The 70,743-nt window shown below is 42.7% G+C and overlaps 2 protein-coding genes across 2 annotated transcripts; both read left to right on the top strand.

The window, feature by feature from the left end:
* Nucleotides 1-27,838: 27,838 nt before the first annotated feature.
* On the top strand, nt 27,839-43,093 carry LOC136369348 (myosin-1B-like). The gene is made up of 38 exons (XM_066332130.1): nt 27,839-28,077; nt 28,163-28,306; nt 28,404-28,560; nt 28,877-28,904; nt 29,003-29,117; nt 29,197-29,289; nt 30,270-30,333; nt 30,524-30,622; nt 30,725-30,828; nt 30,905-31,043; nt 31,677-31,795; nt 31,895-32,044; nt 32,743-32,913; nt 33,068-33,377; nt 33,472-33,557; nt 34,054-34,141; nt 34,230-34,347; nt 34,505-34,628; nt 34,708-34,844; nt 34,946-35,201; nt 35,995-36,237; nt 36,428-36,604; nt 36,693-36,838; nt 36,926-37,016; nt 37,105-37,494; nt 37,731-37,857; nt 37,957-38,075; nt 38,341-38,537; nt 38,924-39,107; nt 39,194-39,359; nt 39,531-39,655; nt 39,800-40,108; nt 40,849-41,052; nt 41,394-41,519; nt 41,614-41,784; nt 41,872-41,976; nt 42,115-42,210; nt 42,804-43,093. Exons 1-38 carry the CDS (start codon nt 27,874-27,876, stop codon nt 42,954-42,956), a joined length of 5,835 nt encoding a protein of 1,944 aa, XP_066188227.1. The 5' UTR covers nt 27,839-27,873; the 3' UTR covers nt 42,957-43,093.
* A 10,711-nt stretch (nt 43,094-53,804) lies between these two features.
* Nucleotides 53,805-69,450, top strand: LOC136369350 (myosin-1B-like). Its single transcript, XM_066332133.1, has 39 exons — nt 53,805-53,852; nt 55,844-56,086; nt 56,170-56,313; nt 56,408-56,564; nt 57,169-57,196; nt 57,295-57,409; nt 57,492-57,584; nt 57,682-57,745; nt 57,829-57,927; nt 58,021-58,124; nt 58,205-58,343; nt 58,591-58,709; nt 58,796-58,945; nt 59,880-60,050; nt 60,366-60,672; nt 60,746-60,831; nt 61,298-61,385; nt 61,474-61,591; nt 61,788-61,911; nt 61,991-62,127; nt 62,229-62,484; nt 62,953-63,195; nt 63,302-63,478; nt 63,567-63,712; nt 63,800-63,890; nt 63,979-64,368; nt 64,484-64,610; nt 64,849-64,967; nt 65,245-65,441; nt 65,860-66,043; nt 66,130-66,295; nt 66,467-66,591; nt 66,864-67,172; nt 67,323-67,526; nt 67,776-67,901; nt 67,996-68,166; nt 68,254-68,358; nt 68,500-68,595; nt 68,989-69,450. The coding sequence occupies exons 2-39, from the start codon at nt 55,883-55,885 to the stop codon at nt 69,142-69,144; spliced, it is 5,835 nt and encodes a 1,944-aa protein (XP_066188230.1). The 5' UTR covers nt 53,805-53,852; nt 55,844-55,882; the 3' UTR covers nt 69,145-69,450.
* The last annotated feature ends 1,293 nt before the right edge of the window (nt 69,451-70,743 follow it).

Here is a 70,743-nt window from a genome sequence, read left to right as displayed (position 1 = left end):
ATACAGCTTTTAATCATCTAATTTCTAACTGATTATTCCTTCAGGAACACTTTAGTCAATGATTAAAGAAAGCTTTTTAATCTCTTAAATAATCCTGTAAAACAGAGAGTGAAAGAGAAAAGTTGATTTTGCTGTTGTCTGTCTTGTTCAAGCTGCTGTTAGAGTAAGTCAGTGGTATTGAACAGGAAGAACACATTTTCAATTAAATTATGGTATTTCAGGAACTAAGGACAAGGAATGATTCATTAGAAACGTACATTAGAAGACTTCCATGACACTCAGCAAATAGTACCATTAAATAATAAGCCAAGTTTGATACTACTGTTAAGTCACAAAACTGTACAGATAGGGAGACAATTTGCAGTGTCATTTGTGAAGAGATGGACTCTGGGCTGATAATCCCCTGTCAGGGGGAGTTCTCCCCTGTGTTCTGCGATACTGTGTGAAAATAGCAACTCATTTCGCAGTAGTGGTAGCAGAGGAGAAAATAAGAAGAAACGAGGTCAAGGAGACCAATTACACCCAGGAACTTAAGAATATAAGTTTTTGAAGAGAACCTTGTATAGAAAGAAAAGGGCAAACTGCACTTCTGTAAGAAGATGCACCATTTATTGGAAATGTGGGTAAAATGCCTTCTCCATCTCAGGAGACGGTCATACATGTTTGAATCCTGCAGGTGGACCTAAAATCTTGGGATGTACACATGGAGGCATATGAAATGTTACAAACAAGTCCCATCAGAGAGATCAGCTTCAGGTTGAAGGCCCATGGCAATGTTGGGGAGTTGGCAGGATGGTGAGCACCTCACCAGCTTTGTGGAAGTCGAGATGAGGAGTAAGGGATTGCAAGGAAACTGCCTGTCTGCTCCCCTGCAGGTGAAGAGACCCTGAACAGACCATGGGTGCAATGAGGCAGTGCCCCACTGTCCCACACTTACATCTGTCCCAGGCATTGGTGACTCATGAAGAAAGCACAGACAGCTGTGATGACTCCCCAGGGTGGGTGCTGGTGTAGGGGACAAAGACATCAGTTGGGCTGTGGCTGTGCCTTTTGTCTCAGCATTTAACCTGTTGATATCAGGGCAAGGCTCAATTAGCTTTATTCTCAGGTTCAGGCGCCATCAGGCTCCTGTCAGTCACAGGAGCTCCCGGGGCAGCAGCTGAGCAGCCCCTCTGCTGCAGACACCCAGTGCCAGGGGATGGCAGCCTGGAGCCATCGAGGGGACCCTGCTCCGGGCCCTGCTCCACCGCAGAGCAGCAATGACATCTCACTGAAACCTGGGTGCTTTAAACCTGCCTAAACATCCTGGCCTATCTCATTGAAATCTGAGTGCTTTAAATCTGCCTAAACTGCCTGGCCTAACTGTTAGGAGCAAATGACAGTAGAGGAGTTAAAATCCAGCAAGATGGGTCAGCCAGTTTCATGTGTACCCCACTGAAACACAACCAAGACAGGTGGGATGGGCCAAAGACCATCTGGAAATGTTTGGGTCATCAATGGTGGAAGAAAAGACCCTGAGCTGGCAGAAGCAGGCAATGCTCAGTGCACAGGGCTTCATCTGCACTGGGCACTCTGCTTAGAAATGGAACCACGGCAGTGCTTGGGAGTGTGTAACTAACAAAAGGACAAGAGACAGGGTCAGTGGCCCTGCCACCACCACTGCACACCCTGTGGAGCAATGTAAGGAGAGTGACTGCTGGAGAAAAGAAGGCTTCAGGGCAACCTCCTTGTGGCCTGCAGTACATGAAGGAGTGTTATAAAAAAAGAGGGAGAGTGACTTCACAGAGGCAGTCATATGAAAAGAAGGGAAACGAAAAGTTTTTAAACTAAAAGAGGAGCGGTTTAGAATAGATATTAGGAAGAAATTCTTCTCTGTGAGGGTGAGGAGGCCCTGGCACAGGGTGTCCAGAGAAGCTGGGGCTGCCCCTGGATCCCTGGAAGGCCAGGCTGGACAGGGCTTGGAGCACCCTGGGCTGGTGGAAGAAGTCCCTGCACATGGCAGGCGGTGAGTAATGGGGTGCTAGAATCCAGCAGGACTTTGGGGTCCTTTTCAACCCAAGCCAATTATGATTCTGTGATTTTATGAAACCAGAGATTTGCCTCAATTGGATTTTCCTGTTTCACACTAAATATTAATGAAGACATTCTCAAAGACTCCCCATGCAATCACTGCTGATTCTACCACAGCAGAATGTGCAGAAACCAGGTGACGAAGGGCATAAGAGCCACCCACGCCCGAAGATGCTGTTTCTGTCCCAAAGGGGATGGTTCCATTTGGGAATCTCTGTGCAACTGAGGCTGCAACACACAGAAGTTCCCTCCAGCGCCTGTGCCCTCCAGTTACCTCCTTTCTCTTGCTGACAGGGATGAGATCTTTCCTCTCCTTCTGCCTTGGCACGTGGCAGTGAGTTGCTCAGCATTTTTTAAGATATATATTTAAAAAGTTGTATATAGTGAGAAAGCAATGATGAGTGAAACGGCCTTCATAGCTGAAGATGGATAGGAAATATGTTAACAAAATTTAGGCAAAACACAGTTTAGTTTTCTTTCCATGCATCATGTCTGAGAGTCCCACATCAGAGCTATGCTAATCTGCCTGCACCATGAAACCTCTCCAATTCTGTGACAGACAAGGGTCAGCTAAGGGACTCTGTCCCCGACTCCTTTTTCTGAGTCATTTGCATCCTAATAGTAATGTCAAGCTAGCAGCTGTAATTTCCCTTCCATACACCTCTCTGTCCTTCTCTGACTCTTTTTACCACCTGTTGCCCCTCTGCTTTCTGCACTTTACTCAGACACTTCTAAACCTTTTTAGTTCACTGAGCTGTTCTGTAACTAGAGTCACTCAGCTGCTTAAATGTGTAAAGGAAATGACATTCTGCATGTTACCTGAGTGTTACCTACTGTTTGGTGTGGAAATGTGTGTATTGCTCACCTTGCCTGCACCTTCAGTACCATCCTTTTCCAATCACAGGATGCACATTTACCCACCTTTCTACCCTCAGTTGGCTGTTTCAGCACCCCTCCAAGTTGCTTTAAACTTATGTGTGAAACAGTCTTTTGTACTGCTGGAAAGAGAAGACTTCATGTGTATGGAAGTTCATTTTCCACAATCTCTTTTTGGACACATGGAACGTTTGCTTCCCTTTTAATGTAGTAAGGCTAAATTATAAATAGACAAGACATTACAGATATTAGTTCTTGAAAGCAAGTGCAAGATTAGGAAAGAGGATGGGTAACTCTGCTACTGTCTTTTGTGAACTGTAGCACAAGCTAATCTTCATCAATAATAATCTTGGGAGATTTACATTTAGTCCCGGTCATTGCCTTCTACATAAGCAAATAAATTATTGGTTCCAAGTGTCTTTCTTCCTAGAGAATGACTCAGCAACTCCCATTAGTAATGGTAATTACTGGTTTATCTCAACAAATCCATTCAAAATTCCATCTCTGTCCTCCCCAGTACACCAAGTCTTTATCAGGAACATTCAAATGGATTCTTAGAGGAAAATTAATAAAGTAGGACTGCATGTTAAGGTCTCTATTTAACAAACATGTTCTGTGGAGGATACAGAAGGTCCTCACTATAATTATTTTAATCTGAACCAGTATTTATCAAATTTAATAAAAAAATGTATCCTTACCATCTCCACGTCCTGTTCACAGCAATGAGTTAGTCAAAGTATAGCAATGAGAAGATTTGCTCTGAAGGATTAGTGTTCTAACATTTCTGCTAATCATCTGCCAACATTCCTAAAAGATCTCCTGTTACCCAGGGAACAGCAGAATGAGGCTACGTTTCCTGCATCATATCATACACACCAATGGTTTCCAGGCCATATTAATCTTTCCAAGCATGCTGTTCCAATTCTGATAGCAGAGCTGATGGGAGTATTTGCAAGATGCAGATTACATAAAGATAAAGATCAATTTTTGTGTGTTTGTTATTGTTTTGGGGTTTTTAAAAATGTAATTTGTCAATAGACCTAAACACTACATGGAAAAGTATTCTGTCCCACGTGAAATGATAAATTACCTGGTTTTTATATGGGATGTTGATTGGGCAGAGCCATCTTGTGAAGTTTTCTGCAGTTTGCTCAAAACCTTAGTATCCCATTTTTCTAAGATACTAAAATGAATAGGGAAGCATGGAATAAGTAGACATAATCTCAAGTTCCAACATTCTTTACAGAGCTCCTCTCAAAAGCATCTCAAATGTCTATTTGTTGTCTCCCATGAGAATACCATTTAAATTCTGACCAGTTGATCTATCGGGAAACAACTGTGTTCCCACTCTTTGAAGATCTGTAATTGGCTTCCCCATGTCTTCAGTCACTTCTGGTTCCATATGTAATTATGTGACTGGCTTTATTTTGTCTTTTTCAACTATAGATATTGCTATTCTGGATTTATTCTAAAAATTCTGTTTTCAGTGTAAGCTGAAAGCTTTCAGCTGCATGGACTGCCAGTGATTGATTGGTTTATATGATCTGAACTAGAGCTACTTATCAGTTGACAGAATCACAAAATCATGCAATTTAGCTAATGTGTTTCAAACAGATGGAATATATGTGAACATTTCAAATCTTTCCATGTTCTCTGCCATGTTAATATTCATTTATGTCAGTATTGACTCTTTCAGAATATTTCCATCATAATGCTTTTTTTTCCTCTGTGTAGTACAGCTGCAAATTTGCTGGGCACCCGAAGGGTTCAGGTCTCCTTCACAGTATTTTGCTACATTGCATCGTATCAGGAAAGTGACCCAGTTCTGCTGAATGCAAACCCATGTCTGCTGACCATATTCTCTTGTCTGTTGCTCCTCTGATCCACGAATCCTGAAAATGGAATACTGTTTTACATTAAATGGGCTATACACTAATGATTAGAGCATTGTCTTTGCGTTATTTGATGTCACTTTGACTAATGAGCACCCACAGTTCATTGTTCAGATAGTTCACTGTTTCAGCATGTGTTACAGGCATTCCTGCACCATACATTTAATCCCACATCGTAGAAACTGAAGAGATTTTTAGCTAACATCCTGTCTAAACCTAGATCCCAAAAGATTTATGGAACAGAGCGGCACGTCTTCCCAGATTGAGACTGCTTCTGAATGAACAAATCACCCAGCACAGGACATCTAAGAAAAGTTACAGCTGGCCCTTACTTAAGCAATAAGTTTAGCTAGAGCTGCAGAGAAGACAATCAGGGTTGTATTTAATAGAAAGTAAGCAGTTGATGCTTCCCTCTTTTTGCCATGTTGAGGCTTATAAAAGAGGGCAAGACTTCTTGCTGGTTCAGTGTTCCTATGCTACTCTTCTAGGTTTGTTTTCTTATTATAAATCTAACCTTTTATCTGGTCTTAGCTGGACTGGGAGACATGCAATAACAACTACTGAAGATATTTTGGCAGTGTCTCAGGTACTTAGTGAATGACAAGCATGTTTGGAAAGCTCCACAGTCTGCCCGGCTTAAAAGTCGCAAATGCTACCATTTCTCATCTATGTTAAACCCACTAATTAACAAGTCAGTGTTGACAAGTAGGAAGCGTGTTGGATAGTACATCAGTCAAAGAAGAAAGAAGAAGAATCTTTCAAAGTAAATAGGATTCTGGAAGGTGAAGTGTCCTACTTTTAAGTCTTGTTGAATAAAGTCTGAATTACTAAGCCAAATTCAGTCATGTTTAGAAACCATTCCCACAGGTATTCTCTATGCAGATGGAGAAGACATCTAAAGAGCCTTTGGCTTATAAAAGATACAAATGTAGTGCAGAAGAGCTCCTTTATATTCAACAGTAATTCTGAGTTACAGAAAAAAATCAAGAAAAAACCCTTCATTAAATTCTCAAGCAGTTTGTCTTGTTCTAGATATTCTCAAACATTTTGTCACACCTTCTCAAAGAGTCAGAAATGGGAAGCTTGATAATGTATTGGCTAGAGCAGTATTTAATGTGTGGGTCTGAAGTTGCCTCCTATGGAAAGAATGAAGTATTCTCTGTAATGAAATATCATTAGGATTTTTTGGTTAACTCCCAAGAAGAAATTAAAATACTGCTCAGAGAACAGGAAACTGAGTTGAAAGACTTTAATTTTCAGATGTCAAATGAGAGGGTCAAAGAAGAGGAGCATAATAAAATAGCAATTCATCTGTCACTTCTTATATTCATTATTCTATTAGGTAATTCTTATTAACCTGGAGGTAAAACTACATATGAGATGTCAAACACAGGTGATGATATGCTGTAAAAGTAATTTTGAACCAATGTATTAAAACCTGAGCTTTCTCTCTACTTTTTTTTCTGTGTGAGTTTGAATGCTCTATGAAGAAAATTATTCTGTAAAGAATATTTTCCATTAATACCTAATTTATTTGTGCTATAATGACTCTCTGATTGGCTGTTTTCAATTTATTAAAAGATAAGAGGGCTTAAAAAATGTGGCAGATCATTTGGTCTTAGATACTTCTCTCAGGCTGTGTCTCCTTTGACTGTGCAAAGAGGTTCTGATAATGACAGAAATTTGAATTTTATATATTGGAAGCTCCAAGACAATCCATTCCCTGACTTCTTCCAGGTATCTCCAGAGAGAGATTATGGAACCCAATAATTTGCCAGGTCCTGAGTTCATTAGCTTTGAAGAGTAGTTTGTCCAAAGAGCTAATGGCTTTAAAAATATTTGGTCTGTCGAACAACACTTGATTCTGCTTCAGTACACAAAGTATGGACAAAGAGGGAGCAATATTTCAATAAGTTCCAAGAATTATATTAAAACCAAAAAACTGAAGAAACTCTAGCCAAGAATATAATTACTGGATGCATAGTAAAATTCCCATCAGAGTGTTTCAGAGGCACCAGGAAGGACAGTGTATACTTATTCTCACTATAGTATTAATGTTCACTCTCAGATGACTTGTCTGATTAACATAAGCCAAATGGGTCACTGGCTGCTTGTCTGAGGGAATGCCTAGCATGGGAGATTCTGTACATAGAGCTAAATCAACAGGGAAATGCACGGCAAATTACCTTCCCTACAATGCACAGAGCTTAAGGTAGATGCAAAGACTCCTGTTTGGACTCCTGTGGAATCCAGCTGCTTCCTGGTATCCTCAGCAATCTGGCATACCCTGAAAAGGGAACATTTCTGAATGGCTCAGCCACTTACTTCTCCAAAGCAAGGCTAAACTGAAAGGATTTACATCCAGCCCAGGAGAAGCGACAGCTAAAATTAGGATTAAATCCCACATAAGAAAACTGTTCCTTCAAGCTGTCCTCTATTGATGCTCATTCTCTGAGAGCTCTCACCTCACTGTCACCCTGCAGACAGCCCTTTGGCTTTTCTCCTCACACACCTGCTCTTTTACAGGAGATTTTTACAGGTCTGCATGGTTTGTTCCTGCTGAAGTCTTCGTGATTGTCCTCAGCCCTTTTGGTTTTGTCTTCCCCCAGGTTTTGTTTGTATGCCCTTTGTAAATCAGTACATGTGCTTAGAATCTTGTGATGACAGAGAATAATCTTAGTAAGCGTGTCATCTTGTGCCCAAAATCTTTGTGTTCTCATTGTCTTCTTGACTGGACGTGTCCCTTTGTGGCATTAGAACACATTAGATAGGCTAATGTCTCACTTTTGTGTTCAGGACTGAAATGAAGAAGTGTCAGATGATAATGGCTTTGGTACTTTGCCAGGCTCTTTGTTCCATTCGTTATGTTCAGAATCTAACTCTGAAACTATTAGCAACCTAACTGTGTGACTATAGAGGTAAATCTGTTAAAAGAAACTTATTAAAGAAGAACTAAGCTACTGGACAATCTGAAAATGCTCAGTTTTGTTTTGCTTCTTGGAGAATGAAATTACACACTCCTGAAGATTTGCCAAAGTCCAGAGACATTCGTGTGATGCACCTGCTCCTGTCAAAAATGGTGTTGAATTTCTTATGTGATTTACTAGCATGTCATGACTAATGGACTGCTGGTGATCCAGCATGAACTTCTGCTACAGAGCATGAACTGTGCTGTTAATAACCAGTGGTTGCAGGAAGTCCTTCTCTGATGCACTCTGATGCATACACTTTAGATGTATCAGGTTGTATTATGCCTTCTCTCCAGGGTCTTTTTCTGTTCTTTCATTTCCTAACCATTTGATATAGATGCATCATTTTAATTCTTATCTCTTATGACTATGCAAAAAATAGGAAGAAATATCTAGGGGCACACTGATACACATTAATTTAGTACTGTGTGTGCAAGGGAACAGGCTGGGACCCTCAGCAGTGGCAGAGAATTTAATTGCCAAAAAAAGAGCAGTGTACAGGAAAACATGGCAGGGACTTGATGTTTTCCTATGGATTGTTGCTAAGATTTACAATTTCCATTGCCACAGAATGGACAAAGGTTTGTCCCCCATCAATGTGGGACCTTGCACAGGGTCTGCTGGACTGGTGCCAGGTGCCAGGAAATCAGCCTGTCCATGGTTACTCTTTTGGTGTATGGATCATTACAGAATTATTTCCACCATGCTGGGCTCAACAACAACAACAACAACAACAACAAAGCCTAAAAAAGATACTTTTGTTACAATGTTAAAATTATCTGACTTCCTGGAATTTCAAAGAACAGTTTAAATACTTACTCATGCAGACAGAGAGTGAAGGGCTGTGATTTGTATGCTGGTCTGCTTCCAGGGCAGGGGTCCCCTACCCTGAAATGCAGTGCTATTCTTGAATATCATGTCAGTCATGATAGCCAGCAATTTATAACTGTAGTTAAAAGACAAGGGATACAGCTTGTGTGAGCCTGGGAGTTAGTTATTAAGCACCCTCTCTTGAGGACTGCGTTCTGTAAGGATATCAGTGGTTGTCAAATACGGAATGAGGAGGCTGTCCTTCCTGCAACCTAGAATGCCTTCCCAAGGTGTCAGACTGAGCCTTAAACCCTTCAGAAAAAAAATCCAGTTTTATTTGTTTATATTAGTCTTTCTGCAGGAAAACCATGAGTTGTGCAAGGGTATGCAGTCCCTGACATAAGAGCAAAAGCTAAAGTGCTATTGTGTCTTCCTGAACACAGCATCTGACAGCTTAAAATTTCTGAAACAACAGTGTGCTGCACTTTTGTGGTCCCTCACAGGTGATTTGCATTAATGGTCTTCATATTTTGACTTTCTTGTTGGGAAAAAAGTTTAACAGAAAAATGGTGTTGTGTTCCCGTGATCAAAACAAATGCCCACATTCTTTTAATATCTTCATTAGCATTCTAGATGCTGGAACAGAGTTCACATTCAGAAAATATGCAGAAGATACAAAGCTGGGAGGTGTGGTTGATACACCACATAGCTGTGCTGTTATTCAGAAGGATCTTGGCAAGTTGGAGAAACAGGTTGACGTAACTTCAGTAAATAAAAATGGACAGTTCCATACCTGGGGAGCAACAACTCCACGTACCAGCACAGGTTTGGGGATGACTGGCTGGAAAGCAGAAAAAGAGCTGGTAGGCATGAGGCCAACAGCATTCTGAGTTTCACGATGAAAAATGTTCTGAGGTTTTGCATATGATTATAGAAACAAAAGGTTCAACCCAGTAAATGGTTATTAGGCACTAGTGATAATATTTGGTACCTGGATATCAGTCTGGTGTCCACCAGAGGGACTGAAAGTAATCCAAGCCATCCCACAGTGTTTCATAACACTGGGAAAGAAAAGACAGAATGTGAATCTTTTAATTGACATGCTGCTCTTGTAAATTCCCTAAAAAATTGCATTTAAAGTGTAGAAAAGTTTGGAGTCTATATTGATTTGCTGAAGGGCAAATAAACTTTATAACTAGCCATAATCCATTCTCTTTCCTTTGGATGATATCACAAAAGATACAAAAGGAATGATATTTATTTTAAAGCAATCACAACATGTTTTTAAAAAATATTTATATTTCTTTCTTTCATAATAAATTATTATCTTACAGTGCTTGGCACAAACTACTGATATTGTGGATGTTTCTAATAAAGAAATTTGCATTTTTTTAAAAATTAAAAATATCAGTTGTCTTTTCTGTTATAAATGGTACCTTTGGGCAAAACAAAATTCCCACGCATTGCACTGTGCAGAACTTCACTACACACTGTGTAACTTACAGAGGATTATCAGGATCAAAATGGAATATTAATAGAGGTGAAATGGAAAATTAATTTCTCCTCACTTTGTGATTTGTTGCCATACATGGAGGACAGGCATCATTTTGCAGTGACACACTATTCCTGGAGTCAGGCTGCCTGTCAGCTGGTAAGTGCTGATGTAAAGGTAACTGATCTTGGGAAAAACATGGATCCATAATAGGCATAAATATACACCTCTGAGAGAAAGCTTAAAATAGATGCATCTGATACCTTGTTTTTATTGCAGAGACTTCCAAGTCCATAATAATCTTGATGTGAAAGAGTGACAGGTATTTCTTAGAGCTCCATTCCCTTTCCTGTCATAAGAGAGGGATGAACACATCCCTCTTCCACAGAGACTGTTTTTCTTGGGCAATTTTATTTCCTTAGGACTAACTAATGAAAGTGCTTTACCTTTACCTTGAATATTCTAATGCCCAAAAAAACACAGTATCTGATTTGTGGCACGTAATTTAAGGCTTGATAGTGGCAATATTTTTTCACTGTGGAGAATGTTGACTGTTTGCACAAATGCTGGGCTCTTTCAAAACAAGGAGGAATTATGAATAAATACTATTTAAGCAGTGACAAGTAGAGATTTGAAATCTTTAAAGGCAAATGTATAATTTCAAAAGAAAAAGCAAAGATGAAACTTTGGGAAATGTCTGAAGAAAACATTTTCCAGCTTTGGGTATATTCTGTGTTTTTCCACCCAATTTCATGCCCATTGTCCAGGACCTCGATGACTATCTCTTTGGGCCATGGGTGCCATGGGAAACAGACCAATTTGCCAAAGCTCTTCTTTTCCCTGGCATTTCAGGAGATGCAGACAGGTTGTGTCTGGTGCCTTCTCACACCACAAGTGCTTGTGATCAGGACAACCAAAGAAACAGCTGAAAACATCAAAGGAAGGGGAAGAAGAGGTACTGGTGGTGACTGGGAGGACAGAGAGTATTTAGAATACTCCTGAGAGAGTATGTGCTCACTGGGCACTGCAGGGTGAGCTATTTTATGAGCAGGTGACTCTTGTAAATACAGATTGAGTGTGACCTTCATGCAAGCAACTGTGAAGCATAGAGCAGTGAGATCATGGTCCTTCTCATGAAGCCAGCCTGACCTCTGAAGTGGTATATTCTATGCAGAGAAACACTGTGAGTCTTGGGTGGTTTGGAAAACACCTTCAGTCAGTTACTGTCAAGTTACTGAAAGGATTCATTTGAGAAGAAAGAAATATTTCTTTCTGAACAAGGTGGTCATTAGAGTTAGTACTGAGCTGTAAATGCTTTCTCCTATTGCTTGAAAACAGCTTTCCCTTTACTCACTTCTCTAATGCTTTCTCCTGCCTCCTGATCCATGTCTCTCTCTCTCTGTCTCTCTTGTTCCACCCCACCAGAATTACGAAAATGTTCATGAGAATGGATGAACTCCTTTATGATGAGAGACTTGAAAAGATTGGCTTGAATTATGATGTGTCACACTTGCTGAGTGATTGGAAAGATAGCCTAGGGAGATGAAACTGATACAAGTTGGATTTATTTATATAACTCTATTGAGGAGAAAAAAAAAACAAGGAGAAAAAAAGGCTGAAGGAAAATATTAGGAGCAAAATGAATGAATGCAGAGCCCATATGCTAATTAATTTTGAGAATTAGAGGTACATTTCTGTTCCTCAAACACTTATATATCCACATTTTGAGAATTTTTGAGGTAAACAGATAAATTTTATAGAAATTAAGATCTAGAAGATGCCATAAAATTCTGGTCACTGCAGTGGTGAGCACCATATCAGAAATTTTTCTCCATCCCACTTTTGGTTTTCACTATAACTTGGCAATAATTTGTGGCCTGATGAGATTACAGAACTGACTGTAAATTAGGTTGATTGCTACAGTGAGACTGGGGAGGTGTCTGTTTCTGTGTTCATATCCTTCTTGTTTCCAAATGACAACAGTCTTGCTTTTAATGTAAGGCTCAATCTTCTTTTTTTGTTCCAGTTGGACTTCCAGGAGTTCCAGTGTTCTTCTGCTCAAGAAGTTTTGGCTTTGTCATGGACAGCAAATGAATGACAGGGATATTTATCAAGCTTCTATATGCTGACAGATGTGTAGAGCCTAAACTATAGTCTTAGATAAACAAATGATATAACAAAATGCCCACTCATGAATAGCAATCTGCAAATCAGAAAAATCCTTTAACAAAAAGCCTTCATGACATGCCAAATATTTCTCACCATTAGAGAGAGAATTGTCTGGGGGAGAACCATGTGCCTTGTAAATACTGAATTTATAGCAAGGGGTGGGAATTTTGCACTGACTGTTGTGCCTTTATATCTGTTCTTCTAAAATGACTGATGGGACGGCCTCTTTCCAGAGTTACTGTTCATCATTATATTACTTCACATAATTTTTTTTAAACTTTGCTTCTCTTTGTCTATGTTATTAGCAGGAGATTAGTTCTCCCTGTGCTCTCTGCCTTCTCTTCTGGACCCACATTGTACTCCTGACACTAGGAGGGGAATCACATTCTTCCTGCACATACCACTTTGTTGGCCTGCATCAGGAGAGCCTTGAATGCTCTGCATAAAACAAAATCCAAACTTCCTTGTTATGCAGATAATCCATAATGTCTACTAGATGCCATGCCATGGGCTCTTCCCAGACAATCCAAGAAGCCATTGCATGTGTGGATTGTTTCCTGGGCATGTTAACAAGTCTTTTGCCAGGACTGCTCTGTCAGGACTGCTGTGTGGACATCTCAGCTGAGGACATGAGGGAACCGCTGCTCTGGAAAGAACTGCATGAAGCCCAGCACCTTGCTCTGAGCTAAATGCAAGTCACAACCAACAGCCTTGTTTCTCTACAGCTTTGAAGAGACCCACACCAGGTGGCTGTTCTGTCATGCCAGGGGACCAGAAATTTTCTCTGAGGGGGAAACCTGTCAGGTTGACACAGGTGATTCTTTCAGAGTTTGGAGAGGGTGAGCTACTTCAGCTGCACTGCGCCAGACAACTTCTAAGACTTCTCTCTGGCCCAGTTTTCCCATCCTTCTATCCCTGTCCCTCAGGAGATGACGATGTTCTGACCAGGGCTGATGGAGCCATGCTGACTGTGGTAGGCAGGTTCCGGGCTCTCCCACTCCTCCCTGTTCAGTGGGTCTCAGATGACAGCAGAAGAGGATGACAGCACCCCCACTCACTAACTCCTGCTCCCAGAACTTCTGGGAAATGCTTGGTTGAGCAGCAGTCAAGGGAGGGGAGGACACATCTAAGCACAGAGCATATTGTTGTGTGAAATCTTCCACAGGGAATTCCCTGACAACTTTGCTGCATTGGTGCCTACTACAATTTTCGATACTGAAGATGGGGGTGGGGGCAGTGGGGGGATAGCACAGAGAGACATTTCTTAGGGTACCTGTGATGTGCCCAGTACATTCCCTAAGGAACCCTGATGCCACACAGATGTCTGTCCAGGTGAATTCTAAGGAAATCAGACAAGGGGGGCATTTCTATCACCTCCTTCCTCCTGCCAAAAAAGAACAGGTGTCCTCCCCACCTAATGGAAAATCTGCATTGAAAAAATCTCTTTTCCAGAATTTTTTTTTTCAGTACAACAGCCTAGGAAGATTTTCACCCCTTTTGTGCATTCATGAAGAGGTTTCTTCCCAAGAAGAGTTCAAGCTCTGCACAGCCACTGCAAGATCAACACTAAAAGAAATTATGAGAGTAATATAAACAGTGTGCAGGCAAATTTACATTTCAGTTTCCTGAATTCGGAAGACCCTCACATTTTAGCATTATTTATGATGTCTTGAATTGTATAAATCCTGGTGTTCTTATTATAGAAACAGATTATATACTCTGTGCAGCTGACAGAGACAAATGCCACACTTACTCCCTGGAGAATTCTAATCTCCCCCTCAAATTTTAAGATGTCAGTGAAAAACAATCTCCCTGTTTCTGAAATCCAACCCCAAGGAGCAATGATAGTACCATCCATAAAAATAACTGGTCTGGGATCCTTAGGGATGTATTGCTGACAGAATTGTTCAGGCCAAGACAGTGCAGATGTCCACATCATAAATCTGAAAAGGTTATGGTTCATGTGTGGCAGAAAATAGAGGAGAGAACGTTCTTGGCCCAAAGAGTGCCTCCCCTATGAGAAGAACCATCCTTTGGAGACCATTTAGTGTCACATATTCCTCAAAACACTTGTAATTAATTTTCACAGCTCATCACCACCGATACAGTGGCTACTGAAGATTTCTGTTCATTCAGAAATCTGCCAGACAAATCCATGAGAGAAAACCAGGTGCAGACTCCTGATCTCACACAGAACAAAGACAGCAGGATTGGGATGTGCCTGAGCCGGGGGCACTTGAGGAATGGGGTAGTGTTAAGGAAAAGTCTCAGCACATCTGCCTGTCCCATCATTCGTGTGCTTTTCAGCCTCAGACATTACTGAGGCTGAGCCACTGCCTGGACAATGCTCTGGGCTGGCCTTTGGCTCCTGACATTGATGCTTAAAGAGGCTGCCTGGAACAGAGGCTGGACAGTGTTAAAGGAATAAAATAGGGATTTATTAAAAGGCCTTCAAAGGACACACCTTGGGCAGTACAAGAGCTTGGCTAAGGCTACACCCAAGATGGACAGTGGGTCACGAGTTTTCACACTTTTATAAGTTTTGGTTCATTTACATATTGGGATTAATTGTCCAATAGCAGCTTCAGGTAATGCAGTCCCACCCTCCCAGTTTACTCTCCTCAATTAGCTGTTTGCACTTTTTGGGCTTGAAGCTGCAGCAGTGTCCTTGGTTCTGGGGCTGGAAAAGGATTGTTTTGTCTGATTGAGCTGTGAGAAGAACTGGCTAACACTTTATATGAGGTTAAGAGTTATATACTAATGCAGTACAGAATCTGGAAATTATGAAAGCTAAAACTTAAGGCATCAACATGTGTGTCACAAGAAGCCAACAGGCTGCAGCAGGGCAGGGATGTCCCCCTTGCCAAGAGGCCACAGAGAGCCTGTAGCCCAGGCTCTGCTGCTCTGGAGCCAGGACAGCCCTCTGTTTGCACAGGCAGTGCCAGACACAGCCACTGCTCGTGGCTCTGGGCAGAGCACACACCTGGCAGGCAGAGCTGTCTGTGTGTTCATGGAGAGCTGCTGGAGCCTCTCCTTGCCTGGGCAGAGCAGCTCGTGCCATGCCTGGTGATCCTGGCTCCAGGCTGATGTGGGCTCCAAACCTGGCCAGTCAAGCGTGCAAAGTGCATGAGACAGAGCCTGGGGAGGTGCTGTAGGATGGATTTGTAAGGATCTGAAGCACCTACAAGCAAGTGGGTGGCTCACTCCTTGGGTGCTGGCCAAGGCCCAAGAGCTTTAAGTTGAACTCTTCCAAGCTCCTCCCTCAAGGGAGTTTCATTGCTCCCCTGTGGAGCAAACTCCCCTTTTCCCTTTGAGTCAGTAATTTCTGAATGTGTAATGCTGGGATAGCACAGAATATTTCAGCAGAGGTGCCACCAGAACTTTATACAGAGCCATCCATGTGCTTCCTAAGTTTCCCAAATACCACACTGGTACACTCCACATCACTGTGCCTGTTTGGGAAACCCACAGAACACGTGATTTTTGCTAATGCTCTCAGCTCTTATTTTCAGTCACTCTTTGCTGCTGTGCTCTCATCTTACCTCTGAACTAATGGGGGATTGTTTTATTTACTGCAGTGACACAGCCCATGTGGGTCAAATATTAAGTTACCATCTCAGTTGTCAAAGACAGCAACAAGCACTCCAGATTTTCATGTTATAATGCAGATTTTCCATCAGTCACAGCTAACTTGGTACACCAGTTTTACACTGGCTTTAGATGCAAGGGTTTTAATGAGTACTACAAGCTTTTCCCACAAGGCTTGCGGTGTTCTCTGTGGTGTTCTCTATTTCTCAGAAGAGTTATTGCAAGAACTCTGCTAATTAAAAAAGTGACGTCATACCTCCTGTTGCTCTTTCACCCTGGGACTTCCTATTAGTTTCTTTAATTAGAGCTTTTTGCTAGCTTTGAGCTGATTGAATACTGATGCCCAAGATATATTTTAAGGCTGAAGGACTGGCAAGTTGCTAGTCCAGTAAAAAACACAGGTATTATCTTCTATTCCCCCTCCCCATTGCCTTTTTCATCCTCCTACATTGCAGGAAAAATATCTTGACCTGAAATTTTCTCAGCAGGACAGGACTACATCCACAGCAAACTTTCACCACTTACAGTCCAGACAACAGCAATGGGCAGCAGTGCCACTCACACCCACATGCTGGGGGATCCCTCAGGGGCCCCTTTATCCACCTGCAGAGAGTTTGCAAACTCTGTCTGCTCTTCAGTGTGACTTGTCTCCCTTGGGGAGGTTAAAGCCAGGACCCTGATATCTCTGGCAGTTATGGAAGGTCTGTGCTTATGGTTGTGAAGGGAGGGCCAGCCCATGGCATGGGGAAAAACATACTTCTTCTTGGATCCTGACATCCCTGCTGACTTTTTCCTGCCATCCCAGGAGTGAGGCTGTGGTTTGTAGCTCTGGCCTGCACTCCACATGCCCTACTGCTGCCTTCATCAAAAAACTTCATTTTTGTGTGTGTGATTTTCATTTGCTTAAGGTAATAAGCAGCCAGCAGCTGACAGGAAAGGCTCCAGCAGGCAACCCACTGTCCCCATTTTCAGGCCAAAATGCATCTATTACTTAGCTTTTTTAATGTCCTTTGGATTACGGAGATGCATGGTTCCCTTATGCTGAGACAATCTTCCCTAAATATTCACAGCATCTCCTACCCCACTTTCTTGGCTACAGGATACAGAAGCCCAGCTGAGAGATATTTGTCTGTGACACATCTGCTTTCATACTGTGACTCTCTTTAAAGGTTTCATTTTATTAATACTTGTAGGAAATAGTGACATATGTAAAGACAGATTTTTGCTCTCTACTTGTTAGAGCTTGAATTTCCACCTGAGAAAGGCTTTGGGCTTGCTTGAATAATCCCTGCCTTGTCTAGCTGGGACTACAGTAGCTCAAGAACACTATTGGGCATGGCTATCCATGGAGTCTGTTTTCCTATCCCCTGGCTCCAACTTCCATTAGATAGGTAAGAGTGTCACTGGCACGTTAAACACTGGGACTCCCCACGTTCACTGAGGCACAGGATTGCTACCATAGCTATCAGCAGAATAAATCTGAATGCAAGGGCAACAAAAAGGAAATCCGAATGAGCTGGGAATTAATTATACATCTCTGGATGTGCAAAAAAGATTGCATTTGCAATGGCTGAGCACAGTCTGAATGCATCTGAATCACCAAAACTCGCCTTAGGAAGGAGAAAAACTCAGTTAACAGCAATAAGCTTTATCTGACGATTCATTCAAACTTGCAGACAGATTAAATCTCTGTCATTCCAATCCTTTAACGTTATTGGCAAATTTGCCAAAGGTGCAATCTGTGATTTGTTTATAGGGCTTTGTTTATAGGGCTTTGTTTATAGGGCTTTGACTGAGATTTTGAAAGATAAGAGACTCCTTATGAGCCACAGGGGAATTGTTCTCAGTAACAACTGCCAGCCAGCTACTAATGAGTTGCTGACTGAACAGTTGAGACAGTTCAGACAATTTTCAAAGGTTACAACCACCCATTTGTCCAGCCTATCCTCAGCTTCCAAATGAGACATCTGCAAGATATACTGTGAAAACACTTTACATAGCCTCAGGATGTTCAGGAAGGTATTTCATATATGTGTTATTTTCACTATCTCTATCTCCATCTCTTCATTCATACCCTTAAGTCAAGTTTCTAGTTTCTGAGCTGAATGGTACCAAGATAAAAACACAGATGGGGGCTGAGAATGGTGTCCTAATGGAATACAGACTAGTATTGTTGAGATCCCTCCACTTTCCCACTTGACCTTGTTGCCTTGCTGTAATTCCTGCTCCTGAATTCACAGCCAGTCACAGAACACGGGGGGAGGGGACACCATGGTTAAGAGTTGGCAAAGGATGAGGCAGCTGCCCCGTCTCCCATCTCAAGAAGGATCTATTTTCAGCACAATAAAATCCTCCCTCTTCCATGGGAATGTCAGCACTGCAGATCATTGCCCCCTCCTCGCTACTGTGCAGGACAGCCTGGAGCTGGAGTCCACCCTCAGTCTTTCTCTTCTCTTTTGACTCTGCTGTGGTTTGCATCCAGCTGCAGTGGAGTCCAGCCCTGAAGAGATGGAAGCATTGGCAGACAGTTAACAGAGGCACAAACGACTTTAATTCCCTTTTTTCATTAAGGTGTTGTTACTTCTTCCAGCAGGTCCTTCCTTTCCCAAGGACAGATACCATTGTCTCTCCTCCAAACCTTCCCAGAGTAACACTGCAGCTACACTAGTAAATGAAACATGTCCAGGAACTTAGGCCAATTGGCATGGAACTGTTTATGCTTATAGAAGTAAACTATTTCTGTTTCAAGCATGGTGAGGCTGGATGCAGAATGTATTGGGAAAGGTCCCAGAAAATGCCAGCTGTCCAGTTATGCATTTAAATCTGTTTAGGAGACGCATTGCTGGCACAGGTCAAAAGCTTGACAAGAAATGTGCTAATGATTTATCAGTGTTAGTGATTGGCTTCCCCTGTCTGCAAACATTCCCTGGCACGAGGCAGTGTTCTAGGAAAGGCAGCATGGAATGGACTTTTCTCCTGGGTAATTCACTGTCTCTGAACTTAGAGCAGATAACCAATAGGATTGAAGACTTCGGATTCTTTACAAGAAGCTTATAGGCCAACATGCCAATAAATTTAATTAATCATCAGTGGGAGGAGGATCAGCTCTGTTAAAGAAGATAAAGCTGCCAGAAAGGATGAATACCTCAGATTCATCAGGGTAAGCTCTTGTGAGAGGGCAAGAGTCTGAACAAGAATCTGGGCATGAGTCTTTCAATTTTGGCTTCTTACAGAAGAACAACACTCTGGAATATGCTGCTTATAAACTTTCTTTGATTTCACCATGCCAAGTTATTGGACAAGGGGTAACAGATTTAAACTGAAAGAGAATAGTTAGATACTGGAGACAAATTCTTCCCTGTGAGGCTGGTGAGGTCCTGGCACAGGTTGCCCAGAGAAGCTGTGGCTGCCTCTGGATCCCTGGAAGTGTCCAAGGCCAGGTTGGAGGGGGTTTGGAGCAACTTAGGATAGTGGAAGGTGTCTCTGCCCATGGCTCTTTCAGGCTCTTTCCAACCGAATCCATTCTATAGTTGATTCTCTGATTTCACTGCAGGAAATTAAAGAAGTGCTATCAGTATTGGTAGTTTCAATGGCACAAAAACCTTGGATATCCGCTGATTTTCCATGATGTTCTTCTCATATTTACCTCCATCTTTGACCTCTATAAACATAGTCCAAATTACTTTTTCTTTCCCACTCTGCCTTAAAACTTGAATGCAATGTTTAATTTATTCACCTTGTTATTATTCATTGAGATTACTTCCTGAAATTCCTAGGCTGTGAACCAGCAATGAGATGGACAAAACCCCAAAACCAACACACCAGTATTTTGTCAAAGTTTACTAAAGGTTGTTTCCATATGTTTTAGTTTAACTTTTTCAAGTAAATTACTCTCCAATATTTCTTATTTGTGCTTCTATTGTCTTTGTGTGTTATCCTAGTTCAAAGCACTACTGACAATATTAAGTCCCTGCAAAGCATTTGCTGATATATTAATCTTCTTTTGGAAGACTTATGCAACACTTTGCAAACATCATTAGTCGTATCATCTGCCAAACCTCTGACATGCATCCAAGTCATGGCACCATGCTATTTTGGAATAATTTTATCAATACATTTTCAAGCAAGTTGTGTAAATCCCCTACATTTTTCATCTAGGTTCTCTTCCTTTATACTTGTTGCTTTTTTTAGTCAAAATCCCAAAAACTGACAACATTTTTCAGTTGGTCTGTAGCCCTTTCTTCCAATGAACAAGGTGTTTTACAGAAGTGTACTAAAATATCAGCTAAAGAATTGTCCCTTTTGTATATTCTTATTTAAGTGAAGGTAGAAGACAACAGTCAGGTTAAAAAATAAACATTTTATTCATTTATTCATTTTTATTTTTACAGCATACCTAATTAAATGCCAGCAAGAGACTCCATCTGGAACAGAAAATATACAGTGAGGTGTCATCAGGAGCTGTCAGCTTGGATTTGTTAGATCAGGATAACTAGATTTGTAAGGTCTAATGGCAGTCCACCAAAACAACTAAGACATTGGAATGTCTTTTATACTGAAAGTTTTTTCTAGTAGTTTGCAGTACAATTATGTGGTGGTTAGAAACACTCAGAGTAATGCCTTTTCCCTCTACCATGCTTAGAATGAATAGATATTTATGCTGCCTGCCCATACCTTTTGTCTTCCTTGTCTGTTGATGCTTATAGAGAACTGATGATGACTTTAGCATCTCTCAATCACACAGTGTCAAATAAGATAGATCTGGCCACATGAATTCAGCTTTTCATTCCAACAATTTAATTATTCTATTACTTTGTTCTGATATTGAAACCACCATTATTTAAATCTCATTCAATAATGAAATATTTCTAGTTATATATTGTTGGAGTTTAATCAGTCCTTGAGGTCATCAGATAGTTGAGTTTTCTGCAAGACACGAGGCCAAAGTCCTCCCAAGCTATTAGTTAAGCTGTCTCTAAATTATCACCTGCTTTTGAAAGAAATAGAACTTCCCATTCCTGGCAGGATGCTGGCATTGCAGGAGCATGTTTACGGCACAGCCTACTGAGATGGCACAGCTTCTGTCATATGATACATCTCTGGCAACCAAGACTCTTCTTGCTGCTCAGGTGGACAGGACAGACCATGCTGCCACCAGAACACCATTAAGATACTTCTAATTCTCCACTGAACTCTGATTTTTCTGAATTAACTCAAATGTAAGACCACGTTCTTCAATACACATCATACTGCCCCAAATATACTTGTCCAAATTACCTGCTGTTGAGTAGGACCAGAGCTAGACCAGGAATAAATATACTGAAGAATTTCAGTTTTATTAATGTATCCTGTTGAGATCATCTCCACTGCCTTGGATCCTGGATCTTATGAAGCAAATACAGCAGCACTTCATACCTTTGCTGTGCTAGTTCAGCATGATGTTATTTCCTTCTGTGCTTGTACATGGAAAGAGACTTGAGAGGGACAAGGAAAAGGATTCAGGTATATATCACCCTTCAAATGGTGGGTAAAGAACAGCAGACATTAATATCAGAGAGAACACATAAGAAGAAATTAATTTCTCCAGCCATCCCCTGCTGAGTTTCCATTAAGTCCTGGCAGCAGTGGGAATCAGCAACTTCTTTTCTCAGCTGTTGCTGTAACCTAAAAAGAGCCCTGAAAGGCTCCCTTGAAGGTCACATTGAGAAGACAGGTCAGTGCCGCACTAGATGTGGCTTATGGAAAAGGCAGCAGGACAGTTTATTTTATGACATATATTTTATCGTATTTTAGAGCAGCTCAGTACATAGGCATTTTTCTCAGCTTCCCTGGAAGAGCATAGATAATTATATTCTTCTCTCTGTACACTGAAAATTACGTGAAATTGTCATTATGCCTGAGGGCATATAAACACCATCAGGTTTAAATTGTTATTACTCTCTCTAAATCAATTTCACTCAATGTCTAGAAATTGGGTGAGGCTCCATAAACTAAACAAAATTTCTTCATCATTATGTATTTTGATTTTTTTTTTCTTTGTCTTTGGACAATACAAAACAATCACATCAGGAAAAACTGCCTGTTTGAATTTGAGAAAAAAATTCAGTAAAAAGCTAATAAAAATATTCAGAATATTTGAAAAGACAGGAAACCACTGTAACTCTATTTGTAATGATAAAGGGCGTCACCTGAGTTTAGGACTGTGAAATATACTGGCAAAGAGTATGTTGCTCATGTGCAGGAAAGTTGTAAAGCAGTAAGAATTAGAGGTGAATATCCATATATACTTACATTTAGATATTGTAGGACTGTTGCATTCCATAGTTATGGATATTATATTGAAATGTACACAATACTGTATTTTTTCCTGAACTAAAATTGGAAATTGAACATATCTTTCATTCACCTTTAATGCAATAACTTCACAAGGTCCTTCACAAACTTTTTCACAAAGAATAAATATGGATCTATTCTTCTAGATACCTGTGTAAAGCTATATAGCAGGATAATATATAATATAGCTACATAACACAGGCAACAGTTATGTCCTCCTGGGAGCACTGACCAAACACACTTGGCCTTTGACTAAATAAAACTTGAATGATTTGCAGCTAGAGAAAATGTCATCTGACTACTGAGAGGACATTAGGGAGCAAGGAAGGAATTCTTTCTCACAGCCTGACTCACATGTGAGAAGTTACCTTAGGTCCCAGCCTGACAGCACTGCATAAGACAGGCTTGCTAGATGCCACTGAGAGCAGGACATAACAGAAGAGCAGCAGCAGCTACTCAGAGAAAACCTCAGGGATACTGCTCAAAGCCTCATCCAACCCAACCTCCAGTAGTGGCACATCTATTACTTCTCTGGGAAACCCATCCCTGTGTCTTACCACGTTCACCATAAAGTATTTCTACCTTATATCTATTTGAAATTTACTTTTTTTTTTTTTTTTTTTTTTTTTTTTTCAGCTTAAAACCAGTGCTTCTTACCCTTTAAAGTCCTTGCTCCATCTTTCTTACTAGCCCCTTCTAAGTATTGACAGGTCTAAGAACATGTTCTTGAATCTTTCTCATCTCCAGGCTGAACAACTCCAATGACTGGACATGGCACTTAGTGCTGTGGTTTAGTGAGGGTGGTGGTGCTTGTTCAAAGGTTGGATTCTGTGATTTTGGAAGCCTTTTCCAATCATAATGATTCTATGATTCTGTGAAGTATCTCAGCTTTTTTTCACAAGGAGAGTGTTCCAATTCCTAGCCCTTCTTTGGAACCACTCTAACTGGTTCAGGACTTCCTTGTGACAGTAACTTCCTCCTTGAAATGATAGATGAGCCAATATGGAGAAGAGTTGTGTTGGACCTTGTTCTCACCAACAAGGAGGGGCTGATGGGGAATGTCAGGTTTGACTGCAGTGACCATGAAATGGTGGAGTTAGAGATCTTGGGGCAGTGAGGAGGGAACACAATAAACTCACTGGCCTGAACTTCCAGCTTTTCAGGGATAACGCAGGAGTGATGCATCCCAGCAAAGAGGAAGTCAGCCAAAAATGCCAGGAGGTGTGCATGGATGAACAAGGAGGTCCTGGATGAACTCAAATGCAAAAAGAAGGCCTACACGGGGTAGGAGCAGGAAAAGGTAGCCTGGGAGGAATATTGAAAATTGTCCAATCAGCCAAGGAGCAGAGGAAAGCTAAGGCTGTGATAGAGTTAAACTTGGCCAGGGACATCAAAAGCAACAAGAAAAGCTCCTGTAGGAATGTTGGTGATAAAAGGAAGATAGGAAAATTTGGGCCGTCTCTGGAAGAAATCCGGTCACGTCATTACCTGGGATCTAGAGAAAGCTGAGGTACTCAGTGATGTTTTTGCCTCTGTGTTAACAAGCAAGTGCTCAAGCCACATCATCCGAGTTGCAGAAGGCAAAGTCAGGAACTGGGAGAATGAAGAATCACCCACTGTAGGAGAAGATCAGGTCTGAGACCATTTAAGGAACTTAGAGGTGCACAAGTCCATGGGATCTGATGAGAAGTGACAGAGGAAATGTCTAAGCCACTATCCATCATACTTGGGAAGTCGTGGCTATCTGGTGAAGTTGCCACTGTAAAAGGGGAAACATAACCAGAGGTGTTTAATATCTCTTTAGCCAACAGGAGCAGTGGGTTCAGGGGCATTCTCAGCAAGTTTCCAATGACACCAAACCACATGGTGCAGGTGTCATCTTGGAGGGAAGGGATGTCACCCGGACGGACCTGGAGAGGTAGAAGAGATGGGCCCATGTGAACCTCATGGAGTTCAGTATGGCCAAGTGTAAGGTCCTGCACATGTTTCTGGGCAATCCCAAGCACAAGTACAGGTTGGGTGGAGAATGGATTGAGAATAGCTCTGAGGAGAAGGACTTGGGGGTGTTACTGGATGCGATGCCCAGTGTGTCCCAGCCATGTGTCCTGGCAGCTGGGCTGATCCCTCAGTGTGGACAGCAGGGCAGGGAGGGTTTCCGTCCTTCTGACTCGCTCAGGTGAGATCCATCTGGAACACTGCATTCAGTTCTAAGCCCCCCCAACATAAGAACAACGTGGACCCGATGAAGCGAATCCAGAGAAGGCCATGAAGATGCTCCAAGAGCATCCTCTACTCTGGAGCCAGGCTGAGACAGCTGCAAGTGTTCTGCCTGGTGAAGAGAAGGCTCCAGGGAGACCTTCTAGCAATCTTCCAGTGCCTAAAAGGGGCTGGAAGTAAGCTGGAGAGGGACTTATGACAAGTCCCTGTCAGTGGAAGTGGCTTTCCACTGACAGGGAGCAGCTTTAAATTGGGTATTAGGAAGACATTGTTCCCTATGAGGGTGCTGAGGTCCTGGCACAGGTGGCCCAGAGCAGCTGTGGCTGCCCCATCCCTGAAAGTGTTCAAGATCAGACTGGATGGAGCTTGGAACAACCTGAGGATAGTGGAAGGTGTCCCTGTGAGTGGGAAGGACTGAAGGGGTCTTTTTTTTTTTTCCCTGGTTGGTGAGTTTGACAGCAGAAGCACATAGATGGGAGACAGGCTTTCAGCTGAGTTTGTTTAGGTTAGCAGAAATGGAAACAAGTATAAACTGAGGACTGCAAGTCTCTTTACAGAGGTTGTCTTTTGGATGTCTGAGCTGAAGATTTGAATGGTGAAGGGCTTTTAAATTCTGCAGGAGCAGAAATTTCTGCAGGAATTTAAATGTAGGCTCTGTAATTACCCATAATTATTCCTTATTGAAAGGGGTATGAATATTCAAATGGCATAGATTTCTACAAGCCCAAATATTTACCTCAAAGATTTCTTTTATTTATGGTATAGATTGACAGGTCAGACTTGGAAAAAAAAAAGACATAAGAAACAACTTGAGGTCCTGTCCTGGACTGTAAATACAGGTACGTTTTCATTCATTAAAATATCATCAAGAAAGAAAAGAAACATCTGTTGTTAAGGTGCACTGATCTACATAGCAGAAATCACAGCACATCTTACAATACTCATCTTAGCACAAATTCATGCACAGGCTTATGATAACCCTTCTTGGAGAATCTGCCACTTCTTTTGCAATTTCAAGTGTACAGATTGGTATGTCTGTACTAATGTATATATGCTCTTCTTCGTGTATCAGAAGTGACCTCACATCTCTCTCTGAGACCCACCCCAGTAGTTCAGCTACAGCTCAGCCTCTTATTTCTGTGACAAAATCTTTGTCCCTTATACTATCTTGCCCTGTCTATGACTCTCAGGCACCAGCACTATCACACTGTTGCAGAGATTGTTCCTCTGCTTTCAGAATCTTACCAGCACATCCGCCAAATGCTTTTCGTAATACTTACTTCCCTCTTAGTGGATTGCTTAATGTATTCCTCTTAGGCATTTCTTACAAGATTCACACCATCACAAGGGAAGGATAAAAGCTGACATTCCCACTGTACAGCTGGGATAGCTGCAGCACTGACATACCAAGCAATCCATCCCAGGTCGTGCAGTGAGTCGGTGGGAAAGCCAGCAATAGAATCCATAAGTCCTGAATCCAAGTTCTTTAAGTGCTTTGACTAGTCCAGATTCCCCCCTTAACACCCTTGTCACATTATTTATAGGAGATGTATTCATATAGCCACTAAGACATCAAAATTTTCTAATTATATCTAGTCATGTCAAATGACAATTATGCCCTTAGTTCAGTTTGCCAGACAATGCTTAGCCAAAGAGGGTTTGCCAAAATATTTTTGACCGAAGAAAGAGTAGGCATCTGTAGCATCTGCAGGCGAGATCGTATAAAACGTCCCTGCAACACGTCTGCCCTGGCTCCACAGAAAGCTCCAAGGTAAGAGGATGGGGTCTGCAGGCTGGCAGGAAAGGGATGGCAGCCTAATGTGCCACCATATTCCTGCTGCCTCTGGTGCTCCTGTCCAGGAGGGGACTCCATTATCAATCTGTTTTCAAGGCACCTGCCTGTTTTCACTCTTGATTTCTGTGCAGCAGCAGTTTGGGAACTGCCATTTCTGTTTTACAGTACTGACCAGCTGCCAGCCCACAAGCCACACATCTGGTGTCACGAGAGGTAAGAAGCTCATTTACTAATTCTTAGGGGCAGAGACAGATCCTTTGGGGTGGGGTGTGTGTATGGCTGAGTGAATGGTCACTGTTTCACTGTATGTTCTCAAATCCACTGTAGTCACAGTATAAGGTGGTGGGGTCCTCAAGGTTGGTAAGGTTTTCAAGTGAATTACTGAGTCTCAGAACAGTCCAGGTTGTAAGGAATCTCATAAGGTCATCTGGCCCATTCTTTAAGGAGCTGTGTTTGAAGTCTCTGACAATTCATGGCAGGCCAGAAAATCCCAGAATCTTCACTTTTGCTTAACTCCCCTAACAGGGAGTAAGGTGTACTGCCTTCCCATCATTGCTGTTTTAGCTGTGTAACTGAACTAAGAACAAAGTAGAAAAACTGCAAAATTCAGCATTTTGTCTCAGAATATGTAAAGTAATGTGATATTTTGTCCAAAATTTGCCATGAAATCACTAAAGCAGTGAGAGCGCAAAGAGCTGTAATATAAGAAACCAAGCTCTGATTATCAACTCTGTAAAAGGCAATGCTGCCCTTTGTTCCCTGCTCTACAATTTCTTTTTTTATTTACACAATATTTTCAAATGTTGTGTAAATATAAGGCACCTAAATGTTGTGTAAGTATTACCAACTCTAAACAGAACCAGATATTTAAATGTTTTTCTAAGGTGCTCACTTAGGGGTTTGTTTTTTTTTTTTCCCTTGGGCCAGGGGGAATAAAAAAAATATTTCAGAGAAATTGATACAGGCTTTAAAATTCCTTATTGTTAAATACTTCATTTGAGCATTAAATATTTGAACTTTGTTTTTCTCTAAAATTCTACTAATTCTTAAAAAATAAAAGAAAGTACTATAAAAGAAGCTATCTTAATGTGGTTTGAACAGCATTAATCTTCTTTTAACAGTCACATTGCAATTTTTGCCTGGATTCAAACAGTTAATAAAATTTTACAGAAGTTTTAAATACTGAAACTGAGCCATTAAGAAGCTTGAGTTATCAGTATGTAATTCAGACAGTGGAGTATGAGCATTCTGAGCTTTATGAAAAACTATCAGTGGTGAGGAAAGAGCATAATAATAATTCCAATATAATTTTAAGAGTGACTAAGCAGTTGAAAGAATTTTTGACGTTCTTAATTCCACAGTACAGTGCCTGAATAGCTGAATTATAAGTGTCTGTAGATTATTTAAATGTGATTTCAGTATAAGCCAAATAATCTTACAAAGTATAATTTTGACGTTTTCCATAAATATTGAATTGCACCAATGCAAAAAAATCACAATTGCTTCCTAAAATCTACAAGCAGTATTAATATAGTTTCTTTTTTTTTCACAATCTCGAATTTTCTTCTCCTAACAAGTGCTTACTTTTGGGCAAATTTGAGCAACATATCTGCTCTTCCACAGTGTTCTCTGCTCTGGCAAGCATCCCCATAGAGTGCAGCCATGTCGTCGGATTCTGAGATGGCCATCTTTGGGGAGGCTGCTCCTTACCTCCGAAAATCAGAGAAGGAGAGGATTGAGGCGCAGAACAAACCTTTTGATGCCAAGTCATCTGTCTTCGTGGTACATGCAAAGGAGTCCTTTGTGAAAGGGACAATCACGAGCAGGGAAACAGGCAAAGTCACTGTCAAGACTGAAGGGGGAGAGGTGAGTCAGAAACAAGGCTGAAGGACAATATTCGATCCCCACTCTGGATTCTTAGCTGACATGTGTATCCTTCTTCCTCTGACAGACCTTGACTGTGAAGGATGACCAGATCTACTCTATGAACCCTCCCAAGTATGATAAAATCGAGGACATGGCCATGATGACCCACCTGCACGAACCCGCTGTGCTGTACAACCTCAAAGAGCGTTACGCAGCCTGGATGATCTACGTAAGTGGCAGCAGCAGCCGCAGCTTCCTTTGGGCAGCCTGAGGAGCTGCTGGGCCAGGCTCAGGGGAAGCCAACGTGCTGTGTCCCTTCCTCACAGACCTACTCGGGTCTCTTCTGCGTCACTGTCAACCCCTACAAGTGGCTGCCGGTGTACAACCCCGAGGTGGTGTTGGCCTACCGAGGCAAGAAGCGCCAGGAGGCCCCTCCACACATCTTCTCCATCTCTGACAACGCCTATCAGTTCATGCTGACTGGTGAGTGACTCTGTCTGTCTCACAGGCATTGGAACAATAAATTCTCTGGAGGGATACTCTGTCTCAGCAAAGTGAAGAGACTTTTTCAAAGCTGTCTTGCTTCTGACACACACATCTGTTGTGGGATTTACTATCTTCATACCATTGTTTCTATTTCTTTAAATGAAAGACACCTCTGCACTCAAAGTGATGTGCTTTGGAGGTTTGCGTGTTTAAGTCAAGCTGACATCAGGCCAAACAAACTTACATGACTATGTTTCATTCTTTCTCTGTTGCCCATTGAGTTTTGATTTCTGTATTTCTGCCTTGTTCACAGATCGGGAGAACCAGTCCATCCTGATCACGTACGTACACCCCCTGTGCGGGTCCCTGCGGGGCTGCCCGGGGCCAGGGGACCTCCTGCCTGACCACACACCCTCTGCTTCTCCCTTGGCTTTGGCAGCGGAGAATCCGGGGCCGGGAAGACTGTCAACACAAAGCGTGTCATCCAGTACTTTGCAACAATTGCAGCCAGTGGGGACAAGAAGAAGGAGGAGCAGACCTCAGGCAAAATGCAGGTGAGATCTCAGGGCTAGGAACCTGCAACTATTCAATTTCTTGATGAGCTCGATCATGACAAGAAGACTTCTGTTTTAGGGGACACTTGAGGATCAAATCATCAGTGCCAACCCACTGCTGGAGGCCTTTGGAAATGCCAAGACCGTGAGGAACGACAACTCCTCACGCTTTGTGAGTTGCTTATCAAAATAATTCCTTTAACGAGGTAAATAGGAGTTTATGTCAGTCAATCTTTTCTCTTGCTCAGGCATTATGTTTTCAAGAGTAAAACTGAATTTTCTTACCATGGCTTTGACACTTATCCTAAAGATTATTCTCCCGATTTCAAAACAAAAACAAAAATACTTTTTTTTTAGATTAAAATGCAAGTAAGAATACCAGGTCATGTGTTCTTTGTCCTAGAACATATTATAATGATATAAATACATTTTTTCTACTTACATTTCTATTCTTCTTCTAAGACACAGACAGAGTTGGAGTTGGAGGAAGAAAAGGGGGATGAGTCTAGAAGAGATGGGAAAGAAAGAACAAAAAGAAAGAAAGAAAGAAAGAAAGAAAGAAAGAAAGAAAGAAAGAAAGAAAGAAAGAAAGAAAGAAAGAAAGAAAGAAAGAAAGAAAGAAAGAAAGAAAGAAAGAAAGAAAAGAAAGAAAGAAAGAAAGAAAGAAAGAAAGAAAGAAAAAGAAAGAAAGAAAGAAATAGAAAGAAAGAAAAAGAAAGAAATTAGTTTTCTAATTTAGTAATATATTTTTTGTATTTCACAATTAATTAATCAGAAGTGAAATTGTTTATTAGATCACAATTCAGATTTAAGCAGCTGAGCTACTTAAATTGCTATTTCTGTATAATTTCTGTATCATTCTGCTCTCTGTGTGCAGGATATAGTTAGAATAATTTGTCTAATAAATTTCACACATTCCTTCACATTTGTACACTCAACATACATAAAATACAGTTGTGCCAGTGCTGATTATTTTCACTGTCAAAAATGAAAGACAACTTTATGTTAATGGTGGAAATACAACTGACTTTAAGAAAATGTCTGCTTTAAGAAAAGCAGAAATCGAATGCCCAGTGGAATAAATGACAAAATTTTTCATTTCAGATACACTTTTTATGCTGTAAATCTTGAAACACTTTTATTCCTTTAAAGGGAAAATTCATCAGAATCCATTTTGGTGCCACAGGAAAACTGGCTTCTGCAGATATTGAAACATGTAAGACATTTTCCTGAGCAGTTCAAAATCCATCCATTCTCCCATGTATGCATATAACGTATTTTCACCCTACCATCTATACTGCTTTCCCTGTTTTCTTCCCATCTTCTCTTTACATTTTTTTTTCTTTCTTTCTTTATTTTTTCCCTCTTTCTGTTTCATCTTGTTTCTAACTAAATTTTCCCTCCAGATCTGCTGGAGAAGTCCAGAGTCACTTTCCAGCTAAAGGCGGAAAGGAGCTACCACATCTTTTATCAGATCATGTCCAACAAGAAGCCAGAGCTCATTGGTAGGAAGAATTACTAACTTGGAGGAAGATTGCTGAATATCAGCTCACACTATTAGTTGCTTGACTAAACTAAGCCCGCATGATCCATCCTCTTATTTCCAGACATGCTCCTCATCACCACCAACCCATATGACTACCAATTTGTGAGTCAAGGTGAGATCACTGTCGCCAGCATTAATGACCAGGAGGAGCTGATGGCTACAGATGTAAGTAGCAATTCAGAGTATTGTAACTATTTTCATCTCCTAGGCAAAGCTTTTATTTTACTTTTCCTATTGCCAGAGTGCCATTGACATCCTGGGCTTCAGTGCTGATGAGAAAACAGCCATCTACAAGCTGACAGGGGCTGTCATGCACTATGGGAACCTGAAGTTCAAGCAGAAACAACGAGAGGAGCAGGCAGAGCCTGATGGCACTGAAGGTACCAGCAAAATCTATGGCTGATGTGCTAGAAATATAAGTGGCAACAATAATTCAGTATTTAGAAGATGAAGTAGAAATGTGTTTATTTGACATGGTACATAGGTATGAAACTGCCATCCAAAGTACGCTCTTTCTTCAACTACTGCTCATCATTTTCTGCACTAGCAACTGAATATATGTCCAAAAATCTCTCCTGAGGTACCACTCTGAATTAACATAACTTGCTCAGTGTACTCAGACCCACTGAGAAAGAAAAGGTTTTTTTAAAAAAAAATTGTGTCTGCTTGATAGTTAAAGAAAATAGAGACATTATGTTCAGTTATAGAACTTCTACTTCATAAATCAATTTTTTGGCAAAATTACTCATGAATCCCAGGATTAATTTTTAATAAATCTAGATGTTTCTGTGAAGGCTTTTAAAGACACATAGCCTTTAGAAGTACTGCTCTGTAAAACATTCAATGTAAAGATGACTTCATTTGAATAATTATGTCATGGCTCCTCTGAGATCTAATAAGCAAAATTTAATCACAAGAACATTAAATATTGTGACTCTTTTGAAAAGGGTACATCACTCAAAGTGCTGCATGTCTTTCTAGCCTTAATTTTTCTATCTTGTCCTTGTACTTAGTTGCTGACAAGGCTGCCTACCTGATGGGTCTGAACTCAGCAGACTTGCTCAAGGCCCTCTGCTACCCCCGAGTCAAAGTAGGGAATGAATACGTGACTAAGGGCCAAACTGTGCAGCAGGTAACAACAAAAAGTCAGTAACTGGGAACCTCTGACTTCAATCACTTACTATTTGCTCTGGATATTGTATTTCTTCTGCTTCATTCTCCTTTGGTTTAGGTGTACAATTCAGTGGGTGCCCTGGCAAAGGCTGTCTATGAGAAGATGTTCCTGTGGATGGTTGTTCGCATCAACGAGCAGCTGGACACGAAGCAACCCAGGCAGTACTTCATTGGTGTCCTGGACATTGCTGGCTTTGAGATCTTTGATGTAAGGATTTCAGGTTTGAGGGCTGCTTTTGATGAGAAGGATTGTTATATCAGAGGACTTGCAAGTACTATTCCTCTGAAGGTTTAACATGTTAGTCATTTGTGATTTTATGCAGAAAAAACCCCAGTCATTTTGTTTTATAGCAGAAAACAAAATCCTCAAAAGCTCTGTCAGTACATGCAGAGAGTCATGTTTTTTATGCAGAAACAGGAAATAAAATTTTATATGCTGCGATATTACAACTGTTTGATGTTAATTCTAAAGATTAAACAACCCAAAATAATTCCAGTCAATTTATGGAAGGGCTTTTGGACAACTAGAAGATGCATTGGCAAATATATAATAAGTTAAAGATGTTCAAATTGTTTAAAGAACCAAGGAATGAATAGTTATGTGTTTAATCAGAGGTATCAAAAGTTTTCAATTTGGAGACAAGAGCATGCACTCACCTTTTTTGCTGAATAAAACAATGCCAAAGTATTTTATTAATTTTAGAAGATTCACTCTGAAAAACAATCCCTCTTTTTCATTATGTAGGCGTTTCTTCCTAGGCTGTATATAGGTTCTGTTATGGTGGGGTCCTGATAATACAGTTGTGTTTTAACTGGGGAGATTTATAAAGGGTGGGGGAGAATGATGAAGAACTGGGCATATTAATGAGGGTTGGTTTTTGTGTTGTTTTTTTTTTCACTGAGCAGTTCAACAGCCTGGAGCAGCTGTGCATCAACTTCACCAATGAGAAACTGCAACAGTTCTTCAACCACCACATGTTCGTGCTGGAGCAGGAGGAGTACAAGAAGGAGGGCATTGAATGGACATTCATAGATTTTGGGATGGACCTGGCTGCCTGCATTGAGCTCATTGAGAAGGTGTGTTTTTAATAATTTAACTCACTCAGAAATAAATTTTCGTATGGCAAAGTTTGTTTTTCAGCTTCCTATCTTTTACTACATTTTCTTTGAGGCCAAGCAATAATCATATATACTACAGACATTCTCTCTTGTTTATTGAACTATCTTCCAGCCCATGGGCATCTTCTCCATCCTGGAAGAGGAGTGCATGTTCCCCAAGGCAACTGACACCTCTTTCAAGAACAAGCTCTATGACCAGCACTTGGGCAAGTCCAGCAACTTCCAGAAGCCCAAGCCTGCCAAAGGCAAGGCTGAGGCCCACTTCTCCCTGGTGCACTATGCTGGCACAGTGGACTACAACATCACTGGCTGGCTGGAGAAGAACAAGGACCCTCTGAATGAAACTGTCATTGGGCTGTACCAGAAATCATCTGTGAAGACCCTGGCTTTACTCTTTGCTTCTTATGGTGGAGCAGAAGCAGGTTATTTTTCTAAGTTTTCTTTTTAAACATTTGGGATATGTAAACATGCAATAAAGAGAGGTTGTGTTGAAAAAGTTTTTTTTTTCTTTTTAAGAGGCTAGTGGTGGTGGTGCTGGCGGTGGCAAAAAGGGAGGCAAGAAGAAGGGTTCTTCCTTCCAGACTGTCTCAGCTCTTTTCAGGGTAAAGTATGGATTCATTTTCTATACAGTGACATTAATATAGTCTCAAAACTGACCTAAATACACTAAGGCTTGTATTTTGGCATTGGTTTTCTAAAGAAGCAATACAAAGTATGAAGTGCCTTTCATTTACTGCTCAAATTTAGGATTCAGTGTTCATTTGATTCTCTGAATTTCTTACAAAAATTCAATCCTGTTTTTTGTGGAAAAAAAAATCAGAATCTGTTATGCAATATAAAAATGTGTCCCCAAAAAGCTTGTGTTAAAATATTTATAGAGTATTGTTTTACTTCCTCCAAATTAAGATGAAGAATTTTAAACATTTTTGAATGAGAATACTTTTCAATAAAAAGTATACAGAAGGTTTGATTAGATCTAAACTTTGAATTTGAAAGCTTCTCTCTCTTAAGATTTGTTATATTAATTCCTTGGCTTCTACGTCCAAAGTACGCAGAAGTAAATTTCTTTCATGTAACTTACTATGCATAATCCTATAGGAGAATCTCAACAAGCTGATGACCAATCTGCGGAGCACTCACCCCCATTTTGTGCGCTGTATCATCCCCAATGAGACCAAAACACCTGGTAAGATGCTCAAGCAGAAAGATCCTGGCTCTGATACATCCATACCCCTCTGCCATCTGTGCCATTCATTTGTGCTCTGCATTGCCAGGGGCCATGGAGCACGAGCTGGTGCTGCACCAGCTGCGCTGTAATGGCGTGCTGGAAGGGATCAGGATTTGCAGGAAGGGGTTCCCCAGCAGAGTCCTCTATGCTGACTTCAAACAGAGGTAAGAGCATGGAGATTGCCAGCATCATTAAAAGCCATGTTGGTTCATTCATGGGTCCATTTAGGCTGTGCACTGTTTTCAAAACTACTTGTGGGCTTTAGTGGCTACTGTGTGTTGCGTGGAAAAAAAATAGCCTCATCTTCCTGTAATTCCACAGATACAAGGTGCTTAATGCCAGTGCCATCCCCGAGGGACAGTTCATCGATAGCAAGAAGGCTTCTGAGAAGCTCCTTGGCTCAATCGATGTGGACCACACCCAGTACAAATTTGGACACACCAAGGTACAAACCCCTCCATTCACTGTCTGCCTGGGCTTTGCTGTACCTGACAGTGATGTGCTGCAACATTCTCTCTCTCCAGGTGTTCTTCAAGGCTGGGCTGCTGGGGCTCCTGGAGGAGATGAGGGATGAGAAGCTGGCACAGCTCATCACCCGCACCCAGGCTAGATGCAGGGGCTTCCTGATGAGAGTGGAGTACCAGAGAATGGTAGAACGGAGGTACAGCTTCCTCTTCTTCAGTCAAAGTCACTTTGCTCATGGGAAAGTGTTGACACTCGTCAGACTGTGAACATTCATTGTACATTTTAATTATGCCTCAGGGAATCCATCTTCTGCATCCAGTACAACATTCGTGCATTCATGAATGTCAAACACTGGCCATGGATGAAGCTGTTCTTCAAGATCAAGCCCTTGCTGAAGAGTGCAGAGTCTGAGAAGGAAATGGCCAACATGAAGGAAGAGTTTGAGAAAACCAAGGAAGAGCTTGCAAAGTCTGAGGCAAAGCGGAAGGAGCTGGAGGAGAAAATGGTGAAACTGGTGCAGGAGAAAAATGACCTGCAGCTCCAAGTGCAGGCTGTAAGTAACATTTTTCTATACTTTTATGAGTAAATAAGACCTAACTCTTCCTTCGTGGACTGTAGATTACATACTAAACTTTCTAAATACTTTAGGCCTAGTACCATGTAACTAAAGGTAAGATTAAGGCCACATTCTTCACTAAATCTTCCTATTGCAAACTGAAGTTTAAAAAGTATGAGTTTTTAGTTTTCATACCTACATGTGTCCCTCTGAGTTCTTAAAGACATATGAGAGACATTATGTCAGACATAAAGCCTTATTGTAGTCACTGTGGTGTATCTAGTAGAGTAGAGACAGTAGTTTGATTGACCTACTACTCTGCCTTAACTCAGTTGTCAAAATGAAGAGCTGAATACCATTTCTTATAACAGATCTCACCTCACCTCCTGTACCTACTACTCCCAGAAGACACAGATGCCCATTAAAACTTACAAAACAAGCAGCATCTCCATATGTCTCTTGGCCTTCAGAACCATAAAAAACATTTTGTTCTTACCCTTGAGTTGAAATGTCTATTTCAGGGAAGGATAAATCTTATTCTATTATCCACTGAAAGCACTGGCTGAATATAAAGCTACTAATCAGAGTTTCAAATATTCCCTTGGTGTTAGAGCTGTATTAACAATGCAAAAGGTCCAACAAGAAGAAAACTAACTAAAAACTTATTCTAGATTCATAGCTTGTAACGTAATGGCACGGCATGTTTTTCCGCAAAAGTAAGTCTGTAAGTCTTACCAATTCACATTGATTCCTTCAGTATTAAATAATATTTCATGTATTTTCCCACCAGGAAGCTGATGCTTTGGCTGATGCTGAGGAAAGATGTGACCAGCTCATCAAAACCAAAATACAGCTGGAAGCCAAAGTCAAGGAGGTGACTGAAAGGGCTGAGGATGAAGAAGAAATTAATGCAGAGTTGACAGCCAAGAAGAGGAAACTGGAGGATGAATGTTCAGAGCTGAAGAAAGATATTGATGACCTTGAGCTAACACTAGCCAAGGTGGAGAAGGAAAAACATGCCACTGAAAACAAGGTAAACACATTGGCAGTCACATAAAGGGCCAGGACATTACAGACCCTCAGAGTAAGACGCAACTTACCAAAAGACATGGTGGCTTTGGAAAATCTTGAGCTGGGCTTCTCTGAGCATCCAAGAGATAAATGAAATACAAAACCAGTGAGCATGTTTTCTTCCAAATTTTAAAACATGCTTATATTTGTAGGTGAAAAACCTGACGGAGGAGATGGCAGCTCTGGACGAGACCATTGCCAAGCTGACAAAAGAGAAGAAAGCCCTCCAAGAGGCCCATCAACAGACCCTGGATGACCTGCAGGCAGAGGAGGACAAAGTCAATACTCTGACCAAAGCCAAGATCAAGCTGGAACAGCAAGTGGATGATGTAAGCACACAGACATAGAGCAGGAACAGGACAGGTATGATGGAGCCTGACCTGGCTGGTAGAGCCCTGAGGGTCTTGTTGTGTTTAGCTGGAAGGGTCCCTGGAGCAAGAGAAGAAACTGCGCATGGACCTGGAGAGAGCTAAGAGGAAACTGGAAGGAGACCTGAAGCTGGCCCAGGACAGCATCATGGATTTGGAGAATGATAAGCAGCAGCTGGATGAGAAACTGAAGAAGTAAGTGTGACTCTGGGCTACCTGAGTGCTGGGTTGCAGCATATGTCTTTTCTCTTTGAGCGCTAACACGGTTCACTTGGTCCAAAGGAAAGACTTTGAAATCAGCCAGATCCAGAGCAAGATCGAGGATGAGCAAGCTCTGGGCATGCAACTTCAGAAGAAAATCAAGGAGCTGCAGGCAAGTCTCTGTTCCTTCCCCTCCCATGCTCAGGCTCAGCTCAGGCAGGAGGAGGGCACGGGTGTGAAGGGTCCCTGGTGTTGTGCAGGCCCGCATTGAGGAGCTGGAGGAGGAAATTGAGGCTGAGCGAACCTCTCGCGCTAAAGCAGAGAAGCATCGGGCTGACCTGTCCAGGGAGCTGGAGGAGATCAGCGAGCGCCTGGAAGAGGCAGGAGGGGCTACAGCAGCTCAGGTTGAGATGAACAAGAAGCGTGAGGCAGAATTCCAGAAGATGCGGCGTGACCTGGAAGAGGCCACGCTGCAGCACGAAGCCACGGCTGCCGCCCTGCGCAAGAAGCACGCGGACAGCACAGCTGAGCTGGGGGAGCAGATCGACAACCTGCAACGCGTGAAGCAGAAGCTGGAGAAGGAGAAGAGTGAGATGAAGATGGAGATTGATGACTTGGCCAGCAACATGGAGTCTGTCTCCAAAGCCAAGGTATAGAAAAACACTAAAACAACATGATAAAAATAATGTTGATGTGTATCCCTTAAAATTATGGCCAGGTCACCATCTAATTCCCTGTCTCTGTATGGAACTTGTTTCTAACCTTCTAACTCCAGAGAAGTCTGTAACTTGCCAGTCTGTTCATATTTTTCTGGTTAGAATCCTGCTATTCAGAAAAAACTGACATCTAGATATTAATCTTCTTTCATTTCCTGTCATCTCCACAGGCCAACCTGGAGAAAATGTGCCGCACACTGGAAGATCAGCTGAGTGAGATTAAAACCAAGGAAGAAGAACATCAGCGCATGATCAATGACCTCAATGCTCAAAGAGCTCGTCTGCAGACTGAAGCAGGTGAGAGATACTCTCATATGTTTTGGCATGACTCCTAAACCAGCTTTTTTGGGTCATAAATGACAATTAGAATGTCTTCCTATTTGTGTGCTTCCCCAGGTGAATTTTCACGCCAAGTAGATGAGAAAGATGCTCTGATTTCTCAGCTGTCAAGAGGCAAACAGGCTTTTACACAACAGATTGAGGAACTCAAAAGGCATCTGGAGGAAGAAATTAAGGTTATTCCTAATTTCTTACCACTGGCCACTGAGAACACTTGTGGCTCTACTCTGCCACTGGGGACAGAATTTGCTTAGGATGAGCCATCCTGGGGGAAGGGGTTTTTTTCTGCAATAAGTTTGAATAATGGGTTTTTTCCTTGAGGCTTACATTTGTCCTTTATCACAGTCTTCCAGCATTCATGTTTGGAATGTGAAATTAATTCATTTGAAGAGATTTCCTGGGATATTACCATGCCTTGACCCAACTCCACTTTCTGTCTAGGCCAAGAATGCCCTGGCCCATGCCCTGCAGTCTGCTCGCCACGACTGTGACTTGCTCCGGGAACAATATGAGGAGGAGCAGGAGGCCAAGGGGGAGCTGCAGCGAGCCCTGTCCAAGGCCAACAGTGAAGTGGCCCAATGGAGAACCAAATATGAGACGGACGCGATTCAGCGCACTGAGGAGCTCGAGGAGGCCAAGTATGTGGGGAGGCAGGATGGAAAGTGATGGGAGAAGACAGAGGGTGGTTGAGGGAAGCTGGAGTCTATGAGAGAGGGTTAAGGCAAGAGTGGGATGAAGGCAAGGATATACTCTCAATGAATAAAAAAGGAAGAGAGGGATGGAGAGAAAAAGAGAGAGATTGGAAGGAAAAACATAGACTTCAGGGCTAGAAGGGCTAAGACAGGCCTAATCTTCCATATGTGATCACAGAAGTTATAGATCTTGTTAGCTGCATGCACTCATGGATAATAAAAAACGCTGTGGAAAGCATTTGGATCAAAACCTCTGAAGTGACGAACTCATGACAGCAAAGAACCAATGCACTTGCACATTCAAATGAGGCACTGTACTTCTCTCCTTCCAGAAAGAAGCTGGCCCAGCGCCTGCAGGATGCAGAGGAACATGTTGAGGCTGTCAATGCCAAATGTGCCTCCCTGGAAAAGACAAAGCAGAGGCTGCAGAATGAAGTGGAGGACCTGATGATTGATGTGGAGAGATCCAATGCTGCCTGTGCTGCTCTGGATAAGAAGCAGAAGAACTTTGACAAGGTCTTTGGGCCTCCAGCACCAGCACTCCTGGCCACAGCATGGCCCCGTGATGGCCACAGCCTGACTCACACCCCGTTTCTCTCCAGATCCTGGCAGAATGGAAGCAGAAGTATGAGGAAACGCAGGCTGAGCTGGAGGCCTCGCAGAAGGAGTCGCGCTCTCTCAGCACGGAGCTGTTCAAGATGAAGAATGCCTATGAGGAGTCCCTGGACCACCTGGAAACAATGAAGCGGGAGAACAAGAACTTGCAGCGTAAGTCCCTGGCCCTCTGCTCCTTGCTGGCCTTGATCACTATCAGCCATTATCCCCATTCTTCATGGGTCTGTGCCTGCAGGTGTGCAGAGATGCCTGTCACCTTGGTGGGACAGGACCCTTCCCATTCTGCTCTGTGCCTGACCATGTTACTGATCATTGTTCCCACAGAGGAGATTTCTGACCTGACGGAGCAGATTGCAGAGGGAGGGAAGGCAATTCATGAGCTGGAGAAAGTCAAGAAGCAGATTGAGCAGGAGAAATCTGAAATCCAGGCTGCTCTGGAGGAAGCTGAGGTATGTGACCATAATCACTGACATCTGCAGTAAATAAATGTAGAAATAGGCCTGAAAAGGCCTGGGTTGTCCTCTCTTCTGGCAAGAGAGTGGAGATAGCTGAGATTTCTGAAAATATTTTTGATTCTGTGTCCACTTGTCCAGGCCTCCTTGGAACATGAGGAGGGGAAGATCCTGCGCCTGCAGCTTGAGCTCAACCAAGTGAAGTCCGAGATTGACAGGAAGATAGCAGAGAAAGATGAGGAGATTGACCAGATGAAGAGAAACCACCTCAGAATTGTGGACTCCATGCAGAGCACTCTGGATGCTGAGATCAGGAGCAGGAATGAAGCCCTGAGGCTGAAAAAGAAGATGGAAGGAGACCTCAATGAAATGGAGATCCAGCTGAGCCATGCCAATCGTGTGGCTGCAGAAGCACAGAAGAACCTGAGAAACACCCAGGCAGTTCTTAAGGTAAGTTACACTAAGAATTTGCACTTAAGGGTTTACTTTGTCCAATACTGGTTTTGCTGCAGTCCTCTACATATATTCCAGTCTCTTAATAACACTCCTTAATTGAAGAGTCTTGAACAGGATGCAATACTCAATATGAGGCCACACAAAGACTTAATAAAGCAGGAATTCAGTTCCAGCTCCGCCTTGGCTTTCGTAATCCCATTGCCACACATCCTGGCAGTATCTCTATATATTCTTCCAAGGACATTTGGCACTTGTTCTAACACGTCTGCTTTTCCTTCTTACACTTCAGCTTGACCTGAAGGTCCTTGCTCAGCCATGCTGATCTCCTGCCTCTCTTGCTTGTACTGTGCTTATACAACTGAATTGAGATCTCTTTCACTCTAGAAAATAACATTCTTAACTCTTTTTTCTTCTTCATTCTTAAGAGGAGTTGCTCAAAGCCTTCCATCCAGGAATTCCTTGAAAAACTCAACTTCAGCCTCCTAAAATTCAGGAATCTGACCTTACTTTCTGGCTGTCCCAGATCACCATGAATCAACTTCCTACAGACTTTTCTAATATAATGTGCATAGATGAACAATAAGTCCACATATACATGCATACCTATAATTATATGTATATTATACTGCCATAATAATAACTGGACTGGTGGCGATTGCCATTGTGCAACACTGCTGTGTTGTCTTATACTTTCTCTTTATTCTTCACCTTATAATCTCTTTATTCTCTTAAAGGACACTCAGATCCATCTGGATGATGCTCTCAGGACACAGGATGACCTGAAGGAGCAGGTGGCCATGGTGGAGCGCAGGGCAAACCTCCTGCAGGCTGAGATTGAGGAGCTCCGGGCAGCCCTGGAGCAGACAGAGCGCTCAAGGAAAGTAGCTGAGCAGGAGCTTCTGGATGCAAGTGAGAGAGTTCAGCTCCTCCACACTCAGGTTAGGTTCAAAATCCCATGGGCCTTTTTCTTCCCTTACAGATTTACTTCTGTGTAAAAGCCTCAATATACTCTTGTAATAGAATACTTTATCTGAACCAGTATTATTGCACTTCTACAAAGAAATGGATTAGGGAAAAATGAGTAGGATTGCATTAGGAGTCAAAAGAGCTGCTTCAAATTTCAATAATGCTCTGCTATCTAGCTGTCTATGACCTGACAAGATACATCAGGAAGATGTTGATATTAGATATTTAGAGGATAACTTTATATTGAAAGAGAAAATTTCTTCAATAATTGTTTTCTTTTGGAAATAACTGCACAAAATTTTATTGCCAACAGAACACCAGCCTGATTAACACCAAGAAGAAGCTGGAAACGGACATTGCCCAGATCCAGAGTGAAATGGAGGATACCATCCAGGAAGCCCGCAATGCTGAGGAGAAGGCCAAGAAGGCCATCACAGATGTGAGTTGGACACTCCTGGCATTGCTGATGGGGAATGTACTCTTCCCAAAATATCTCTACCCTCAAAATGGCTTTGACCTTTTGCTCTAATCAGGCAGCCATGATGGCAGAAGAGCTGAAGAAGGAGCAGGACACCAGTGCCCACCTGGAGAGGATGAAGAAGAACCTGGACCAGACGGTGAAGGACCTGCAGCTTCGTCTGGAAGAGGCTGAGCAGCTGGCTCTGAAGGGAGGGAAGAAGCAGATCCAGAAGCTGGAGGCCAGGGTGTGTAGGGCTGGGGTTGGGTGTGAGTGAGCGTGTCCTTGCAGAGACATTGTCAGGGAAGCTGCAGGGCTGGGCTTGTCCTTGCAGGTGCGGGAGCTGGAAGGGGAGGTTGATGCTGAGCAGAAGCGCAGCGCTGAAGCCGTGAAGGGTGTGCGCAAGTACGAGCGGAGGGTGAAGGAACTGACCTACCAGGTAAGGCAGGAGGAGACCGGCCTGACACCGTCTGCTCACAGCCAGGCACATTTTGCACACACCTTCCCCAAGTCTATATCACCATGAGTGATATAGAACTAAGAGTTGACTCTCTTTTCTGTTTGCCAACCACTTTAGTCTGAGGAAGACAGGAAGAATATTCTCAGGCTGCAGGATCTGGTGGATAAGCTGCAAATGAAAGTGAAATCCTACAAGAGACAAGCTGAGGAGGCTGTAAGTATTGCTTGGAGAAAGGGCAAAGGCCACATTCACTTGGGGCAGGACACACATTGAATGTGGCTGAATACCAGCAGAGGGGTGTGAAAGAAATTCCTGAGACACAACTGTCTTGGTCACACTGTTTTGCTATCATGTCCTGAGGCCTTGGTGAGCTCTGGGCACCCTGTGGTCAGGGACACTCTTTAAGGGAAGTTGTGCAGCCTGTTCCACACAGGAGGCCAGAGTAAACAAACCCAGGGGCCACACCCACTGACTGACAAGTTCCTGAATCTCTGCCAATAATCAGTAGCAGAAGGCTTCAGGGTCTTCTTAACACTGAAATATGTCGCACTGACAATTGGGCAGGAAGTAGTGGAAGGGTAAGTAGAGAAGTGATGAATTCAAGGGGTGAAATTGCTCCTCATTTGTGGCACAGTTCTGGTGAAGCTGTCTCAGTAGGGTCCTGAAAAGGCAAGGATGAGGAGCTCTGTGTGAGGCTGATGTGTCAGCAGTGGTGGGAGGCTGATGGAGATTTGCAAGGCTGACTTGCAGCAGGTATGGAACCCCTACCCTGGGCTCCTCACCACTGACTCCCTTTCCCCACACAGGAGGAGCTGTCCAATGTCAACCTGTCCAAGTTCCGCAAGATCCAGCACGAGCTGGAGGAAGCTGAGGAGCGGGCTGACATTGCAGAGTCACAGGTCAACAAGCTCCGAGCCAAGAGCAGGGAGATTGGCAAGAAAATAGGAGAGGAAGAGTGAGAATGTCATGAGGCAGCAAAGTGACCTGAGGGCTGCACAAAATGTGAGCCCTCTGTCACTTCCTTCTTCAAGTGTTCATAGCCATGTCAATGTGTAGACAATAAAGAGAATAGATTTCTTCGCATACACAGCAGAATCAGTGGTTTTGGTCATTACAATTCACTTCTGCAGTTACACAAGTTTGGGGCATTTTCAAATGAAATATTTATTTTACTTTAACCCTTGTGCAACAGTAGAGCCTTACTTATCCCATCTCCAGTGTTTCTCCACTGTGTCTTACTCCATTACCAAGGAGGGAATAAGACTAATTTAATTGCCGTACTGGAAGAGGATCAGGACAAAGGCAGGACAAGCACCTTTTCTCTCCTGGCAGAGAAAAAATGTTTTTGCCTCTGTGAGTTGTCTTTCTACATGTGTACAGTACTCAGAGGTTCTCACTGATGGTCCCATTGTCACTTGGACAAATTGTATTTAGAGGCAAGTTGCCGCATAAGTAAACATATGTCATCCAAAAAGCACTTACATGTCTCTGAGTCCTTATAGAGGAACTTAGGCAAGGACTGATGTGCTGCCTTAGAAAAAGGCAAGTGAAGGCCAGTAACTCTAGAAAGTGCCTTGTTACTGAGCAAATTTAAAGATCATACAGCCTTTGTAATAACTTCATCAATATGGTGTTAACGATCAGTTTCAAAGACAAACAAACAATGTATTATTTGGATAAGAGGATATTGCAGTGTCTTACATCCTCTGTGAGGCATAATAGCCAATATTAATACAATATGTTCCTGTTGTAAATGAAATTGAACTTAATGAACAGCTTGGTAGAAGTGTGAACAAGAGGATAACCACCAAGCAGTGTAACATGTAGAGCTACCAGAACAAGCTGGGAACAGCTGCACTTCTGTGTACTGAAATATATTAGCTTTTGTGCTAAGGAAAAATTAAGAGTACTGTACAAATACAAAAAGCTGTAGGAGCTTTTTTTCATCATGCAAGATAAGTCTTCAAGTAGAAATAATACTGAGAACAATGCAACTTGAAGGAAATCATAAAATCTAACACTTTACAGAGGTAAAAAAACATAGATAGCAATGACAAACTGTGTCATACCTGTCTGACTGTTGCAGCACTGGATAAGTGGAATGTAGATACCAACTGTATTTGGGCTGAACAGAGAAGAAACAAGACATCTACACAAGGTGTACTGTCTGAAGTCTTAAACACATGACAGGCGGTTTCCTGCAAGGCAAGAAGCAGTACTTAAAAAACACCTTTGTAGCAGTACTGGACCAGGTACATCACATAGCTGCCAAAGGCAGATTCTACATGCAGATTCCATTTTACTATTGCAAAGGAGACTTGGCTCCATCACACTACAGGAACATTTGTGGGTCTCTCAAGGTTCCTGGCTAGGTCTACACCCCTTTATTTACAGGGAGTGCTTCAAGGAGCTGTGAAACTGCTGGGGAAGAGAGCTGGAGTTGTTGGAAAGGAGATGATGAGAAAACAGCAGGAAGGAAGCATTTTGCACTGACCATAGCAGTCAGTGTGTTTGCAGCAACAGCATTCAGGACTGGGAGGTTCTTCTCCCAGATGCACTGAGGTTTACACCCATAGAATCCTTCCATGTTATAACTAAATATGGAAGTAGTTTTCTAGGCAGCAGTTAAATATATTAAAGGAAAAGATGACACCCTGTGTTGATTCTTGTGTCACTGTAAGTGATGCTCCTTAGAGACATCATCTCTATGGGTGAAGTTGTGAAATCTTCATCAGTGCCAGTGATACCTGGGCAACAAAGAAGGGAAATTACTCCTCTCCTTTTCCCTTCCCCCAATATACTCCTAAGAGACAGGTGGTATTCTTTATTTCCAGACAAACCCTTACCTGCCACACCTTGAAAGAAAGCTGGAGAATTTAAACAAACAAACCAACAAACAACCCCAAAACATAATTCAAAAATCAGTGTGTTGCAGCTGTGGCTCATTGAAAACATGGAGAAGTATTTCCAGCTCTATTTGTACCTTTTTAAACCTGCTGACAGACTAAAAAATACCACGACAACTTTGGGGACCATATTTCAATGCCAAAACCCCTGTTCCCTTTGGACAATATTACAAACACCCTCCAAAAGGAACAAGCTGCTCTGACTGTGGAAGAATCAGGATGCACTTGAAGCACCTGAAACTCTTGGGGCTCCTCTCTCACCTGTAAGAAATTATGGCCCGAGGATTTGTTACTAATGCTCAGCTGATGAAAGATGACATTGCAGGTTCCATAAGAGACAAAACCTTGGGCCAGAATTCCAAGTGCACAGGTGGGAGAGGGAGAGAAATCACACACACTGCACTGTGCTGACCTGACCTGGCCTTGCCACCTGGAAAGCATGGCTGGAGACTCTTTGGAATCAGAGTGGAATATTAAAGGGATGAGTAAGGAAACCCAATTTCTCCTCACTTTTGATTTGCTGCCTTGGCTGGAGGACAGGAGTCCTTTTGCATCAACACACTATTTCTGGAGTCAGGCTGCTTGTGATATAAAATGTGCTGATGCACAGGTAACTGATCTTGGGCCCATAACAGGCCTAAAGAAACAACTCTCAGAGAAGGTTTAAAATAGATGCAGCTGATGAAGCTCCACAAGAGCTGCTGCTCCATGTGGACTCTGGAATTCTCTGACCTTCAAAAGCTTGGGCATGGACAACTGTGTCTCCTGGGCATAAAAGCATCAGCACTTTAATAGGCACTTGGACATTATATGTGAGTCATACCTCATCATCCTTTCTTTTTCTTTTCCTGGTACACGCTGGCCTTTTTTTCTTTCTAATACTGAACTTTGAACACTGATTTCTGTTATTTCTGCTTCACTTTACAACATCTCAGTCATTTCCAGGCACTAATCCTCTTCCCATTGGCTTCTCAGTCTTTCCACCCTACTCATCTTCTGTGTAACTGAAGCTCCTGTGTGTGGTGAAAAAAGTATCCTCTACATCACTCTCATATTATTTAGACCACTGCTCAGATGTCATCCTCTCATGTTTGCTCTGCTGGTAGAAGAAAAATTATTAGCTAACGCTGATGCACTTTCAAGAACTGTTTATCCTGACATTCCAGGTCACAGCTTTCACCTTCCTCTGCTTAGTGAAATGACACCTTCCCCTTAACTGCAGATAATCTGCGACTGCAGCTTTTCAGGAAGCCACTTGGGGTCCACACTGAAAAAGGATGGCATCACCTTTACGAACATGTAACTCACAACAGTCCATACCAGGAAAAGCAACTACTTAGATTTCTGTGAACTGAAGCAAGATCACAAGCATAGTAACCACAAGGACTAGAAGAACAGAACTTGAAGAGTGAAAAGCCAGCAATTCATACAAATTAACAAGCAATAAAACCAGCCTCACCCCCTCTCTCCCCACCAATAAATCCCCACCCAAACAACTTCCCCCAAAATTTCACCAGCAGCATTATCCTGGGGCTTATGTTCTACTTCTATGGACTTTAGCTCTTGTCTCTCATAGCCCATGCAGTGAACATCCTGAACTGCTTTTCATCCCGGAGGATGCATTCAAGTGTCATCACTTATGAAAATTAGCAACTTTCTTCGAGGTCAGTTCATGTTTCTTACTATATTTTTTTTCATTCCCTGCACCAGCATGGATTGGGGATGCCTAATAGATCTCCAAACCATGTTTCTTTGCTGGGCAACTCATCATGCTAGTCACAGTATGGCACACAAATAGCCTGCAAGAAATACACTTTACTTTGATCTGATTCTTACTGGTTTTTATATACAAAGTATGTCCTTACCATTGCAATGGTCCAGCACTCAGCTAGGTCTTAGCAGAAGGGTAGGGATGAGAAGCTTTGCTCTAGCAGATCAGAGCATCAGCATTTGTTTTCAGCATGTGCTAACATTCCTGAGAGCTCTCATTTTACACAGGGGCAGCAGAAATGCTGCTGCAGCAGAGTGTGAATATTCCCTGCCAGACAGTTAATCAGCGTCCACAGGGTGCACTGATGCCTCCAGCAAGCCCTGTTCAAATGAGAGTATGGCTGACAACAGCACTAGCAAGCTGCAGATCCCATGGAGAAGGTTTTTGAATAAAATATCCGGTGTGTCAGATAAATTGAAGTAGTATTAAACTGAAATGGAAATAGTGGTAGGTTTGTCTCTGTTCTCTGTGAGTTTTTTGGAAAGGTCAGGAAAAAAAGGAGAAACCAGTGAATTCCTAGAAGAAAAATCCATCAAAGGCCATGAGGCTCATGCAGCTCCCCCTCGCAAAGTGAGGGCTGTGGGGAGCAAGGTGGGGGGAGCATTCATTTTCTTTCAGGACACATTCACACTAGACACCTTAATCCTTCCACCACACAAGACATCAACCCCTCACTTAGACAGACATGGATGGTCCTCCCTCTGGCAGGGCAAATCATCTGCTCACCATCAAAACAGATCATTACTGTTCACCAATCCCTGACAATATTTAAGATTAATCACATGCTACTTTGTGGAGTTTCCTTGGGACTCAGAATTATATTTAGGAAGTTCAAGGCTCAGGCACATGTAGTGAAAGCCCTCTATCAAAAGTATGAGTAAACTTTAATGACAACGAAGGCAGTTCCTTTCTGCTGCCTGCCTGTAGGCAAAAAAGATGAAGTTTACAAATACCCCCCATTCTATATGGACCCATTCTGGTTCAAATTTAGAACAGACTGACTAAATGATCCGGAATAGTGAGGAATTCTCAGTGAGGCTAGAGAAGATTCTCCCGCCAGTCATGCCAGCCCTGAATGTCTCTGTAAATAATGAGATTCTAGTGTTCTGCCCACTGAATGCTCATTCTGGAGTGGCTGGCAGTGAGTGCTCGTGTGGCCATTACAGACACCTGACCATAGTTTAACATTTGGTGGGACCAGATGACCTCCAGCTGAGGAGAAATTCTGTTCTACTGGGACTATACCTGCTCAGTGCCCCTTCAGGAGGGAATTCCAGACCTGCCTTGCCTTCATAAGCCATGCACACACCATGGAGGAACTAGAGTAAGGAGTGGGAATGACTAAGTCTGTCCAGAGGGCTGTGATCTTCAGCAAGACCTGCAACAGAGTCCACGCTACAAGGAAAAGTGGATGAAAGGCAGTTTGCCAAAAGGAGGCCAAGACAGATTAACCTGTCATCTTCCTCAGATAAGACTGTCCAGGCAAAGGAACTGTGACATTCCTGATCTTGCTGGATCAGAACAGCCAGGATCTGGAAAAAATCCAGAAGGAAAACTACTGTTAAGGTGGAAAACAGGCAGGCACTGAGCACTGGGAGATAGGGAAAGGAGTGCTTTCCAGCAGACAGCCAAGCTGCCAGCTGATGCCCTTCAGCTAGCAGGGCTGCAGAGGCCTTTGCTGCTCCAAATATTCTGGCAGTGTCTGAGACAACAAGGGAATGACAAACATATTTAGCAAGTTCCTCTGGCTGACCTGGCTGGGAAGGCACCGACCTCCCTATTTCTTTTCTGTATTGGCCACACGTGTTACTTGCTCAGTGCTGACAGGGAGGAAGCTTGATGGCGAGGAAATAGATCAAAATAAAAGGGAGAGAAAACACCAGAATGGTGGGGTTGTGATCAAAGTGTCCAGCTCAGTACGTCCTGAGAGAAATATTGGTAAAATCTTTGGCACAGGGGAACAAAATTTGTTTATTTGGGACATTTTCCAGGTCCATATGAAGAGAACAGGCTGTCAAAGGACAAACCACAAAAAAGTTTTCTTTCCTGAGTGAAATGAAGATGTGTTGCCACATGGAGCTCAACCTCAGGTGGCAGTGCAGGTAGCAGGAGAGGTGGGAGGGCGTTTGGTCCAAGGTGGTAGACGGTGTATGCAGATACTGCTGCCACACAACCTCAGACACCATCAAGGCTGAGCCACTGCCAGCACAATGCTCTGGGCTGGCCTTTAGGGCCTGACATGTCTGTCCCACATAAAAGCAAGTGGGTGGCTCACTGTTGGCCCTTGGGCGCTGGCCACGGCCAGAGGGAGGAGGAGTTCTGGAGGAAGAACATTAGGCTGGCACATTTTGGAGAGGGAAGAAGCTGAATGGCTGGGGCTGATGGCAGACCTGAAACACCATCAGCTGCCTTTGGGGTTTCTGAGGGCCCAGCAAAGTGCCATATCAGAAAAAGGATCACATAGTGTGGCAGAAACGTGTGGCAGCTGGGCAGACATGGTGAACCTGAAGCACATTGTCCCAGTTCTGGAGCAGAGCAAAGCTTTGCTGTATTGGTGAGTTGAAGCTTAAGAATATCTTACCCCTACAGAAGACTTGGCTGAGATTGTACAGGGTATTTCTGTGTCATTAGGGTCTTACCCCATGCCAGTACTGTGTTAGCTCATGAACTCAGCATTATCTTGCCTCTTTGTGAAGCCATACAGCACTCCTGTGACTTCCTCTGATGCTCTGAACTCTGTCTCAAGTGTCCTTTCTAACAAGCTCTCATCCCACCTGAGACTTTATATAAGAGAGTAATATTTACCCCATTGCTACACAGCTTATATAGAGCAAACATCAAGTTACCATTTCCACTCTAATTTTAGCCTTCAGTACACACATACTTCAGGAAAATCAGAATTTTGCTCCTAGGAAGTGATTTGTGCCTTATTTATGCCAGCATACTTTACAGGCATGGTGATTGTTAACATCCCACTTCCTGGGAAGTATTAAAAAATGCCTGCTTTCTCACCCCAGAGACTGCAGTCCCACTAACATCCAATTAACACTGCTTTCACATGTCCTTATTTCAAGCTGCAAACAATGTGCCATTGCCTGGGAGTCTAATTTCTTGATATTTACTTTTCCCAGTTTCTTTGCAAATACAATCTTAATGTTGAATTATCTGAATCTATAATGTTTATATTTATGACAAATCCCATTCATTTTTTGCCCTAAAATAATTACTATTTTTCATCTCATCTGCAACCTTGTTCTATGTGAGTTTTTCTATCCTTGAGAGCAGGAAGCTCACTTTTAGCTTTTCAACAGCAATATCTGCTCTCTTTTTTTTTGTTCTTTCTTTTCCTTTTACTTTCTTTATTTTATTTTTATTTTTATTTTTATTTTTATTTTTATTTTTATTTTTATTTTTATTTTTATTTAAGACATGTCCATAGGCCTCAGACTTGCATAAATAACTTTGTGTACTGGGTTTAAGCAAGTGTAGTGACAATTCCACTACATGACCTCCAAGGCACTATGGATCTGATCAGATCTCAGCTTCCAGGGGTGGCTGAAGACTCTCTTGCATACACTGGCCCATCACTGTCCCTGCAGTGACAGAGCCTTTTTTAAGTGTTGAGAACCACTGGGGCTTCTGGGAGCTTTGGAACAATCAAGATGATGGATATTACCCTATGTCTCCATCTCAGTCAAATCTCTCTGTTCTTTACCATGCTGATACTGTAAAATTTTGCTTTTCTTTTTTTCTTCTCCTTCTTTTTAACCAGGTTGCAGAACAAAATTTTTGCTATGAAATACGTTAGATTTTGCACCAAACTGATGTTCATGTACACCTCTGGTGTACAACTACCTGATGCCAGGTAATGGACAAATTCGTAGTATAAAATTTAGGTTTAGATGTAAAATACATCGTAGACATTGTCACTGACTCAAAAAATCTCTAAGCAACACATCAGAGAGCCTGTGGAAGTGTTCTCAGCAAGATTACATGCATGTTATATTTCCATATTCTAACTGGGAGCCCTCTCTTGGCAATGTCAGAGGAAGGGGCCACAAAGATGTTGGTACAGATATTCTTATGATCATTTATTAAAGAAACTCCCCTGTCCAGCCATCCAGAAGCCAATCTCACAGTCACTGTCCCACCACCTGAGGGACAGAGGCCCTTCACAACTGCACCCTCACACTCTCACAGTCACACCAGGTTTCCCATTGATGAGTCTCAGATGTCCAGATCCTTAAAATAATGTAATCGTGGTTCAATAACTATTTTGAGCTAGTGCCTCCAGGAGGACCCCAAACAAAGGAATCCTTGGGTTTTTATCCCCTCACAGTCTAAGAGTAGAAAAATCTGCCATGTGTCTGATTGTCCCCCACCTGCCTGGGCCATAGGTGCCCTGGCCCTTGGTTCTGCAAAGGGTCTGCAGTTCACAGCCTCTTGCCTTGGGCTCGAGCTCCTGCTCCTCCAGAGCTCAACCTCCAGCTCCACTCCAGCTGCACCCCAAAAAACATGTATCAAGTGTGTCCTCCAACACATCCCTACAATACAGACAACCACAAGGGCTCAAATGTGCCAATGGGAGTTTCACAGGTCAGAGACAAGAATTCTTGAGACATTTCCACAATTCAGTCTGCTGGGAAACGTGGCCTCTTGCTTTCAGACTCTTTTCAATAATCACAGGACATGGCTGAGATGCAATTGGATCACAAGTTGTGGCAGAAAGAGAGGCAGGTGCTGGAGTGGCTCTAGATGGCAACTGGCTCTAGGTGGCCCTGCTCATGGAGGGGAGTTGGACCAGGTTCTGTGATCTTCTCATCAAGAGCCTGTCTTCAGGATGCCTGAATTCTCTTTCCTCCATGGAGAATAGCAGCACTCCAGTGCTTTGGCCAAGCTGCATTTCTGTGCAGAACAGACTGTTTCCAGACTGTTTCCATGCACATCCTTCATTCTGTCCTGTCTTGTTCAGCTGGGCTGTGTTTTACGTCCAGCACTGGTGGAATCCAGCCCTGAAGAGATATATAGATACAAGAATAGCAGAAAAAAAACGTTAGGCAGGAACTACTTATTTCACTTTTTGCTTCAAAATTTGTGTAGTTCATTACATATTTCCCATAAGGAAGGACTGATGCACTATTTAGGCACCCTTTTCCTAGGTGCATTTTATAGACATGGTAAGTCAGTGCTGTCCCAGCACTATCCCACTGTACTCAACTGAATTATCCAAGTGTGGAAACAGGAAGAAGCAGTGGTAATTTCATTTCTGTATAGTAACAGTGCAGAGTCCTCTTAAACATTTAATTTAACTTTTCCACTTAACAGAACTGTCAGATGAGAAGAAACATTGCTGAAATTAATGTATCAGTTTTAAGTGATAAATGAGACCTTTTTTCTTTTTTCCTTTTTCAGTTGGTTTAGGAAAAAAAGAAAAAAAAAACCACCTCTAAATAGTTGTCATGTCAGTGGGAGGTGTCACAAATGAACCTGGCTTGACCTTTCAACCTCACTGAGCTGCTTAAAGCTGGCAGTGGCAGAGGTTTGTAAAGACTGAAACCTGAGTTGAACCCAAAGAAACCCTTCCTCAAGATGAGATGTGCTGAAATGGCAAGTTTGGTCTGCATGGAGTAGGACATCTCTCTTTTCTCTGACACCTCCCTTCCACAACTCAACAAAAATGAAAAGCAGAAGGAAGAACAGGGAGAACAAAATCTCCTTTGTCCACTTAGTAAACTGTCACAGTTGTTTTAGCAATACCTAAGTTTATCCAGTGGAGACTGTACTGGTTTTGGTTGAGGTTGAGTTAATTTTCTTTAGAGTGGCTGGTATGGGGCTGTGTTTGGGGTTTGTGCTGTACTCAGGGTTGGTAATATAGAGTTGCTGTGCAGGGCTCACTGAGAGCTAAGGCCTTTTCTGCTTTTTCGCTTGTCCACCTGGAAATCAGGAGTGCCATTTGCTTTCCTGCAGCTTTCAGATTAGGTTAGTACTATTGGCTGTGTTATTTAGAAAGGTATTGTTTACTTTTTTCTATTTTGGGAAGAAATAAGGATTTACAAGGAAATAAATACCACCAAAGTAAGTAATTTTTCAATTAATTAATCGAAACTATAAATATCATTGTCAGAGAGCTTTTTGGATGCCAAAAACTATAACTGGTCTTCAGTTGATTACATCAAAGGAGCAACAATCTAGCAGACTCTTGGGCCCACTCATGGATCTTTTTATGGATCTCTAATTTCAGGATTTCAAGAATATCAGAAGATATGCAAATGAATGTTAATTTATATTAATATTCAGCAGTGGAATCCAACTTAAAGAGCACTTAGAATGGTTCAAAGTGTCTATCCTCCCTGATATATTGTGCTATATTATGTTACAACTGACAGAAGTGAAACAGAGTAATATGTAATAATCTGACTAAGGTAAGCAATGCAGACAACAGTGAAATCCACAGATCATATCCAAGATCTGTAAGTAGAGAGCTCTGTGAAAGGATGACTGTCATCAGACGTATGATGTCCTCAGAAAAAGTTGAAGTATGCATCTAAATGTCACTGTGCTTGCCCAGGGAATGGTTGTCCCCTGCTCTCGTAGCTCAGATTCATGGAGCATCCATGGCCTTACAGTTATTAGTGGTTACCCTCATTCCTCTAGTCATCATTAGCTGTATTTCTCTCCTTAGGAATCTTCTCATATTATTTATAGGCGATTTATTCACATAGCTAGGAAGAGACCAAAATTTTCTAATTATATCTAGTAACATCACTTTCCAGTTTTCAGTTCATTCAGTTTGCCAGACAATGCTTTGCCAAAAACAAGGTTTGCCAGAAATGCTTTGCCCAAAGACAGAGGAGGCATCTGCAGCATGCGCTGACCAGACCCTATAAAAGAGTCCTTGAATCTGGGCTGTTCTGTCTGCAGAGGAAACTTCATGGTAAGTGCACGTCTGTGGTTGGCAGAAAGGGGCAGTGTCCCTGCAGCCCCACTTCAGACCTGCTGTCCTGATGTATGTACATGCACCTGGAAGGATTTGATATCTGCATGATAAAGCACAATGGCATTTTCACTTTGCAACCTGTCTGTGGAATTCTGTGCAGCAATAATGAGAGATCTGCTGTTTCTGCTTTACAGCACCGATCACCTCCCAGCCTGAAAGTAATCTTCTCATAGCAAAAGAGGTAAGAGCCACGTTTGCTTGCATTTAAGGGGCAGAAAAAGGTGGGTGATTTCTGTAGAACAGATTCCTTCATGGTGACAAATTAGTGTAAAATTTTGTAGGCAGTTGCTGTATGCCCATGTGTTCCTGGCCACTGCTCTGCTATGACAAATAAAGCATGCTGATGGTTGGGCAGGCTGCTCACAGCTAACAAGATTTCCTAAGTGGCTCTGCTTGAAGACACTAGCCACTATGTAATGCCAGGAAATGCTTCTTGGGGATTCCTTGTGTTTAATTATGGAACAGTGAGGTAAATGATCTGTTCTGGCATGAAGTCCAGACAGACAGAGCTAGCCAAAAGAACAGAATGTTGCAAAACCTTACAGACTTGTAAGTTGTAATTATTACTGCATATGAAACTGGCCAATAAATGTTATGAACATACTTTCCAAATGATACTTCAGTGTTATAATCTGCATGTAGGCTCCCTACTACTAAACTTGATAAAAATGCAAAAATAGCTATCTAACTAACCAAACGACAAAAAGAGGGAGGTACTGCTCCTATTCCTCTGAAACAAGACTGAGTAAAATGGAAGATCTGCATGCTACTAGGAGTAGGTGCAAATATTTTTTGACATTTTGGTTATTTACCTAACTAAAAGTTATGACATGATATCTTATCAAGCTGCCTGGTTTTTTTAGCTTCCTTGGAATTCAGGTACTTTCTATTACTGGCCGCATGGTATTTCTTTGGAAATCCAGTATCGCGTCTAGATATCTGGCTTTGATTTATAAATTCTTCACTAGAATTTATTCAGCTAGAAACTGAGGTTTCTAGTTTTGTCTATGGTTATTTCCACAAACAATTAATGTAAGAAGAAACAGTTTTAACATTATTTTAACCTGATCAATTATTTGTCCTTACATGACAATTGTTCACATACTACTTAAATCATTTGGGATGAGAAGCAAACAACTCTAGTGAATGATTCAGAGGATGAGCAAAGGACACTATGCCCTAGATAGTCCTCAGAATGCCTTCTGGACCATTAGCAACCCAAATGGTTCATGGAATGCATCCTCAGGAACTGTTATAGATGACAACAAACAGACTAGCAATTAGGCTACAGAGCAGTGTTACCCTGGAGAAGATCCTCATAAGACTTCATCCTGAAGGTGATAAGAACCTCACAAATTTTAGAAAAGGAAATGTGAAATCCTGTGTGTGAGAAAGAATAATCCCGTGCAACAGAGTATGTTGTATTTCATTTTGACTGGAAAATGACTTTGCTGAAAAAGGGTCATGAATTCTGGTGCAAGTGTCGCAGTGTGCATTTGGGGGAAGGAAGGTCAGCAGCACATTGTCAGACTCTCATAATAGCATGGTCAGCAGGTAAAGACAAGTGATTCTTTCCCTGCATTCAGCTCCCATATTTGGAGCACCCTGTTCAGTTTGGTGCTTTCTAGTGACCAGACAGTGACATTCTGGGATGAATCCAATGGAGATCTTTCAAGATAAGTAAGAGAAAATTATGTATGAGAAGAGGCTGCAATGGTGAGGTTTGTCTATATTGGGGATGAAATTTAAAAGTGGTTATCTTAGTGTTACCTTCAAAAAAAGGAGATAGAAAGAGTCAGACTCTTCTCAAATGGGCAGAGTGAAAGGCTGAGGGATAAAAACCACAGGTTTCAGCCATATAAATTTTGATTAGGTAATAAATAGGGGAATCATGTGAGGATCATCAGGGACTAAACTGAGATGCAAAGGGACTGAGAAATATTCATTCTTGGATAAACTTAAATAAAAACTTCACAGGATAAAAACTTCACTGGAAAAAGCTGTGGGAATCTATATCCAACATTTGCCATGTGTGCATAGGAAGGTGAACCACAGGACTACTCGAAATTGCTGCCAAGTCACAATTTCTATTATGCTGTTAAGGTCTATCAATAAAGAGTGTGACAACAGAAAGTATTGACTCATTTGGGCAACATATCTGCTCTTTGACAGTGTTCTCTGCTCTGGCAAGCATCCCCATAGAGTGCAGCCATGTCGTCAGACGCCGAGATGGCCATCTTTGGGGAGGCTGCTCCTTACCTCCGAAAGTCAGAGAAGGAGAGAATTGAGGCCCAGAACAAGCCTTTTGATGCCAAGTCATCTGTCTTCGTGGTACATGCAAAGGAGTCCTTTGTGAAAGGGACGGTCACGAGCAGAGAATCAGGCAAAGTCACTGTCAAGACTGAAGGGGGAGAGGTGAGTCAAAAACAAGGCTGAAGGACAACATCACAACACTGAGCTTTATAGTGACATATGTGGATCTTTTGTTTCCTTGGCAGACCCTGACGGTGAAGGAAGATCAAATCTTCTCCATGAACCCTCCCAAGTATGATAAAATCGAGGACATGGCCATGATGACCCACCTGCATGAACCCGCTGTGCTGTACAACCTCAAAGAGCGTTACGCAGCCTGGATGATCTACGTAAGTGGCAGCAGCAGCAGCTTCCTTTGGGCAGCCTGAGGAGCTGCTGGGCCAGGCTCAGGGGAAGCCAACGTGCTGTGTCCCTTCCTCACAGACCTACTCGGGTCTCTTCTGCGTCACTGTCAACCCCTACAAGTGGCTGCCGGTGTACAACCCCGAGGTGGTGTTGGCCTACCGAGGCAAGAAGCGCCAGGAGGCCCCTCCACACATCTTCTCCATCTCTGACAATGCCTATCAGTTCATGCTGACTGGTGAGTAGCTCTCATCATAAGCATCAGATCACAAGTGTTCTGCTTTGTTTTGAATAAACCCCATCATGAAAAATGAAATAGGATTATGTAGGGCTGCAAGCTTTGCTTCTGGCTTTTTCATTCCTTTCTCTCTCTGCACTATTGAGTTCCAAAGTGTTACCCATGGTCAGGATTCTTTTGTCATGGGTTTTTACTCTCCCTTTCTCTGCTGCTCTAAAAGCAGTGTGTGTAGCAGAAAATTAAAACAATTTACTGTATGCAGGACAAGGAAAAGACCATAGAGTTGAACAGAAAAGCAGCATAATTCCCTTCAAGAGTTTTCAATGTCCACTTCAAAGCATTATAGACTAAAAGAATGTTTTATGCTGGAAGGGATCTAAAAAATTTCATGGGCCTTCCCTATGATCTTTGGAGGGACATTTGTGAATATGCTTAAAGGAAAGTGTGCAAGTGCAAATTGCTTTGCAAGGAATTGAAATTTAAAAAATGGCTTACTAGTAAACATAGAAAAAAATGCAGTGTTTCTCTTTTCATATCTTCAATTAATTTTCAGTATTTCAGTATTCTTCATTTCAAAGTCTCTTCTTTTCTGCCTTGTTCACAGATCGGGAGAACCAGTCCATCCTGATCACGTACGTACACCCCCTGCGCGGGTCCCTGCGGGGCTGCCCGGGGCCAGGGGACCTCCTGCCTGACCACACACCCTCTGCTTCTCCCTTGGCTTTGGCAGCGGAGAATCCGGGGCCGGGAAGACTGTCAACACAAAGCGTGTCATCCAGTACTTTGCAACAATTGCAGCCAGTGGAGAGAAGAAGAAGGAGGAAAAATCATCAGGCAAAATGCAGGTGAGTCAAGAAGAACAGACTGAAATGGCCTGTCATCGCCCTGTCAACTCAACGCAGTCACTGAATAATTATGTTCCTGCAGGGAACACTTGAGGATCAAATCATCAGTGCCAACCCCCTGCTGGAGGCCTTTGGAAATGCCAAGACCGTGAGGAATGACAACTCCTCACGCTTTGTGAGTTGTTACTTGGGACAACTGTCAACATCAGTTTGAATATTCTTGCTGTCCAGATTGGTAAAATAGGTCTTGACAACTTTCCTGCTGCTTTCAGGGTAAATTCATCAGAATCCACTTTGGTGCCACAGGCAAACTGGCTTCTGCTGACATTGAAACATGTAAGACACCCTTCTGGCCTGATCCCCTTCTCTCCAGCCTTCCCCACTCCTTGTGCTTGACTCTCTCCTACCATCCTTGCCAGATCTACTGGAGAAGTCCAGAGTCACTTTCCAGCTGAAGGCGGAAAGGAGCTACCACATCTTTTATCAGATCATGTCCAACAAGAAGCCAGAGCTCATTGGTATGAAGTACTATGAATTGTTTGATAAAATCTGAATGTGTTTAATATCTATCTTCATTCTCACACCCAGATATATCCTATTCCTCTTTACAGACATGCTCCTCATTACCACCAACCCATATGACTACCAATTTGTGAGTCAAGGTGAGATCACTGTCGCCAGCATTAATGACCAGGAGGAGCTGATGGCTACAGATGTAAGTGTCACAGAACATACTGGTGTGGTTAAGCTTCCTTGTAATTGTCCAGAGGTTTATTTGACTGATTCTGTTCCCAGAGTGCCATTGACATCTTGGGTTTCACTGCTGATGAGAGAACAGCCATCTACAAGCTGACAGGGGCTGTCATGCACTACGGGAACCTGAAGTTCAAGCAGAAACAACGAGAGGAGCAGGCAGAGCCTGATGGCACAGAAGGTATTAAAACTTAATAGAACACCAAATAACAGAAACAGTTGCATAGCTGGAAGTTGGCAATCATGTATTTTCCTTCTGTTTGCTTTCACAAATACATAAATCTCAGCTTCCAGACTATTCATGCTTCTAAATTTCCCTTAAAGATATTACAAAATTTCAGTGCTGAGACCAACAGCTGCATCTTAGAGCATATAATCTTTCAATTATCACCTCTTCTGTCACTTCCTCCCTTTCTCTTTTTGTTCAGTTGCTGACAAGGCTGCCTACCTGATGGGTCTGAACTCAGCAGACCTGCTCAAGGCCCTCTGCTATCCCCGAGTCAAAGTGGGGAATGAATACGTGACCAAGGGTCAAACTGTACAGCAGGTAATAAATTGACTGGAAATCTCTGACTTGCTTACTCACTTCCTTTGAGTACTATTTTCTTTCTGCTCCATTCTCCTTTGGTTTAGGTGTACAATTCAGTGGGTGCCCTGGCAAAGGCTGTCTATGAGAAGATGTTCCTGTGGATGGTTGTTCGCATCAACGAGCAGCTGGACACGAAGCAGCCCAGGCAGTACTTCATTGGTGTCCTGGACATTGCTGGCTTCGAGATCTTTGATGTAAGTACCACAGAAATCACAGTCAAATCTTATAAAACCCACTAGTTGTCAAGAGAAATTGGAGATTTATGCTGGTTTGGTTTTTCTTCTTAAAAATTTCACTCACTTGTAATTTCAAATTAGTAGTGCATTTTTTGAAAAATATTTATTTGTCATTTCCTGGAAATATTTTCCTTCCTTCTATATGTCAGTGCTTTTTTTTCAGGCCAATCCATGAGCTTCAATTGATCTTTACATAATAGCTTTAGATAATACACAAGGATGAAACATCTGTCTTTTACATAATTAGCACAGATATCACAGCTTTTCAATAATTTGAACTCAATATTAAATACAGTCCATAGGAAAATAGCACGTAAATACAGTACTATAGAGAATAGGAAGAGAAAGGTAGACTTAAGTCTCACACAAAAGCTAACAAAGACTTTGGAAAAGGAGACCAATATATATGTACTTTTCTTCCTTAGAGCCAAAGGGTGATTCCAGCAGGAAAAGTAATTGGCTGTTCCAATTCAGACTGAGAAGTTCTATACATATTTATGTAGGGTATCTCAGTCCAATTCAGGGCTAGCAAAAACTGAGAATGTTAAAAGTTTTTATAAGGACAATAGGAAAATTTACATTAATTAAGATAAAAGAGTGATGTAAATTGTACCATGATGAGACTAATAAAAAAAAATAGAAAATTCACTTTAAAAATAAATCATATATTTAAACATTGTTAAAGTAGCAGAGTAAAAAAAAACCAAAAATCCCTCACAATCAAATTAAAAAACTCATTAAAAATAGATAATTGGATGTTTAACATTAAAAACATTGTCTTAATTTGGAATCCCTGTGTAGGATTCTGAGATGGGATTCTGAGTGAAGGAGTAAACTCTACAGGCATCTCTTTATCCTGAAAATGAGTAAATCTTCTCTTTGCACTGAGCAGTTCAACAGCCTGGAGCAGCTGTGCATCAACTTCACTAATGAGAAACTGCAACAGTTCTTCAACCACCACATGTTCGTGCTGGAGCAAGAGGAGTACAAGAAGGAGGGCATTGAATGGGAGTTCATTGACTTTGGCATGGACCTGGCTGCCTGCATTGAGCTCATTGAGAAGGTGGAAAAAATCTTTTCATTGTAGGACAGTACATTTCTTTATGATCATTTATTTCAGTTCAGTCATTCTTGACAAAATGATGCATTACTGTTGAATTACGTTCTCACATCAAAATAGGTCACTAATAAAACCAAAGCTTTTGGAGCAACAAGCTCTCTGCACAAAAAATGAACAACATGTCTGGGGTGGAAGGGAGAATGCATATACAATGTTAAATTGATGATTTTAACAACTGCCTTTAAGCAGTGAGGGAAACAGTGAGGAGCAGTAATGGCTCCCATCCCCACCATTTATTTTCTTTATGTATTCTCCCAGCCCATGGGCATCTTCTCCATCCTGGAAGAGGAGTGCATGTTCCCCAAGGCAACTGACACCTCTTTCAAGAACAAGCTCTATGACCAGCACCTGGGCAAGTCCAACAATTTCCAGAAGCCAAAGCCTGGCAAAGGCAAGGCTGAGGCCCACTTCTCCCTGGTGCACTATGCTGGCACAGTGGACTACAACATCACTGGCTGGCTGGAGAAGAACAAGGACCCTCTGAATGAAACTGTCATTGGGCTGTACCAGAAATCATCTGTGAAGACCCTGGCTTTACTCTTTGCCTCTGCTGGAGGAGAGGCAGGTTAGTTCTCTGAAATGTCAGCCCTTTGATGTTCCCCAAAGCAACACATGTTTCATTATCTTTACTTTCTCAGAGGCTAGTGGTGGTGGTGGTGGTGGCGGCAAGAAAGGAGGCAAGAAGAAGGGTTCTTCCTTCCAGACCGTCTCAGCTCTTTTCCGGGTATGTAAGCACCTTTTCATATATGCAGAGAATTATTCTGCATTTTCAGCTGGCTCAGACAGAGGAAAAAACCAAAAAAAATTCCCAATACTCAGCCAACCAACCAACCAAAAAAATTCTAAATATAACTTCTCTTTAGACCACTGCTGGAAACAAAAATCTTATGGAATGAAAAATAGCACTGTAAAACCCTAAATTTGCAATTAATATAAGCCTATATTTTTTTCCTAAAAAGTGCCCACTTTCTATCCTTCATAGGGTTGATGTATGTCTTTTCTTATCCTACAAGGTGATATGTAATGCTGAGATTCAGAAGGAATTGAGCAACTGATTGAGGCATTCTCAGCTAACAATTTTCAGCTCAGTTTATCTCCACTGATGGGTCTTTCATGTTAAATTCAAAAAATGCAAAGGGTTATTTTTTTCCATGTTACTTATAAATGCACAATGAATCATGATCCAACAGGAGAATCTCAACAAGCTGATGACCAATCTGCGGAGCACTCACCCCCATTTTGTGCGCTGCATCATCCCCAATGAGACCAAAACACCTGGTAAGATGCTCAAGCAGAAAGATCCTAGCTCTGATACATCCATGCCCCTCTGCCATCTGTGCCATTCATTTGTGCTCTGCCTTGCCAGGGGCCATGGAGCACGAGCTGGTGCTGCACCAGCTGCGCTGTAACGGCGTGCTGGAAGGGATCAGGATTTGCAGGAAGGGGTTCCCCAGCAGAGTCCTCTATGCTGACTTCAAACAGAGGTGAGAGCTATTAAATGAGTCAGATTTCTTCAACAACTGCTCTCCATCACACAACTGAGCTTTGCCAGGGAGTATAGGGGGATGAAATTCCAGCTTCCTCAGCATGATTCTGCTGCAAACACTGCTCTTGGTTTCAGTAAACAGAGCAATCTTATGACCAGACATTGTCTTCCTCCTATTTCTTCTAATTCCACAGATACAAGGTGCTTAATGCCAGTGCCATCCCTGAGGGACAGTTCATCGATAGCAAGAAGGCTTCTGAGAAGCTCCTTGGCTCAATCGATGTGGACCATACCCAGTACAAATTTGGACACACCAAGGTACAAACCCCTCCATTCACTGTCTGCCTGGGCTTTGCCCTACCTGACAGTGATGTGCTGCAACATTCCCTCTCTCCAGGTGTTCTTCAAAGCTGGGCTGATAGGGCTCCTGGAGGAGATGAGGGATGAGAAGCTGGCACAGCTCATCACCCGCACTCAGGCCTTGTGCAGGGGCTTCCTGATGAGGGTGGAGTACCAGAGAATGGTAGAACGGAGGTACAGCTTCCTCTTCTTCAGTCAAAGTCACTTTGCTCATGGGAAAGTGATGACACTCGTCAGACTGTAAACATTCATTGTACATTTTAATTATGTCTCAGGGAATCCATCTTCTGCATCCAGTACAACATTCGTTCATTCATGAATGTCAAACACTGGCCATGGATGAAGCTGTTCTTCAAGATCAAGCCCTTGCTGAAGAGTGCAGAGTCTGAGAAGGAAATGGCCAATATGAAAGGGGAGTTTGAGAAAACCAAGGAGGAGCTTGCGAAGTCTGAGGCAAAGCGCAAGGAACTGGAGGAAAAAATGGTTTCTTTACTGAAGGAGAAAAATGACCTGCAGCTCCAAGTGCAGGCTGTGAGTATCAGCTTTTATTTTCTACTCAGAAAAAGCACATACTCATTCTGAACGCTCTGTCTTGAGCAGAAGTTTAGGTGTCCATTTTATTAAACATGAAGCTTAGAAAGTAATGTCTTACAGTATGAGGAGCTCTCTGAAAGATAGTAAAAGAAGCAAGGGGTTTTAAATGGGTGTAAGGGCTCCTGCTTTACTCAGGAAGATGCCATCTACAGATATCCAGGACAGGATTGTACCTTAATGACCTACTCCATTTAATATTATTACAACTATGAATTCTGAGAGATACTTTTGAAAGAGTAAAAAGCAAGCAAAAAAATTGAACATTCTGAACTGGGAACTTGCATATATATTTCCTAGGAAGAAAAGCTGATGACATTGTAAAGATGTTTGAGTGGATAAGCTAAAAGAAAAAGAAGAGAAACTTTTGAATATTATAAACAAACAAAATCTTTTTCCACCCATAAGGAAGCAGATAGCTTGGCTGATGCTGAGGAAAGGTGTGACCAGCTCATCAAAACAAAAATACAGCTGGAAGCCAAAATTAAGGAGGTGACAGAAAGGGCTGAAGATGAAGAAGAAATTAATGCTGAACTGACCGCCAAGAAGAGGAAACTGGAGGATGAATGTTCAGAGCTGAAGAAAGATATTGATGACCTTGAGCTAACACTAGCCAAGGTGGAGAAGGAAAAACATGCCACTGAAAACAAGGTAGGAGGCAGAACCTGTCACTTGCACTCCAGAAAATGGGCTGTGTGCTATCACAGAACTTCTCTATCTACTTCCTTTATTTACATTTGCTCCTTTCTTCATGAAGGTGAAAAACCTGACTGAGGAGATGGCAGCTCTGGACGAGACCATTGCCAAGCTGACAAAAGAGAAGAAAGCCCTCCAAGAGGCCCATCAGCAGACCCTGGATGACCTGCAGGCAGAGGAGGACAAAGTCAATACTCTGACCAAAGCCAAGACCAAGCTGGAACAGCAAGTGGATGATGTAAGCACACAGACATAGAGCAGGAACAGGACAGGTATGATGGAGCCTGACCTGGCTGGCAGAGCCCTGATGGTCTTGTTGTGTTTAGCTGGAAGGGTCCCTGGAGCAAGAGAAGAAACTGCGCATGGACCTGGAGAGAGCTAAGAGGAAACTGGAAGGAGACCTGAAGCTGGCCCAGGACAGCATCATGGATTTGGAGAATGACAAGCAGCAGCTGGATGAGAAACTGAAGAAGTAAGTGTGACTCTGGGCTACCTGAGTGCTGGGTTGCAGCACTTGTCTTTTCTCTTTGAGCTCTAACATGGTTCACTTGGTCCAAAGGAAAGACTTTGAAATCAGCCAGATCCAGAGCAAGATCGAAGATGAGCAAGCTCTGGGCATGCAATTCCAGAAGAAAATCAAGGAGCTGCAGGCAAGTCTCTGTTCCTTCCCCTCCCATGCTCAGGCTCAGCTCAGGCAGGAGGAGGGCACGGGTGTGAAGGGTCCCTGGTGTTGTGCAGGCCCGCATTGAGGAGCTGGAGGAGGAAATTGAGGCCGAGCGAACCTCTCGCGCTAAAGCAGAGAAGCATCGGGCTGACCTGTCCAGGGAGCTGGAGGAGATCAGCGAGCGCCTGGAAGAGGCAGGAGGGGCCACAGCAGCCCAGATTGATATGAACAAGAAGCGTGAGGCAGAATTCCAGAAGATGCGGCGTGACCTGGAAGAGGCCACGCTGCAGCACGAAGCCACGGCTGCCGCCCTGCGCAAGAAGCACGCGGACAGCACAGCTGAGCTGGGGGAGCAGATCGACAACCTGCAACGCGTGAAGCAGAAGCTGGAGAAGGAGAAAAGTGAGATGAAGATGGAGATTGATGACTTGGCCAGTAACATGGAGGCTGTCTCCAAAGCCAAGGTACACAAATATTTTATAGGCTCTATGACCCAATAGAATACAACACCATTCTTGCACCTGGCCTTGTTTAGAGTGTGGATGGTTAACTCATCACTTTCCATATTCTGAAACACAGGCCAACCTGGAGAAGATGTGCCGCACTCTGGAAGATCAGCTGAGTGAGCTTAAGACCAAGGAAGAAGAACATCAGCGCATGATCAATGACCTCAGTGCTCAAAGAGCTCGTCTGCAGACAGAGTCAGGTAAGACACCCATATCTAGAAGTGCAGATCAATAATGTCTTACAGTTTTTGCAAAAATTGCTCTTCTTTTGGCCTATGGTCTTTCCAACACACTTTGTGTCACATCTACTGTGAAAGGCTTGTAATGGGATCATAAATTTCAGCATGGTATGCAAACTATCTGGTTTTACATCTCCAAATGTTAGCAGTATCACCATCAATGGCATTAACACTGTTGTATATCTGCATATTTTCTCAGGTGAATATTCACGCCAGGTGGATGAGAAGGATGCTTTGGTTTCTCAGCTGTCAAGAGGCAAACAGGCTTTCACCCAACAGATTGAGGAACTCAAGAGGCATCTGGAGGAAGAGATAAAGGTGATTCCTTGTCTCAGAGGTGCTCCAGACACTTATGTGACTACTGAACCACCATGATGTTGCAGGGAAAAAAATTTAACGTAATTTGGTTGATGTCATCTCATGCTAACTTTCACCTAGAGTTTATCCACTATGCCTCTTATTCATTCCCAGCTTCTTTCCATGTTAAGTGCATGGTTGTCTATTTGCATAGAAGTAGAATCCTGTGTCCAGTTAATATTCAGCCAGATTTCCTGGGATGTTTTTGTTCCATGAGCCAATACCCATGTTGCTTCAGGCCAAGAGCGCCCTGGCCCACGCCCTGCAGTCTGCTCGCCACGACTGTGACTTGCTCCGGGAACAATATGAGGAGGAGCAGGAGGCCAAGGGGGAGCTGCAGCGAGCCCTGTCCAAGGCCAACAGTGAAGTGGCCCAATGGAGAACCAAATACGAGACGGACGCGATTCAGCGCACCGAGGAGCTCGAGGAGGCCAAGTATGTGGGGAAAGTAAAGAAGGCTGGCAGAGATTAAGACAAGAAGGTCTTTGAGACAACTGTGATGTTGTCAGGAAGAAGTCAGCATTGGCTTGGGCTTGGGGCAAAAGGAGAATAGCAAATAAATCCTGTAATGCATGTGATGTGGGAGAAAAAAATCACAGGCAAGCGTGTAGAAAACAGGGACTGGCAGAGAGACACAATATGATACTTAGAAAAGGACTGGAAGAGGAATGTGGACAACAGACTAAGAAATGGCTAAACATGCTCTTGATAAAAGCATCACAGAATTGAACTAATTACTCACTGTGAGCTGCACTTACCATTGAACTTTTAAGACATCCTGTAGTGAAAAGTCCATCAATCACAAGCCACAAGTTCCCCTTTTCTCTTAAAATATGAGGTATGTTTAACACAGGAAGAAGCTGGCCCAGCGCCTGCAGGATGCAGAGGAACATGTTGAGGCTGTCAATGCCAAATGTGCCTCCCTGGAAAAGACAAAGCAGAGGCTGCAGAATGAAGTGGAGGACCTGATGATTGATGTGGAGAGATCCAATGCTGCCTGTGCTGCTCTGGATAAGAAGCAGAAGAACTTTGACAAGGTCTTTGGGCCTCCAGCACCAGCACTCCTGGCCACAGCATGGCCCCGTGATGGCCACAGCCTGACTCACACCCCGTTTCTCTCCAGATCCTGGCAGAATGGAAGCAGAAGTATGAGGAAACGCAGGCTGAGCTGGAGGCCTCGCAGAAGGAGTCGCGCTCTCTCAGCACGGAGCTGTTCAAGATGAAGAATGCCTATGAGGAGTCCCTGGACCACCTGGAAACAATGAAGCGGGAGAACAAGAACTTGCAGCGTAAGTCCCTGGCCCTCTGCTCCTCGCTGGCCTTGATCACTATCAGCCATTATCCCCATTCTTCATGGGTCTGTGCCTGCAGGTCTGCAGGGATGCCTGTCACCTTGGTGGGACAGGACCCTTCCCATTCTGCTCTGTGCCTGACCATGTTACTGATCATTGTTCCCACAGAGGAGATTTCTGACCTGACGGAGCAGATTGCAGAGGGAGGGAAGGCAATTCATGAGCTGGAGAAAGTCAAGAAGCAGATTGAGCAGGAGAAATCTGAATTGCAAGCCTCCCTGGAGGAAGCTGAGGTAAACCGTTGTGTTGGCAGTTGATTAGTTACCACACAGTTCAGCAATTTCAGATAATATTTGTCTAATTATATGCACTGAGAATTGAGTGGAGTCATAGGAAGCAGGGTTTCTTTACACCACTGAAATCTTTGAATCCATGGGTATGCTTTTTTTTTTCCTTTCTTGCAATCTCAAACCTTAAGTTATACATTATTCTTTATAATAACAATTCACATGAAGTTGTTGACATTGTTATTTTTTTTACGTAAATGAGTTTTATACTTTTTTAGGCCTCCCTGGAACATGAGGAGGGGAAGATCCTGCGCCTGCAGCTTGAGCTCAACCAAGTGAAGTCTGAGATTGACAGAAAGATAGCAGAGAAAGATGAGGAGATTGACCAGATGAAGAGAAACCACCTCAGAATTGTGGACTCCATGCAGAGCACTCTGGATGCTGAGATCAGGAGCAGGAATGAAGCCCTGAGACTGAAGAAGAAGATGGAAGGAGATCTGAATGAAATGGAGATCCAGCTTAGCCATGCCAATCGCATGGCTGCAGAGGCACAGAAGAACCTGAGAAATACACAGGCAGTGCTCAAGGTATGCCATTACAAACCAGGTCCTCACTGGTTTCTTATGCAGCTACACATATTTCTCTTCTACAGTTCTATCTTTTCTATATAAATATAAATTGGAAAATAAGTAAATAGGAAGACTATGCCTCATAATCTGTTATATCTCTCTTTTCAGGACACTCAGCTGCACCTGGATGATGCTCTCAGGACACAGGATGACCTGAAGGAGCAGGTGGCCATGGTGGAGCGCAGGGCAAACCTGCTGCAGGCTGAAGTTGAGGAGCTCCGGGCAGCCCTGGAGCAGACAGAGAGATCCAGAAAACTGGCTGAGCAGGAGCTTCTGGATGCAAGTGAGAGAGTTCAGCTCCTCCACACTCAGGTACGTTCTAGAACTGAAGGCATATAATAGCTACAGTATTTAGAGAAGCGAATTTAGCAATAGGTCTGTGTTCCTTTTTTAACTGTAATATAACAAATAGTTTTCATCAGTCTACCAGTGCCATTTATCAGTTATTTGTATTCTTCATATAAAACTGTAGCAAATACATAAATAAAAATACTCAATATTATTTTTCTAAAACTGGTGTGAAGCAACTGGAGAAAAAGATATGCTTTTCTCATTCAATAGAATACCAGCTTGATCAACACCAAGAAGAAGCTGGAAACAGACATTTCCCAGATCCAGAGTGAAATGGAGGATACCATCCAGGAAGCCCGCAATGCTGAGGAGAAGGCCAAGAAGGCCATCACAGATGTGAGTTGAACACTCCTGGCATTGCTGATGGGGAATGTACTCTTCCCAAAATATGTCCAGCCCCAAAATGGTTTTGACCTTTTGCTCTGATCAGGCGGCCATGATGGCAGAAGAGCTGAAGAAGGAGCAGGACACCAGTGCCCACCTGGAGAGGATGAAGAAGAACCTGGACCAGACAGTGAAGGACCTGCAGCTTCGTCTGGAAGAGGCTGAGCAGCTGGCACTGAAGGGAGGGAAGAAGCAGATCCAGAAGCTGGAGGCCAGGGTGTGTAGGGCTGGGGTTGGGTGTGAGTGAGCGTGTCCTTGCAGAGACATTGTCAGGGAAGCTGCAGGGCTGGGCTTGTCCTTGCAGGTGCGGGAGCTGGAAGGGGAGGTTGATGCTGAGCAGAAGCGCAGCGCTGAAGCCGTGAAGGGTGTGCGCAAGTACGAGCGGAGGGTGAAGGAACTGACCTACCAGGTAAGGCAGGAGGAGACTGGCCTGACACCGTCTGCTCACAGCCAGGCACATTTTGCACACACCTTCCCCAAGGGGAATTGTTCACCTTGCGTGATATAGAACCAAGAGTTGACTCTCTTTCCTGTTTGCCAACCACTTTAGTCTGAGGAAGACAGGAAGAATATTCTCAGGCTGCAGGATCTGGTGGACAAGCTGCAAATGAAAGTGAAATCCTACAAGAGACAAGCTGAGGAAGCTGTGAGTATTGCTTGGGAATAAAAAGCACCGCTTTATGTGGGTCTCACACAGCTGTTCAGGAGAGGAATATCAGAAATTTTGAAAATGTCAAAGTTCATCAGTTGAGGAGGGGGACTTTATCATCCAGATGTACCCCCCTGGCACATGAACACCAAACAAGTGGGAGAATAAGTACAGAAATGACAAACTGAAATTATGAAATCGCTCAAGTGTGACACAGTCCTAGTGAATCTTGTCTCAGTAGGGTTCTGAAAAGGGGAGGATGAGGAGCTCTGTGTGAGGCTGATGTGTCAGCAGTGGTGGGAGGCTGATGGAAATTTGCAAGGCTGACTTGCAGCAGGAGTGAAGTCCTTGCCCTGGGCTCCTCACCACTGACTCCTTTTCCCCACACAGGAGGAGCTGTCCAATGTCAACCTGTCCAAGTTCCGCAAGATCCAGCACGAGCTGGAGGAAGCCGAGGAGCGGGCTGACATTGCAGAGTCGCAGGTTAACAAGCTCCGTGTGAAGAGCAGGGAGTTTCACAGCAAGAAAATAGCGGAGGAAGAGTGAGAATGTCATGAGGCAGCAAAGTGACCTGAGGGCTGCACAAAATGTGAGCCCTCTGTCACTTCCTTTTGCAACTAGGCTTTATAAATTTATTAATGTCTAAAGACTAAAGACCATAGATTTCTTTGCATAAAAATCAGTAGTTACATTTTAGTTCTGCAGTTATTAAAGCTTTGATTGTGTTGAAACAATTAATATACAGGAGTAAACTCCTGAATTTTCTGGAGTAAGATTCAGAAACTCCAGTACACCAACTACAGTAAGAGCAATAGGCATGACAGTGTTTCCCAGCAATGGAATTGTGATTAGAAGTTAGAATAAATAAATATTAAATAAATAATGTTCTTCAGGAAGAAAAATTTTAAACCTGTGTTTTTATAAGGTTACAGTCATACATATCAAATGGAACTGTTTTTATTTTCCAACACTGGAATTGAAAGCAACTGTTAACAGACTACCATAAAGAAATCTCCAAGTCTGACACACTGAGAATACAGAGAAGTACTAAACATGGTGTTTCCACACTGCCAAACAGTGCTTGCTGTCTTCCTTTTGCAGCAAGGCATGAGCTTTGTTGTATAAGGGAACTGAAAACTGGATGGAAAAAAAGTAGCTGATAGACCCTGGATTTTTTTTTTCATCCAACATGGAGTAACACTGCAGAATATAATGCATGAAAGGGACAAAAATGAGGAAAAGCTGACCATGAGGAAGAGCAAGGCAGCAAGAATGTTTACCACCCCCAGCCATTCTCATCAGTGCCCCAGTGAGGGCTGTGCAGACTGAGCAGGTGGTGAATCTGGAGTCACAAGTACCTCCATCCTGAAGCAAAAAGATCATGCTCACTGGGACATCACAATGACACTCACATTGGAGCTTTCTTTGTCTGGAATAGGTGTTTAGAGGCAATCTGCACTGCAAGCAGCAGTGCAGCTTAACATGCCATTCACCAAATTCTGGCACACCAGGTAGCTGTTGAGGGAAGGTTCCACAAGCAGATATGTGGAATGGTAAATGAGACTTGGCTTTGACTTACAGGTCCCTCAAGGTTCCTGGCTATTCCTACACCTCTACATTTACAGGGAGTGCTTCAAAGAGCTGTGAAATGGATGGGGAAGAGAGCTGGAGATACTGCACAGCCTTTTGCACTGACCACAGCACTCTGTGTTTGCAGCAACAGTATTCAGGATTGGTCCTCCTCCTCCCAAACACACTGAGGTTTACACCCACAGAATTCTTCCATGTTACAGCCAAATATGGAAGTAGTTTGTTAGGCAGGAGCTAAATATATTTAAGGAAAAGATGACGCCCTGTGTTGACTCTTGTGTCACTGTAAGTGATGCTCCTTAGAGACATCATCTCTATGTGTGAAGTTGTGAAAACTTCATCAGTGCCAGTGATATCTGGGCAACAAGGAAAAGAAACCTTGGGTACCTTTTTAAACTTGCTGACAGACTAGAAAATACCACAACAACTTTGGGGACCATATTTCAATGCCAAAACCCCCTTTTCCCTTTGGACAATATTACAAACACCCTCCAAAAGGAACAAGCTGCTCTGACTGTGGAAGAATCAGGATGCACTTGAAGCACCTGAAACTCT

This window comes from Sylvia atricapilla, chromosome 18 (assembly GCF_009819655.1).
Source record: "Sylvia atricapilla isolate bSylAtr1 chromosome 18, bSylAtr1.pri, whole genome shotgun sequence".
NCBI lineage: Eukaryota > Metazoa > Chordata > Aves > Passeriformes > Sylviidae > Sylvia > Sylvia atricapilla.
This window is presented reverse-complemented; position numbering and strand designations above follow the sequence as displayed.

Bases quoted from the DNA above. Each gene is read 5' to 3' on its own strand.
- LOC136369348 (XM_066332130.1), top strand. From the start codon at position 27,874: ATGTCGTCGGATTCTGAGATGGCCATCTTTGGGGAGGCTGCTCCTTAC. The intron at 36,238-36,427 runs GTAAACACATTG...TTATATTTGTAG, and splicing joins AACATGCCACTGAAAACAAG to GTGAAAAACCTGACGGAGGA. The intron at 38,076-38,340 runs GTTATTCCTAAT...CTTTCTGTCTAG, and splicing joins ATCTGGAGGAAGAAATTAAG to GCCAAGAATGCCCTGGCCCA.
- LOC136369350 (XM_066332133.1), top strand. From the start codon at position 55,883: ATGTCGTCAGACGCCGAGATGGCCATCTTTGGGGAGGCTGCTCCTTAC. The intron at 56,087-56,169 runs GTGAGTCAAAAA...TTTCCTTGGCAG, and splicing joins TCAAGACTGAAGGGGGAGAG to ACCCTGACGGTGAAGGAAGA. The intron at 64,968-65,244 runs GTGATTCCTTGT...ATGTTGCTTCAG, and splicing joins ATCTGGAGGAAGAGATAAAG to GCCAAGAGCGCCCTGGCCCA.